Here is a 72,089-nt window from a genome sequence, read left to right as displayed (position 1 = left end):
GCTTCTCTATATTCAACAAAAGAGCTATTAAGCTCTTCTTCCAACTGTGTATCTTCAGCACACTCTTGAAGTGAAGCAACATTATAAACAACGTTGTTAATTGTTTCAACTTCTGCCATATTTCTTTCCCGGACTGATTATTTTCCTTTGCTGTAATATCTTGAGTTTTGCAAGCAATACGTGAATCATCAGCACCAATTTCAGCATTATTATCATTCCCCTTTGACGCCCCAATTGCCACAATAGTTTTCTTTTGTTGCCAAACTTTATTTGGAGCCTTAGGTTTGTCAGAGTTTTTCCGTTGCTCAACAGTAGCCATAGTTCCCCCAAAAACCTTACGAGCTGCATTACAATTCTCATACTTGTGACCCATAAATTTGCAGTGAGTGCAATACTTTATGTTTTCTAAATCCTGTATTATAACATATTGCCAAAAATCCTTCCCATTTGCCTTAATGCGAATCCTTTTTGGGATGAACTTAGCAAAATGAATGTCAATAAGAACAACAGCATAATTACCAAAATCATGATCCAAAGTTTTCTGATTAATAACAATTGGTTTACCCAGAATTTTTGCAATAGATAACAGAATTTTTTTGGTCCATAATTCAATAAATAACCAGAAAAACTCACCCAAACCATAGCGTGAGAAGTACTTTGTTTCTCCGGATCAAAGTTAGGATAATAATTCAGAACCATGAGGGTTTGTTTCTCTACCACCCAAGAATTACCATGCAAGACACGTTTTTTTATCTTCATATGATGTTAGCTTAATAAAAAAAACCATTTGTCATTGGAACAAGCTTGCACTTTCCTTCACCAAGTTTCCATTGATCTTCCAAAAATTTCTTCACTCTATGAAGATTTAATCCCTTAAAGTTTAATTTCCCAATAAGACTGAAATGAAACATATCACGTCCCTCTTTGGTAAGCTCAATAGGTAACTCAAGCGATGGTTCATTCTCAAACACGGTAAAAGATCCAAATCAGATAACATATAGGATTTTTTTCCCTTAACCAAATCAACAAAAGAAGTAGATTCAATCACATGAATATTAGCATTTGAATCAGAAGTTTCCCCCATCTTGAATCACCTAAAAGATGATCCAAGATGAAGGAAAGACGTGAGAAAATTGAAAACCCTAAAAGAAAAAAATCGCCCGTTTTTTTGGAGAGAGAAAAAAACTCACCCAATTGGTCTCAGTGAGAAGGTTAATCACTAGGAACAATCTTATTGGTATAAGAAAGTGTATATACCAATCTTACAAACCAGGAAAACTGTTATAAGTCTGAAGCTGTAATGCATGTATTCATTACACGAAACGGAGTAGCTATATGTCGACAAACATATTTTTGGTACGCATATTCGTATACACACCTTTAAAAGTCTGGGAATCGTGAATCCGAATTGGTACGCAAACCAGTACGTGTACTAGAAAAGTGAAAAGACGAGGGTGCCTAAATACACCACAATCTTTAATTTATCCACCTATAAGTCCTCTTACCGAAAGTGATTGTCTATGGACAAAGTCGAGACAATACTACAAATCGGTATTCACACTTTGTGTGATGTCTATAGATACAAGATCGAGACAATACGATAACCAAAGTGTGATTACTTGATAATAGGTTCGGACTAACCAAACTCTATAAGATCACTATCAAGTAAAGCGGAGTTAACGTTTATGTAATTTACTTTAAATTATAATAACGACAATTATAATTGCGGAAAGGAAAAGTAAATGATACAACAAGATTTTTTTATCGAGGAAACCAAAAATGCAGAAAAACCCCGGGACCTAGTTCAGAATTGAATACTCTCAGAATTAAGCCACTATACAAAATATAAACCAACTTCGTATAGTTGAGACCAAGCAACTAACCCTAATTCACTTAGTTTCCTCAGTATCCCTGCGCTTCCGACTTCGATGAGTGCACACACTGGAACAATTCCTTTGGATCGTATTCCAAACAGTAAAGGAACAACAAATTTGTTTGGTAACAACTCTATTGATTCTTTAAGATAATATATCTCAAGTCATATGCAAAGCCTCTTCCGTTTAATCTAATAAACTGCTTTGCCTGGTTAGATCAATCCAATCTATATTACCTAAGTAATAAGATTCGGATTTGTAACAATCAAAATAGATCTCGAGAGAACTATTAGGTGCTACCGATCTCACGCAACTAATCAATCGAATAAATCTGATTCTAGTTGGATCCCAGCCGATGAAGGTTTGTGCAACACAAAGATATGAGAAACTAATAAGAAATCTTATTCGTCTTCAAATCTTCTTTAATCCTCGATTAAACCTGCACAACACCACTTGAATCTCTTGTGATCAATCACACACAGAACGGAGTCTGCTAACAATGGATTATCACAAGATGTATTTAGATATACATACAGTTCTAAAGATCTCGTCGATATTTCAATCTAGTTTGAGCGAATCTTATATCAAAAGAGAAGATTCTCAAGAATAAACAAACTATGTGCAATCAAAGTTTCAACAACCGTTAGTCAACCAAATCAATCAAAAACTAATAGCACTGCAATTATATAGTTTCCCACCAACGATACTCGTAGAGCTTCTTGATCCCACAGAAATATTTAAACGAGCGGTCGTAAGAGATTTCGCCTAATTAGGGTACTTTTATCTCCGATTAGACGGCTCCACCAGAAACAAAAAAAAGAAGAAGATGAAGTTTGCCCGGCTCTTAGGATAGTTTGCTAGAAATGCAAACTTAGGTATTTATAGACCAAGGATGTTTGGACACCAAGGAATTTCCAAAACCAAAAGTATTCTCAAGATATACAATAAATGCCCATTCGGTTTTCATAATCCCAGTAAATGCTTTGTCCAATATTTCCCGAAATCTCTCAACAGAAAATCTCCAATTAGTAAATGCACATTACTAATTTTTATTCTTTAGAGATATGCATTTAATTGCTGGTAAATAAAGCATATAAAACTAATAACCTTAATTAAAAGATTCTTAATTTATTTCAGAACAGTATCTACTTGACTACTAAGGAATATATTTGAACAATAAAAGTTAAGAGTTATTGTACGTGTTCAAAGGATGTTGACATCTCTTCTTTGTAAATCCTCTTTCATATTTACAATCTTGGAATCGATTATACCACACTTCCAAACAAGTTTAGAATTGGTTCATCTGTATTCCAAGACAACTATATGATTGATCAAATATCAAATCACATCTATGGGTTCAATCGGTTTTACCAATCACCGGGATCGATTATACTCTAATATAGAACACTTGTGATCGGTCACACAAGTTACCAGGACCAGTTACATCAGTTACCAGGATCGATTACATCAATTACCAGGACCGGATACCATATACACATGGTATTGCTTGTGATCGGTCACACCAGTTACTAGGATCGGATACACCAATTACCAGGATCGGTTACACCAATTACTAGGACTAATTACACCAATTACAAGGATCGATTACACAACTTCTCTGTGATCGGTCACACCAATTACTAGGATCGGTCACACCAATTACAAATATCGATCATACCATCTCAGGTGATTACTTAGGATCGGTTACACTAATTAATCAAAAGTAGTCATACAAAATCATAAGTCAGGCATTGTGATTAGATGTACCAAGATACATAACAAAGTTACGATCGGTTCTACCATCTCATACATATTGGTAATCCAAATATTTGTAATGAATAGCTGTACGAATAAGCCTGGCGGTTTCCCTTTCGATTCATAAAGCAAGTTCATGAATGTACTTCCTTTAAACAAATGTAAAACATTGTTTCCTATGATAAAATCTTCACCTTTACCCATGCACATAATTATAACATCATTCATAAGATTATGTTGATGTCATATCTACGAAGTTCAAAAGATAGGCGTTATACTTCGTAGTCTAATTCCTTAATACTATGATCATATGATCATGTCTCACAACTAGAGTAATAATATATTCATACACAGGTTCGCAGTTATGTTTTTAATATAGCACGACTTGAAAGATACGTTAGGAATGAAACAGTTCAAGTCAATATTACTAACCTCAAGAGGAAGGATGATGTCAACGTTGTACTTCGCTACTTCTTCACGTTCTTCAGGTCTTTGAGTAATACTTGTATGTCTCAACATTCCTTGACTTTCTAGTCTAACATAAACGAAGTTGTCTCTAGTACATAATCAAGCGACTCTTAGATGAGTTTTGACTCACTAAAATATGACAACCAAACTTGACATACCAACGCTTGGTAGGTTCAACGGAGCTATGCTCTAACAATCTCCCCCTTTGTCAATTTTAGTGAAAAACTCTTAATACATATGGATAAAAAAATTACAAGAATTCATTATACATACGTTTGATTCTATGTTTCAACAGCACAATATCCTAAATATATTCAATCAATAAATGTCGTTGTTGACATCTGAATAACAAAGCTCATACTCCCCCTAAAGGTAAGATAGGTAGATATTCAATCCGAACATCTTTGTTATTCCACTTTTGTAGTAAAGAATGACTACACAACAATATGATATGTTTCCCCCCCTTAGTCAATGTCTTACTCTTTCGTTAGATATAACGTTTAAGCATAATTCCTTTCCTTAGTGATTGCAAATCACTTGTTTACTCCATATATTTCTCCCCCTTTTTGTCACAAAATGACAAAGGTTCGAGCAAATACAGGTGAAAATGCGGGGGGTCTAACAACCACACCCAACAATTCGTTTGGCAATCTGAGAGGAGTTACTCCAATATACTTTCTAGAGAATCAACTAGACAGTCAGACTCAATCTAGATAAAAGTATATCAAAGAGTTTAATATCTCTAACTCTTAATTCAATCTGCAATCAACAAATAGAAATCTGCGAGCCTGATTGAATATAAGAGGAGCAACTTGAACGGTACCAAAGACCAATGTTCAAGTGTCAATCAATTTAAATCAACAACCCAAGGTCGGATATTCTAATTGATCGAACTTAACGCACAACCTGTGATATTTCAATTATATTACAAAATATAATGTGGAAAGAAAATAACACAGACACCAGAATTTTGTTAACGAGGAAAACCGCAAATGCAGAAAAACCCCGGGACCTAATCCAGTTTGAACATCACACTGTATTAAGCCGCTACAGACTCTAGCCTACTACCAATTAACTTCGGACTGGACTGTAGTTGAACCCTAATCAATATCACGCTGATTCAAGGTACAGTTGCGTTCCTTACGTCTCTGATCCCAGCAGGATACTACGCACTTGATTCCCTTAGTTGATCTCACTCACAACCAAGAGTTGCTACGACCCAAAGTCGAAGACTTGATAAACAAATCTGTCTCACACAGAAAAGTCTATAGATTGAATAAATCTGTCTCGAACAGAAATACCCTAGAGTTTTTGTTCCGTCTTTTGATAAATCAAGGTGAACAGGAACCAATTGATAAACCGAACTTATATCCCCGAAGAACAGCCTAGTATTATCAATCACCTTACAATAATCTTAATCGACTAGTTGTAGATGGGGAAAAACGATTTGCTGCTTTCTTTGGAAAGCGAGGAGACGATGGTTCAGGCGAGATTCCTCAACCGAGCAAACTGCTCAACCTCACACAGATGCACTGCACGGGAGTGCTTTGAGTTCGAGAGATCAATCTGTAGGACTCCTTCCTAAACCAAGTCAATGGTTGTTCCAGAGTCAATTCGATCACAAAGAGGGAGATGGGTTGATCTGTAGGAGGGAAGCTGAGAATTGTCGGATCAATGGTGATCAAGGATTGTGGATGTGTTGAAGGTTTCTGCAAATATGTGTAAATAAGTTTGATCGACAGGACTAGTGTGTAGATGATTTTTGTCCTCAGTCATCGATTCAGAACTTATTTATATTATCAGAATAGTAAACACCTTGATCCCAGTAAGTTTGACGGTTTCTTGAGTGAAAGAGTGGGAGATCATGGTAAAATCAGTTCCATGTCGTGTGGAGACTTGGTCGATCGTCCACTCACTACTTTTCTAACTCGCTCAACCGTTTGCACGACTTACTCATATTTCTCATCGTGGATGTGTAGGCCGCCAGACCAAAACCCTAATTGTTATCCCCCATGTGACGTGATTGATGTCTCAGGAATGTGGAGTCTGCAAAGCAGACGTGTATTTGATTAGTCAGTCGTTGACTTGGTTAGACAATAAGTCTAAATTTTGTTGAATTGAGCATGATTGACGAATGCTTAGTGATTCATGGATTGAACATGTTATAGTTCTTGAATGATGTTAATATTGCTCGTCTGAGCAAATATTGTAAATACGACGAATCGTTGAATATTGAGTAATTTTCGGCGGAATATTGATAGTTAGATCAATATTCGAGCAACTGAACGAGTATTGCTCAATTCGATAAATTACTGAATATTGATAGTTGGATCAATATTCGAACAACTGAGCAAGTATTGCTCAATTCGACAAATTACTGAATATTGACAGTAGGATCAATATTCGAGCAACTGAGCAAGTATTGCTCAATTCAACAAATTACTGAATATTGACAGTAGGATGAATATTCGAACAACTGAGCAAGTATTGCTCAATTCGACAAATTACTGAATATTGACAGTAGGATCAATATTCGAGCAACTGAGCAAGTATTGCTCAATTCGACAAATTATTGAATATTGACAGTAGGATTAATATTCGAGCACAAGTATTGCTCAATTCAAAAAATTATTGAATATTGACAGTAGGATCAATGTTCGAGCAACTAAGCAAGTATTGCTCAATTCGACGAATTATTTATTGGTAACGTGACCCAATAAAATATTAATTAAAATATTGGTAGACTACCAAATATTATATGATTAACCCAGATGTTGATTGCTGGATCAACATAAATTTATTAGTGTTTGAACTTGCTCAGAATGATGATTTGTGGAGCGTTTGTTCGAAACCCTATTTTTTTTATCAATTATTCGTGAATTGATGAATTGTTGAAAATAGGTCATGAGTGAGGGAGGGACCGACCACATGGGATGATGGACATCCATGTGGTTCCCAAGTGCTCGAGTGAGCATGCACCAGAGTCCTTAGTTGACCGGTTGGTGAAGGGATGATTAAATGCTAGTTTAATCATTTATTAGAATAGTGCTCGTATGGGCATTAGGTGATAAAACCTAATTATGGAGAAGTGAGGGACCGGCCAAGGGAGCATAGAACCGGCCCTTGGTGGTGTGGGACCAGCTGATGGTCGATTGAGCAAATTCCAAGTTGGTTGGAAATAGTTTGGACCCAATATGAGCAATTGAGCAAATTAGGTCAAAATTATAAGAATGTGTTGCACCGGCTCCTTGCAAGCCTTAGGGCCGGCCTTGGTCGGTCAAGGAAGCATGCCCGTGTCACCGTGATGTCCGTGTCTCAGTCCTGAGAGTTTCAATATTTTCTGATGTGCGTTCGAGCAATATCTTGGATTTTCAGAAGAGTTTGATCTTTGACTGAAATTCTTGATTTTGCTCGAATGAGCAAGTAGAACTTTGCTCGTTTGATCAATATTTTGAGAATATAAAAATAATAATATTTTAATATATTTTCGTGAATAGCCTAGTCGGTCGTGCGACCATTTGACTTTTTGGCGTTTTCATGGTTTGAGTAATATTTGAGAAAATATGAAGAAACCATGATTTTTTGCACAAACGAAGGAGTTTCATGATATGAGCGAAATAATAATTATGAAAACAAGGATTGCAAGGTGTGGGACCGGCCACGGCTAGGGCATGGCCGGCCGGCTAGTAGTCCGGTCCCGCGACACCTTTCCTTATTTTATTATTTTTCATGAAACCGTGAAAATATGGAGAAACTGTGAGTTTTGCTCAAACAAGGAAAGTTGCTCGAATAAAGGAGTTTTCATGAGTTCATGAAAATAATAAAATAAGAAAAATAAAGGGAAGAGGCGTAGGGGACCGGCCGGCCAGTGGGCCCGGTCCCTAGACGCCTCTTTTATTATTATTTTATTATTGTTTTCTCTCTCCTGTTTTGTGTAGGATTCCTCGTTTGTCCATATTTTCGAATGCTCATTCGTGCATTTGGGTGCTCGGTCGTGCATCATTGTTGAGTACACTTGCACCATTTTATTGGGGCTTACTCGGTGATAGTCCAGACGCCCGATTGTTGAGTAATTATTACTAATTCATTAAATCCAGCGGAGAATGATTCATGAAACAAAGTAATAATTATGAATTGTGCATCTATTACTAATCCATGAATCGGAATTTAGGGAATGGAGTAATGAGATAAGATGGTTATCTATTACTAATCCATGGAATCAGCCGGGGATAGCCATGGAACAGGGTAATGAGATAAAATAAATTATTTTCCAGGAATTCAATCGGTGAATTTCACGGTAGAATTAATCTATTGTAGAATCGAGATATGAGATAGTTGAAGCATCATACTCGTTCTGAAAGGTGCATAGTCAGGGAACAACGTGGAGCGTTGTTGACGTCCTGAAGGCGTTTAGCCCCTCAACAAACAATTATGTAGGAGAGCCTCCTGAATATATACACAGTCTCTCTACATAATCAAGGATCAACGAGTGTCGCCGACGTCCTGAAGGCATTAAGCCCTCTCAACAAACAATTATGTAGGAGGACCGCCCAATCGTTCTTTTATGTAGAGGGGAGTCTCTCTATGTAGTCAGGGAACAACGAGTATCGCCGACGTCCTGAAGGCGTTAAGCCCTCTCAACAAACAACTATGTAGGAGGACCGCCCAATCGTTATTCTACATAGAGGGCACGATGAAATGTGCAGCATCAAATTCTCAGCAAGTGGGAGGCCTTTCGAGAAACATATTCATCATGGCTCTGAGAGGTACTCAATCAGAGATCGTGAAACGGTTCATGGATCGCAAAACACGAATCGTCACATGCGTTCCTAAAGCCAGGTCAGAAACATGCAGTATCATGATTTTACGATTTTAGCCCTTGCCAAAAATCCACCATCAGCATTAAGTCCCCTGCTTAGTGAGGGACAATCATGTTCCGCAGTAAGCATTTACATGTTGATTTTCCAGTTAAACGAGATAAGCAGTCGGACTTAGTCGTACACGCATTTTCAGAATCCCCAATTTGCTCCAATGATATCATGTACGAGCAAACCATAGGTAAGGACCTTGACGTGTGATAGAGCACCGTCCCGTGGTTACGGAGAAACGATGCACTGCTGATTTGGACGGTCAGACGTTCAGTTTTGGTCGGTTTAGCGTTTGCGGGCCCAGGACCAAAAGAAGAAATCTTTGTTTTAGGAATAGGCGTTCGTTCGTTAGTTTAAGAAACAAACAACGATCCCTAACATAAGAGAGATTTTTTTTATTTGTTTTTAAAAAACAATCTGTGAGATTCACAAAATGGAATAAACTCTCGTTTCAAAGGTCGATGCTCGTACGAGAGAGAAAAGGTTTTTTTTTTAATAGACGTGCGTCTGTTAGTAGTCCATGAACTTTCATGGAAAATTTTAATTTTGATATGTGAGCCTTCATAAATTTTTGAAAATATACTCACTTCAAAGACGGATGCTCACGCAAGGGAGCCAAATATATATATATGTTTTTCTACGTGAGTTTCACGTTAAAATATATTTTTATCAATCTTTTGATTTTGAACAATTGTTGAAAGTAGACAATTATACATGGTGAAATAATGTCTGCATGTGGGTTTTCACAATTATAGAATGGACATCTATCCAATTTTTGGAAAACCAGTGAATGTTCCCACAGTAAAAGTTACATGGGTTGTTCGCGGTTTTATGAAAATCAAGTCATGATTTTGAATAATGAATTTTGCTCGTCTTTGCAGGTTTGAAGGAACGAGCAAGTTTTTCGAAATTCTGACATTATAATCACTACAGCTAGTGAAATTGTAAATAGGTAAGAGTTTGATTGTTACCATTTTTGTGGATGCTGCTATGAACATCTTTATTCCATGATTCATTGTTTTGTTGAATCCTGCGCTTTGTATGAATGATGTGCTGAAGTAGAAATGTTATGCATCTGTCACGGCTACTTTGTAAGAATGACTGACTCCCATGATGACAGTTCCAAAGATGATGTTTCCAGAGATGACATCTCTATGGATGCAACTTCAAGAAATGGTACTTCTGGGACCTCTAAGTGATGGTGAGACTTCATACTGAGTTGTACTCCTGGTTATTTCATTAACTTTATCACAGGATGATCGTCTAGTGAGATCCCGGATCAATGTAGACTTCACGGAAATGGAAGAAAGTCTTCGGGGCAAAGAACTCAGAAGTAAGGACTACAGGATGTTAGCAAATGACGTGCAGTCCCCAGCTGTTTCTTTGGTGAGTTGTTAGAGCTCCTTGTGTCATGACTTTTCCCTTCCCGTGCAATTAGGATCACAAGACCAAGGTTTGTTATTTCTTTTTATAATTTTGCTCCATCAAGCCTTGACGGTCTTCAATTCTCTGCTGGTGAACAAACGGTTTCTGAATCGAGCATCGAAGAAGAAGTTGATGTAAGTACCTCTTCGTATAATCGTTCATATAACTCCTTGAATGAAATATCATTAATTGTTGTTGATGTATCCAGAAAGAGATTTCCATGGAACGAGGGGGTACTGATGATGCCCATTCATCTTCGGAGGATGGTGAAGAAGAAAACCCTGGATTTCGAAACTGGATGAAAGCAATGATGTTTCCAACGGTAATGTTGGCAATTCCGGTCTTTTGAGCATTTTAGGGACCACTCCAGTAAGTACCCATCGTATATTTTCTTCGTAGAAGTATGAAATTGCTGATTTTTGAATGAATGAACGAGGATCCATATGAATGAATGAAATTTTTGCCGAAATACGTCACCAGAAAATTCAGAACTCGCCCTTTTAATGAAAACGTTGTAGAATCTTCGTCCGATGTTGGATCTTCGCGATCTACCTATGTTTTTTCATGTCCAGGAAAATTCCAAGCTTTAACAAAGAATATTTTTAAGTTTTGAGCATGTTTAGGGCCCGAAATAGGCGAAACAGTAAACTTCCAGGAGACTTCCAGAAAATTTTCAGCTGGCATGTAGTCCAATGTTTTGGCCACATCTCTTAGACGTTTATCAAATTGTTATGAAATTTTGATATGCTGCAGAGAACATCCATACAAAGAGAATGGTATATGACTCAACCTTAGATTCCTCACCAATTGCTCCCAGCTTGTCGCTTCGTACTGGGCAGTGTAAAATCACTTCAGACAGACTTGCTATAAAACGCTTTTTTTGTGACTTTTACTATTTGCTTGCGTCTTGGATGCATAATGAAGTATTTTGATGAAGAAGGATTAGCATAGGTGAGCTCGATGCAAGTCACGAGTCTTGGACTGTGAAACTGATCGTCATGATCAGTGGATCGTCAATCCCCAGTATTTTGTTAAATCTCTCCTTTCGTTTTCCCTTCTTCTGGCAAGACCTACATAGAGGACCCAGGTAAAAAAACTTGACGTAAATACATAGGTGGTCGAAGTTGGAGGTACCTGGATAAAGGACTTAGTGGGAGGTCCTGGTGGCCATCGATCGACCGTGGATGTTATGAACCCCGTCTAAGAATTGTTGCTCGCATGTTGTGTGCTCTGGAAGCTGTAGGAACCTCATACGACGTCGGAATTTGATGATTAACCCCAATTTTCGAAACTAAGACACTGGGGAATCATATGCAGAAATGACCTTCCAGTTTGGAGATGTGTAGGGCAACCAATGACGCGTGCGCATTCATAACTTGTAATCCCGTGCAAAATTTCAGATCCCGTAAACATGAGTGTGGAGGCCATATCTTTCTGCCTGCATGTATGATTGATGTGCCCTTTTGGTATGTTGTAGAAGAGATATAGACGAATATCTTTAGTTGAGGAAGCATTGTCCCATTCCTCACCCATTGGTACGTTTTTATAAACCCATGGACTGAAGTGTGTTGTATCTCATTTGTAGAAGTGAAGAGATCATCTTGTAAAAGACTTTGGCTTGTGCCCACCAGTCGTGCAAGCTTTGGGAAGACTTTTATGTGAACATTTTATCATGTCTACACATCTTGATATGAATCATTAGGGATTGAAGAAGTACGATCCATCGAGCAATACTTCAGAGAATGGTTAGTTGATGAAGCCCTGTTATGAGGATATTGCTCCTGAGACTATTGTTGATGTTGAGATCACGATTGAATTTTCCCCAGAAGTATGCTAAACAGCGAGACTGATAATCAGAATGACCAGCTCAACAGCTGGTCATGTTATACAAAAGAAATTTTTTTAAGACCCGCTCAACAGCTGGTCTTGTCTTCACAAAATTGATCCCTTTTTTCTTTATAAATATACTTTTTTTTTGAAGAAAATTCATAACGAAATTAAATGCCTACCAAAAATCTATATATACTTAAGCACTCCCCCATACTTGAACTTTACATTGTCCTCAATGTAATTGAGTCATCCAACGTAGAGTTAAGGTGGGAAATTCAAAGGAAAATGAAAATAGAAGATAGAGTGAAGGGAACAAAACTGATGGGTTGACTCCCACAAATCGAACGATATTTGTTCACTGCTTGCGCGCAGCAAGTAGTCTCAAACAAAGTGAAGATTGATGCATAACAGCAACCTTCCAGCATATCTGTAAAGCCTGAAAAGTTGGGGATCAACCCAACACATGAAGTCCACTAAAAATAAGATCATACAACAATAAGGATTAAAGCCCACATTAATAAACAAATTGATATCAACCCTGCAATTAAAAGGACTATAATTCCAACCTGCCCATCTGGTCATGTGAAACAACTCAGATATAAGCATAACATGCAAATGATGTTTAGACATGTCAATACTTGTCTTATACCCTAAATTTTCCCCCAGGAATGTTGAAATAACTCAGCTTGACACATTACTTTCACTATAGATCAGTAGCGGCAATGTACTAAAATTTTCAGCAAGCATGAGATAATCGGAGTTGGCATCAAGATCTAGACAAATAAACTTATGTTCCATTTTGTCATTGTGAATTACCTGACCAGTATCCATATACTCAATCCTCATACAAGCATTCTGAGAACTACTAGATGGATCAATGAAGGAATGATTCAATGAGGCAGTTTCGTATAAGACACGATCGTCAGAATCGGCAAAATAAGATAAGCAATTATCCGCTAATTCAGTTTCAATAAACTCCAAACGATCTGCAAAGTTTTCATAAATGTTTTTGAGATTCTCATTGTAACAGCAAGTATAATCATTCACACTATCAATCATGCATACATGTTCACAGGTTTCAAAAATCGAAGATGAACTTGAAAGGTGAAACACGTTTATCTCCATTTTCATATTCCGAAAGTAAGTTCCATGATCCCATTCCGACAATTGATAACTGCATTTGAGGTAGCCAAGAAAGGTCTACCTAAGATGACAGGAATGTGCCCACTAGGATTAGAAACAGCTTGAGTATCCAAAACAATAAAATCAATGGGATAAATAAAACCTTCAACCTGTATAAGAACATCCTCTACCACTCCCCTAGGAATTTTAGTGGACCTATCAGCCAATTGGAGGGTAACATTAGTGGGTTTCAAATTACCAAGTTCTAACTGCACATACACAGAATATGGCAAGAGATTCACACTGGCCCCTAAATCTAACAATGCATGTTCAATTCTATGTTCTCCTATAGTGCAAGCAATCGTAGGACAACCTGGATCTTTAAATTTGGGAGGAGTTTTCTGTATAATAATCGAGCTTACCTGTTCAGTAAGGAAAGCTTTCTTATCTACATTCAATTTTCGCTTCACAGTGCACATATCTCTTAGAAACTTGGAATAATAAGGAATTTGTTTAATGGCATCTAAGAAAGGAATGTTAACTTTAACCTGTTTAAACACTTCTAAGATGTCACTGGAGCTAACTCCTTTCTTACGGGGTAGTAATGCTTGAGGAAAAGGAGCGCGAGGAACATAAGAAATTTCAGATTTACCTTTCTCGGTTTCATTCGTTTCCTTTGGTGTTGAAGGAGTTACCTGTTTAATGGCAGGCGGGTTCCTAACTTGCTCGTTCTCCTCAGGATCACTAACATGGTTATCAACGATCCGTCCACTTCTTAGAGTAGAGTAGGCCTGTACATGATGAGTCGGCTTAGCACCAGATGTGCTTACCTCAAAAGGACCCTTGGAGTTGGGCTGGATTTGACGCGAGATCTGATCCTTCTCCCGCTCATTTAGTTGGCTAGCAAGCTGGTCTAGTTGATGCTCTAAGTTCTCCATAGATCTTTGAGTAGCCTGCACAAACAAGCTCATGGTTTCTTCCAAACTAGGAATACTTTGGTTAGAAAAATCGCTAGGAATAGAAGATGGATGTGTAATAAAATCAACAGGCTTAATTTTAGCCTTTGTTTCTAATGACTCAAGTCTTCGTGTCAAACCAGCGAACTTGGCCTCGAAGTCATTGTCAACTCTGTGAACCCCATTGCTACTAGTTACTGATCTTATGGTTTATGTAGCCTCCCACTCTTGGTTTTTTTCAGCTACTTCATGCAAAAATTTATAACCTTCTTCAGCACTTTTATCGGGAAAATTACCACCACAAAGTGATTCTACCATAGTCAATGTTTTGTAATATAATCCCTCATAAAGGATCAACGTGAGCCTAGGAGTGTCAAACCCATGGTGTGGACATTGTAACAAGAGATCATGGAACCTCTCTAAATAATCATAAAGAGATTCTCCTTCTTATTGCGAAAAACTATATAGTTTTTGACGAATGGCAGTAGTTTTATGTCTAGGAAAGAATTTATGCAAGAATATACTAGTCATGTCATTCCAGGTACTAATTGATGAAGGAGCTAACGCATTTAGCCAAGATTTAGACTTATCTTTTAAGGAAAAAGGGAAAAACCTAAGTTTAAGATACTCATCATCTAAGTCCTTGAATTTCACTGTTCCACAGAATTCTTCAAAATCTCTAATGTGGTAGTAAGGATTTTCATTCTCCTCTCCATAAAATTTAGGAAGTGCTAGAATGGTGCTTGCTCTAATCTCATAGGTTGTTGTGGTGGTAGGCAAAACAATACAAGAAAGTTGAGAGACTCTAGTTGGATACATAAAGTCTCTCAAACTTTTAATTGGAGGGTTCTTACCCTCACCATTCGTTCCTGTCATGTATAAAGAGTTAACTCTAACAAGACGATTTAAACAATTCTCTACCCAGCCACTAGGTAGCTCTTGCGAAAGCTAACAAAATGCAGAATTCAGTTCAAACTTACCTTGCAAAAGCTCAGCGAAATACTTACTTTTCTGCCTATTTTCGAGAGATTCCAGTTGTGCTCTTCAAGCTACGGTACCTAAAGATAATCAAACAAGCTACGTAAAAAAAAAAAAAAAAAAAAAACTAAATGAAAAATAAAAACAAATTATGTACAAAAATAATATAAAAATAAGTTATATAGAAAAAGATATCAATTAGAGAGTATTATGCAACCACTCCTCGGCACCGGCGCCAAAAACTTGATGGATCGGTAGACCGACTTTGTTTTACCGCAAGTGCACGGTGTCAAAAATAGTACACAATAGCAAGCACGGTTCGTTCCCTCAAGGAGTGCGAAAACTAATACTAATTAATATCAAGACCGAACTAACCAAAATCCAATATTTCAGAGATGTTGTATTAAGAAAATAAGATATCAAGTAAAATAAAGAAAATTTATACTGATATGTAATCAAGGATGTAGAAATATTAGGGTTACGCAATCCGTTGTAGGATAAAGTTTCACTTATGTCTCTCACAAAGGTCTCATTTAACTCATGAACAATAGCAAACCTAGCTATCGAAACACGGAAGATATTTCAATTAAGAAAAGTAGATAAGGATTATCAAGAGGATACGTTTGTTCTCAACCTAGAAGGTAGAAATCCTGAGCACTAATCATACAAGGCATAAGTAGTCATAGGATTATCATAAATCATTTATCACCAAGGTTCTATATGGATGTCGTTCAAGAATTCAACTATGAAATATACATGACATAAAACATGAAAAACTCATTAAACAAACAACTCAATCTTGAGAAACACAAACATTACGTTAAGCTTTTATTTTTAAAACCATTGTTTGAGAACACAAGTAAATTCAACCTACAAGTTCATCTTTCACCCTAATGAGGAGTTTATCTAGACATGGTTTTCTTAAAAGCCATCAAAAATAATATAGATAATAACAAGTAAAGCATATGAATTGCAGAAAGCAAAATAGCAAAACCTAGTTTCTTCCCTGATCACGGCGTCCCTTTTCTTCTCCTCATTCATGCCTTAAATAGCACTCTAGTTCTTCTCTTGTATTGGTGACAGCGACCACCAAAGCCCAGTCCAATCACAGCCTCCACTTTCTTAATTCAGGCCCTTTCAAAGTCAGGCCATAGCATCCAACTCCGGCCACAGTCTTCACCTCCTTGTTCACAGCCATGACCATGGCAGCAGCACTTTCCTTTCTTGTTCACCGCCAAGACCTATACCACCAACAACCAGCTCAGTCCATGCCCATGTCAACAGTTCCGTCAATCAATCCTATATCTGGTACTAACCCATCACTTCCACCACTGAATGCACATCTCAACATAAATGTCATCCATACACAACACCTTAATCTTGCCTTCTCAATCAAACTCCAACCACACAAACTGAACCCCATCTGTAATAGTTGTACCAGTGCAAATATTAGTAGCACCATCTCAGCAACCACCCCATTGACGCTGCATTTATTCAGACCGAGAACACTCGATTAACTCCAACTTGAGACTGCATACAGACCCTCAAATTCGTTGATGTTGTTGACCCCTTTCTGCAGTGAATTTTAGTCTTGAAACTTCATCTTCATTTACATTTCAGAATACCCAAAAAATCACCATTAGCCAATACCAAATTATGTCAAAATCCATCTTCATTCTTTGATTGAAGCTTACACGTTTACGTCCTTGTACGAATTGAAACAAAACTGCAAGTAATCAACCACCGAGAAACCCCCAGCTTCCATTCCATTAACATCAAACCTATTCAGCCAACTTCATCGCCTGCTGGAACGTTGCTGCTGTTAATCTCTTCTTGTTCGGACCAAAATTCACAGTAAGGACCCTTCAATACTTTAAACCACAAATCCACTAAACAAGTACTCATCATCATTTAACTTCGAACCCCCAAAACTCAGACCTAATTCGCTATCAAGACCACTAGCAAATCGAGAACCCCATACATCAACAGCAAATTGATTGAGAAGAGATGCCTTGAGCATCACCAGTTCACAATCGAACTCATTCTGCAGGCGCTAAGTCAAGTCAATTGAATCACCGCTCATGCCTTTGCACTCCGAAAATCCCCAAATTTCTGTAGCTACAATTCATGTATTCTTGCCTCGAATCCCCTTCTTTGAAATTGATTAGCTCCACCAAAATTAGGTCAACAACCCATTTCCATTTCCATTTCAGAACCTCACAGATCTGTCTTGCTGCTGCTTTGCTTCTCGGGTGAGAAATGAATGTTTCATTTTTTGACAAAGACGAGAAGATGATGATAAGAAAATGTGGTGCATAAGCAGCCACGCCTTCTATTCTTCTTAGACCCACTCGTGCGGCTCACATGCCTGGTATAGTGACATTTCTCCCTTCCACTGAAGTGGGAATTGACTTAGTCCCAAATGTGTTGGGCTTTGGACGCTCTAGTCCCACCCTCTGAGGCCTAGTATTGGCTAGTCCCTTTCTTGACGATTCAGTCCAAATCGAACTTTTTTGATGAAAAATATAACCCTTGTATAGAACCTAGAGTACTAATTTGTTGGTAGTTAATTTCTTCACTCTTCTATCGCAATGAAACCTACCACGAAGAGCCAGAAATCTTCCATGTCTCTTTTATCTGGAATGGAAGCTAAGAGAAATCTTCTATATCTTCATATATTCATCGATTTTTTTTATCTTAAATCGTTATTCTCATTCAGTTTACATAAATCTAGATTCTCGGTGTTAATGAAGTTCGCTGAAATGAAAATCCCAGGAGCAAGTTTAGTTGTCACTAACTGATGGAGATAAACGAAGAAGATATGATTGAATCTCTTAATAACGTAAGTTCCACATGCGATTTCAATTCCTCCACGTTCTGATCTACTTTTTCTATGTTCAGGAACTGTTTTTATTGAATTTGTTAGCATTTTGTTAATTTCAATTGTTAATATATATGAATTTAACCTCATCTCTCCATTTAGATTTATAAATTTTCTATTCGAATCAGCTAAGTCTCATTTTTCGTAATTGACATCGATATTATTTCAAATCCCTAATTTAGGACCCTCATGTTTCACTTGTCTGTAAGCTATTATGTTGTCGCCAATGGTATCAGCTAATAATATCGACACATTGAAAGAATTCTGGCTTATTGCACCAAAAGGTTCCAAGCTCATAATTCCTGTTGTTGAGCCCACAAAATTTATTTATTTTTCTACAAGACCTGTCAATGAACATTATGTTTCGGCATCTGCAGTAAGGCTTCAGAAAGTTTATAAGTGTTACCGGACATGGAGAAATCGTGCAGATTGTGCAGTTGTAGTGCAGGAGCTTTGGTAAGCATCACTATTTCCTAATCTATTTTTTTCAAATGCGCGTTATGGATTTTTTATGCTGACTAAATTTGGTTTTCGTTTCCTCTAAAATGTTATAGGTGGGATATTGGACTTTTCCAAGTGGTATCATTTTTCAACATTGAGAAACCAGAAATAATTGTTTCATGATGGAAACGGGTATGGACAAAGGTGCTCCTCACTCGACTAAACATACGTAGTTGTAAGGAGTTTTGTTTGTTGTTGCTTAGTTTGCGTACTGATATGTTGTGACGGGATCTGTTGTTCAAAAAATTAGTGTACTCTTGTTATACAGGTCATATTTCACCATTGTAGTTTTGGAAATTCGACGCTGAGTGATTTTTTTTTCCTAGTTCCTACTTTGTCTTCCTCATAAAGTCCACGATGTTATGGGAATACTCCAGAAGTTTTCTTCATTTCTAAAATTGTTGTGGCTTGTCGATTTGTCTAATATGCATAGAAGTCCTAATTAGTGCGTGCTAAAGCCAACTTCTGGCTGCTATGCTTAGTAGTAAAAATCATTATAGATAAATATGACTAGATATGCCATGTTTAGCCACATTAAAGTTATCCATCGTCTCGAACAAGTCTTCGTTTTATGTTGTGCTTATTTTGGGAGCTCAAGATTAGCTACTATAAAAGAAGGATATGTTATATTAGTTAGATATCATGATTCACCATTTGTCTCTGAAATCCTGTGCTCAATAACTATATTTGTGAATCAAATGAAATTAAGTAGTTCCCATGCATGTTATATTATGTAAGCTTTCCTAAAATTATAAGTTTGTAGCTTACAGTTTTTTTTTTAATTTAGATGTACCACTGTGCACATACGGTTGCTTCAATAATGATACTAAGGAAAGTGACACGAAGTTTACATATTCACACAATATCTTGGATTAGAGTTTATTGAGATTAGTTAAACTTTTAGTTTATTTGTAAAAGATGGATGCTCATGTTTGATAATATGAGGAACTGTTTCATTTTAGTGATAAAATACTGTAATTTATTTTTCCATGTAAGAATCTAGGTTAATTGAGTGTCATGATGTGTTTTTTTTCATGTTGAAATTGTTTAAAGGGTACTGCAGGTCGACGAAGTAGCTTGTTGGTTGATTAAGAAGGTACTCATTTTTGTTAAGGTCATAGGATGATGCGGTTGATCTTGTTGTACGATGGACGTGGATTGTAGCGCAAGATCTGCTTGCTAGCATCTCTCCTACAACACCACTCCTTGAAGCTTCTACTAGTCAAAATAACGTTGCATTGGAGTGTGGGATTCTCAATTGATAAGAAAGTTTGTTAATGGCATAGATGGAGACAGTGGCTTCACCGCTGGTATTAAAATCTCTCACTATATTGTGTCTTCCTTACGTACTTTCTATATATGGATATGAAGTGGACAAAAGAGGAGCTGTTTTTCCTTATGGCTATAATTCTTTTGTTTGGAATTGCGCCTAAGTACGAAAGAAGATAGGCAAACTTCATTTGTTTCAGATCATTTTTACCTTTATGTATACAACAATTCAAAGATCTGATTTTTGTTTTGCATGATTGCAAAAGTTGATTTTGATTCTGATTGGCTTGATTTTTGTTAATTATGAGGTTTGTTTTGACGGTTTTCGCAGTTTGTGGAGGATAACATGTCCCAGTATGACGATATGGACTACATGGGGGGTGATTATGAAATGGATGATGTAGAAGATGACATGGATGAAGAATTCCATGGTAGAGGTTTGGGTGATTCCGAGTCTAATGAGGATGATGGTGACCAATTGGTTTGTCTTTTGAACTCACTCTCTAGTTTTGTTGAATTTACCGCATTGGGTTTAATTACTTGATATATGATTTTGCTACGGGTTGATAAAGATTTTATTTGGATTCTATGCGGACTAATAAAATAACAGATACGAGATGATACGAGATGATTTTATTTGGATTCTCCGGTAATTCTTAATGTGTACATAATTGTACACATGTTGATTTAGAAAAATTTTGAAATTAGATAACACTTCTTATGACCAAGTCCCCATGTTGATCTTAATGTTATATCAAAATTTTTAGTCTAGAATTATGAATTAGAAAATGTAGTGTTGTTATTAAGCTCAACTGCTAGTGAAGAGTCACTTCCTGTTGGTTCTGACAGAAACTAGATGTGTACATATTTGTACACCTAAGATATAAGTGTAAATTGTACACGTGTGGCAGAAATTGCATGTGCATAATAGTCCACTCAAGGACTCTTAATCAAATTTTAGTGAACAATCTTTTTTCATTTCTTAGATGTCGAATCATTGATGCTATGAGTCACTGATTGTTATGACAGAAACTACATTTGTACATATTAGTACACTTACAATATAAGTGTACATTGTTGTACACATGTGATAGAAATTACATGTTTACATAATAGCGCACATGTAATACAAGTGTACATTGTTGTGCACTTTTTAATACAGGTGTACATTGTTGTGCACATGTGACAAAAATCACAAGATGGTGGACATATATCGCATAAGCTTATGCATGCGTTAGTTTCTAGTTAGTTTTAGGGTTTTATGGAGGTAAATATATGTGTGTACTTTAGATGTTTGTTAAACGTGAAATATTTTGAACAAGATAGATTCATTTGTGAGGTGTTTCGGACAAGACTAGTTATTGAAGTTTTGTTGTTCTCTTCTATTTGTTACAGGAAATTGATGCTATTGATGATGCGGATATTTCTCCAAGATATGTGAATAACACAGGTCTTTCTGCAAGAGTTGGAAGGCTTAGTTTGGACTGGGTCGATCCTGATCAATCATCTGAATGAGGCTTTCATCATGCAATGACTCTTGCTGGTGGTGAATTTTTAGAGGTTAGATTTTTCTTTGTTAGCTCTATATATGAATATTTCTGACTTTAGTTTCCACTTCTGCTGAAAATATGCTGTCAGCAAGCAAGCAAAGGGTTGTGAGGCAGAGAAGGAGAGTTTTACTTGATAAACTTACCTGAAATACAAGTGTACAATTGGTGTACCTATAATACAAGTGTACATATTGGTGCACCTGTAATAAGATGAATGCAGGTGGATTTCACTGACATTTCATCTTAGAAACAAGCCTTTTGTAGGAACTGAGATGGTGGATTTCACTGCCATTTTCATCCTAGAAACAAGCTTATTTTATGTTTCATTGACCAAACCCAAAATAAACATACCTATCATTTTTGGAAACTCTAAATAGCAAATATGCATATCTTTGTGAAACAGATGAGTGGATAGTTCTATAAGAGCCCGCAACTAGTATTATGAAGGTGCCTTTGTATTGTGAAATTGTTAAAATAAGTTTGGGTTTCTTTGAATTTGTTTGTTTTAGGGACTAGTTGATTACTTTATTTGTTCTGAAGAGGGAAGAAATGTTATAACTGGTTCAGTGGGCTAAGATGTAAGAACTCATTTGGAACAAATGCAAATGCACAGACTTTTCCCATGATTAGACCGAGTAACTCATGTGAAGATGGCAGGAGAGTTAGAGTTGCAGTTGTTTCTTGGGATGAGCATGCTAAATTATCAGGTGCATTTGAGACACTGGCAGCAGATATGCTTCCTACAACTGATGATTTCTATATGCACAAGGATGAGCCTGATTGGGATACACCAACGGGTGAAGTTGCTTTCTTAGGTGATGCAATTAAAGATATTCGTCAAGGAAAGGTTTGTTCTTTCTTAGCTCTGATCACTTACTCTTCTTACCCAAAAGTACTAGTGAAACCGTGAAAGTGATGATACCCACAACTTTTTTTCTTTTCTTTTTTGAGCAGAAAGTTGCACCCATAACTCGGAACTGGATGGTCATTGTTGTTGATGACGACGATAGAGAAAATGAAGGGGATCTAATAATGGCAGAAAAGTTGGCAAACTAGTCATTGTTGTGGTTGATTCCAGTTGTATGTGGTGTACAAACTGGTGCGCCTTGTCTTGTCTCTAGATTTCTGTGAATGTGTACTTTATACAACAGTGTAAACTTAGATTTTTTTTTTAAATGAGAATTACATAGTCATATGGGTATTTTTTTTGTAGTTCTCGGGAAGAGCTTTCGGAATATATAAAGTTTGCGAATTATGGACAAACAGTTCAAAAGATAAATTGTTTTTAATTATATTTATATTATTTAAAATTGTTGACATCATCATGAGTCACTTTGTACTAAACTATAAATATTTGGACTAAATTTTAAACTTAGAGGGTTATAAATGTATTTACAATATTTTAAATAACTTTTGGACTAAATTGTATCTAGTTAACTCATGATGGAATAATTCATACTTTTTGATGCGGTTTTGGACTAAACCGTTTTTTCCCTCCACTGAACTACAGCCGTGGCAGTCAAATGATGCAGCTAAGCAAGTGGTTCAAGCCATGAGCAGCATGGGCATACAAGGAAGATCACCATAGGCCTTCTCTCTTTTGGTGCCCTGGGCTTTGTTTTCGGAAACGTCATTCAGATCCTTGTTTAGCCAATTATTCTCCGGGTGAACAGATTTCAAGTGTAATTCCTGTAATTGACTTAAAACAATATTATTAGATAAATATCGAGACCTAGCTAGTATAAATGTGGGTATAAAAGTGTCTCACTTGCGTGCTTATCAGTCGTTAACCTGGTTTAGAAGAAGAAACCAAAGGTTAAAGGAGAAAATCGACTCTAACTTAGCACAACTAGTATCACACAGAAGGTGTGGGGATTAGGTTTCCCAGTTGCTAGAGTTCTCCCTTATATAGTCTTCCAAATCAGGGTTTGCAATCAATGTTAGCTTGGTAACAAAGCATTCAATATTCACCGTTAGATGAAAACCTGATTAGATTCAAGCTAATATCTTTCAACCGTTAGATCGAAAACTAGCTTGTTACACACAAATTAAATGCACGTTTCTAGGTTTGTGTAACCGTACCCAAACTTGTACATTTGTTTGTTCAACAATAGTCAACCAAATGGTTAGCCATATGATCACTTTCATATCAACCATATTCTTCTTCACCATAACTAGTTCAAGTGAATCAAATGAACTAGTTAGAGAGTTGTTCAATTGCAAGGAAATCTTATGTAACTACACAAAACACAATTGAAGCAAAAACGATTTGATTCACTCGAAATCGGTTCATGAACTATGTAGCCACGGTTTGCATTTTGCATTCCTTAGTTTATATAAGAATAAGTTCAGAAACATCGTTTTTAGATATAACCTACTCAAGTTCGCGGACTGGGTTCGCGGACTTAGGTTCCCGGACGGAGTTCACAAACTCCAGCAGAATTTCTCGGGCCGAGAACTTTTGCCAATTCGCGGACTGAGTTCGCGGACTTGGCTCACGCCACTATTCCGGTTCTCGTAATCAACAAAGTTCACAAACTTCGGTTCAAGGAATAAGGACTTATACATATATGTGTTTCCACGACAATGCTTATATCCTCCAATGGTTATATTATCTAAACTCTCATTTTAATCATTGAAACATTCTTAGAGGACGTTGATGTTTTATAGTTGTTATTCACAAACTATTGTTCGTCAAAGTAAGCAATCTTCAAAGTGATTGAAACTTGTCATGACTTTCATCACTAGGTAAAGATGAACTTGGTCTTCACATGTAGTACTTCACATGTTGTCTCTTACTTTACATGTAGTTCATCACGTGCAATAAGATCTTCACAGATCGATGAGTCTAAGTTAATTTCCTCGTTAAAACTTCGCCAGGGAAACCCAGGGGGAAAAACCCGAACTAAATGAAAAGAGTGTAATATTAATCAAACTTATAACATAGTTGGGCTCGAATATGTTTCCTCATCGAAACCTTGACAAGGAAAACCCAGTGGATAAAACCTTGGCGAAGGAAAAAGAGTACAACGTGACAGATGCAAGTAAAGGTGATCTGTTGCAGATGATCACTTTGTTCCGTTGAAGTTGACTAGTTGTTTCACAACTCCTAAGGGAGAAAATCCTTGTGGGAAAGACAATAGCCTTAGTTGGGAAATTACTTCCGGGTGTTTGTTGTTGTCTCATTAAAACCTTTCCGAGCAACAAAACCCTGTGGGAAAAAGTAACCTCGGTGAAAGAAAAGAGTTCGACACACCATTAGATGCTCCCCCTGATGTCAGACAATTTTTATTAGTCTAATGCAGTCAAAAGGAGTTCAAAACACTTTACTTTGGTGACTTGGATGTTTATAGAACCATGTTGTTGATTCTGAAAGTTATGTTGCTTAACGGACTATCGTGTTTCATTTCTTTGATTCAGATATTTTCAATAAATATTTATGTCTTCAACGTTCAATATACTTGATTCTTTTAGTATTGTCTCGCTAAAAACCTTGTCGAGTAATAAAACCCTTTGGGAAAAACTATTCTCGATCGAAGGGAAAAAGAGTACAACACAACTTCAATTTGGAAGTAAATTATGTCGACATCATATCCTTGGATCCTCCCCCTGATGTCGGCATCTCTCCCTGATTACTTTTAGAGTTGTTCCAAACTGTTCCTTTAGTCATGTACTTTTCGAAACTGAATATCAGTAATGACCTAGAAAATAGTCTACTGTATCTCCCCCTGATTACTTTCGTTGGAGAAGATATTATTGTTCCTTTATAATAAAAAACCTTTGGATTACACTTCAGTTAGCATTCCTTTTTATGTCTTTGCATGGATAAAACAAATTTATGCCAATGGTTACTTTTAAGCACATGATTGCATTCACTATACCATTCCAATGACGTTGCGTTGGCGCTGAGCTATATCTAGCTAACAAGTTCATTGAGGATGTAACATTTGGTCGAGTACATTATGCTAAGTACAATAATGCATCTACTATACTTAGATAAGGAAAGTTCATCTCCTGACCCAACTTCGTCATCTTCCTTTAGACGAATTGTTCATTTATGTACATTTGAAACTCGACTAATCATGGGAGTGCTAGCAGCATGCACGTCCTTGTTAAATTGCCTGACAATGGACATATACAAACTGGTGGAATAATATACCACAAGCTCGGTCTTCTAGTTTAGAACATAGATAAGATCGAGATTTCCCAGGATTTTCATCTCAAATTCAGATTTTAAATAGCTTGTAAGATCTATTATTCCATTAAGAGTACTTATCATGTCCATACCGTCGACATAGATAGCTATAATTATGAATCAGGAACTTATTTAATACGCATGGCACGAAACCTTACTTGTTTATCCCTTCCCAATCAAATAGTCACTTAGACGGGTATACCACATCCGCCTGATTGTTTAAATCAATAAGTGAGTGTTCCAGTGTAACTTCAAACACACTCGGTGGTTTAGAGTCATTCGACTTGGGAAGCAAAAGGCCATCATGCACTTTTGCAAATATCTTTGAATCTAAATCTCCAGAGATATAACCACATCTACTATGTTTCAAGTTCTTTTGAAACTACCAAGCAAACTAATTAACCGAACATTATGATGTTCAAAAGAGTTAGCGATCCAGGGGTTTGTGAGAAACCTCGCGCCACAAGGTGATTCTTTATACTTTAAGACCTCATTCTTCTCACTACACTTTATGACAAATAATAACCACATATGTCCCACAGGCTTTACACTAGGTTGGTTAGTACTATCACACCAAATACCCGCATATTTGTCAAAGAACTAAGTTCTGCCTGGATTGCGTAGGCCAAATATGTTATTTATTTGAAATTAATCAAAATAAAGCATGGTTCGATCTCATTGTGCTTTACTTCTTGAGCAACTATTTATGGATTATATCATCATTATGCATGCATGATCCTTCCATTGACTCATATGCATTCTCATAATCCGTCAAGATTTCATTATTCTCTAGAATCATTTAAAACTTCGGAGCGTTCTCCAGTTTGATTCATGGACATATTCAGAAAAAATCTTATGAGATGATTTCTGATGATATAAATAAGTTGTGCCTTACTCACTTACTTCCTTTCTAGGTGAGGATTGATTGAACCAAGTGGTCTCTCCAGCTTCCTTTATGGAGCCACGGCCTCAACCACACTTCCACTGAGTGTAGTTGCAACACCTTTATTAGAGCACTGCTCGGTCGAACTCGCAAGCGTTGCTATCTCAAGCTTGTTTGTCAAATTTAGTTGTCAAAACTATATGTCTTGATTTCTAGTCTACTTATAGCTAAATCCGGACTAGGATAGTTAAGTGTAGTTGAGCTCCAGACTCCACGGCGATCATCTTACGAAGACGAAGAACTACTCAAGGAACCAGTGGAACTTCATCCGACTAAAAGGTATGTGGATACTTGAACTTATCTATCACTCAAAAGTCTATCTACTATATCTCCTACTCTTGAGACAAAAGTCGTATAAGTATGATAGTTTTCATACATACACATTTGCTATTTCGAGCCGAGTTTATCTCGCATATCTATTTCTCGAAATATGTGTTGGTAAGCTTTCGCTTTAATTAACCATTTTTATCTTCACCCGTGACGAAAGTCATGATGACGTTTCAATCTCTTGAAAATTGCTTTGATGACGATAGTTGTGAATAATGACTATTATAACATTATAGAAGAATGTTTCAATGATTGGAATGTAAAGTTGAGATTATGTAACCATCTATGGATATAAGCATATATAATGTGTTCGCACATTGGTGTATAAATCCATATACCGGAAACCAAGTGTGTGCATATGTGTGCATACGAAATTGGTAAAGGAGACAGGTTGGGTACGCGTACCCGTACCCGTATGCGTATTGGCGGAACTTTTCCTCCCAGAAAATTATGCTAAGTTTGTAGTTTACAAACTAGTAAACCAGTCACCTTAGGTCCGCGTACCCGTACACATACTGGTGGAACTTTTCTATCCGAAAAATTATGCTGATTTTGGAAACCAAAACCAACTCAATCTGATTGTTAAGGTACTTATACCCGTACGCGTATCCAAACTGGTTATTTTCTCAAATCGGTAGCTCATGAACTTAAAAAATAAATTATAATGAATGCAATCTTTGCAAACCGTGGCTATATTGTTCATGAATTGATTCAAATGAATCAAACCGGTTTTGTTTCAATTGTGTCTATGATTAAAGACCTAAGCAAGTGAACAACTCTTCAACTAGTTCTTTTGAAGTCATTTGAACTAGTTATGAAGAAGATGAATACGGTTAATATGGAAGTGCTCATATGGCTAACCATTGGTTAACTATTTGTGAACCGACTAAGTGTACACGTTTAGGTACGGTTACTCAAACCTAAATGAAATACATTTCATTTGTGTATGACAAGCTAAGTTTCGATCTAACGGTTAAAAGATATTAGCATGTATCTAATCAGGTTTTCATCTAACGGTGAATATCGAATGCTTTGTTACTAAGCTAACAATGATTGCAAACCCTGATTTAAAAACTATATAAAGGAGAACTCTAGCAACTGGAAAAACTAATCCCCACACCTCCTGTGTGATACTAGTTGGTTTAGCTAGAGTCGATTATCCTTTGACCTTAGGTTTCTTCTCGAGACCCTGTAGATTAACGACTTAAAGACTTCATTGGGATTGTGAAGCCAGACGAAACTGCTTCTCTTGTAGTTGAGTGATCTGATCTTGGCATTTTCTGTCGTACGAGTTCAATTGAAAGATTGACCTGAGATTATATCTCTGATAGCGCAAGATAAAAAGAAATCACAAACATCTTCATCGCATCGTTTGTGATTCCACAATATCTTGTTTCGCTACCATACGATTAAGATTATTGTGAGGTGATTGATAATTCTAGGTTGTTCTTCGGGAATATAAGTCCGGGTTATCGATTAGTTCCTGTTCAGCTTGATTTTATCAAAAGACGGAACAAAACTCGTAGGTTTATCTGTGGGAGATAGATTTATCTATAACCGTAGACTTTTCTGTTTGATACAGATTTGTTTATTCAAGTCATCGACTTTGGGTCGTAGAAACTCTTAGTTGTGGGTGAGATCAGCTAAGGGAATCAAGTGCGTAGCATCCTGCTGGGATCAGAGACGCAAGGAGCGCAACTGTACCTTGAATCAGTGTGAGATTCATTGGGGTTCAACTACAGTTCAGACCGAAGTTAGTTTGTAGTAGGCTAGTGTCAATAGCGGCTTAATACAGTGTGGTGTTTAATCTGGACTAGGTCCTGGGGTTTTTATGCATTTGCAGTTTCCTCGTTAACAAAACTTCTGGTGTCTGTGTTATTTCTATTCCGCATTACATTTTGTTATATAATTGAAATATCACAGGTTGTGCGTTGTATAGATCGATTGTGAAATCCAACCTTTGGTTGTTGATTGGAAATTGATTGATCCTTGGATATTGGTCTTTGATACCATCCAAGTTTATATCTCTTGTATTTAATAAAGACTCGCAGATTTCTATTTGCTTGAGTATAGATTAAATCAAGAGATTGAGATATTAACTCCTTGATATACTTTTTATTAAGATTGAGTCTGACTGTCTAGTTGATTCTCTTAAAAGTATATTAGAGTTAGTCCATACAGATTGCTAATCGAAATATTGGGTGAGGTTGTTAGACCCCCGCATTTTCAATTGGTATCAGAGCAGGCAAACACGTTCAAGACCTCAAAAGTCTGTGTTTGTAGCGATCTGACTCTATGGACAGAAGTGATATCTCAATTAACGTACCACCAGTCTTCGATGGCTCAAATTACTTATGGTGGAAAATTACTATGTGAGCTTTTCTTCAATCGTGTGATTTTCAATCATGGGTATATGTAGTTAATGGCTATGATGCTCCCGTTGTGGCAATAGGTAACGCTACTGTTTCAAAGAATATTGGCGAATACGATGCTGCAGATATACTTGTTGCAAAGCAAAACTCTGACGGTTTGAATGCCATCATACATGCCATTACCCCTAATCTTCAGCACCTTGTGTCTAATTGCACTCGGTCTAAAGATGCTTGGGATATCTTAGAAACCGTATTTGAAGGGAATACCAGTGAAAAGGAAGCCAGGCTTCAAAACCTAAATTCCGATTAGGAAAACCTTCATATGGCAGATGAAGATTCATTTGATGAGTTTAATCACAAAGTGTTTGAAATTGTTAATGCATCTTTTGCATTGGGTAAGACTATTCCTGAAAAGGACATTGTGATGAAAATTCTCAGATTGTTAGCATCTAGGTATGATTCTAAGAAGCATGCCATCGCTGAGGGAAATAACTTTGATACCCTCTCCAGAAATACTCTGGTTGGAAAGTTAAAGATTTTCGATCTTGAGCTACAACAGCGAGAGAAATATCATTTGGTAGTAAACTATGTTACCACAACTGATAAAAAAATCTCGTCGCCCAAAGTTGTTTGATAAAAATGAGAATAGATTTAATTCATCTCTTTCATTGTTCATACAACAGTTGAAAAAGACACTCAGACAGAGTAAAAGAAAATCTCAAAAGAAAGATCTCTCAATCAAAAAGGGAATAGTAAAGATAAAAAGGGCTATGACAATAAGTCTTGTTTAAAGTGCTACAAAAGTTTTCATACTACTTCTGAAAACTCTAATGAGAAGTTCAATGAGTTAACTAAATCTTGGATGGGCACTCTTGACTACTGTCCAGAGGAAGACGTCTGTGAAAGCTCTATTAACTTATTTGCTGATAATCATACTTGTCCTCCAAACAGCCCGGTCCGTTCCGAAATACTCAATCCTATCTTTTTCAGAAGAAGAAAGTATAATGAAAAGGATTGAATATTTGGAAGACCAACTGGTTGATCTAAGACAAGAAATTGCAAACATTCTCAATCGTGATTCCTATAAGAAATATCATACCTCGATTATTTCTTCTCAGCAAACTACGCCTGACTCTATATCTAACAAAAGAATTGGTATAGAAGACTACAAGATTGCTTCAAAAAATTTGGACATCTTGTGTGAAAGTCAGGATCATCTAGATAGTATAAGCACAAAAAATCAAGAAGTGGTCTCCTTTGACAAAACATGCTTGCCAAAGAGGAAAAAGAAATCTTCCATATATACTGTTAAAAGTTCAGAAGAGATTTTTAAGGTCATTCATACCCTACGAAAAACAACAAACAGAGTACTCAAAACTATTCTGAAACGGAAGAATAAAGCTCTTGACTCCATTCGCATGAAGACAGAATAGAACCAAGAAATAATTACACCCTCAAAATGGAAATATCCCAGTCCTACTCTGGATTGGAAGAAGTATAGTCTGTAGTAAGAGTAAAAGATGGTTCTTGTACTTCTCATCCTTTGACAAGAACCATATTCTACAGAGAGGGTTGTAAATATGTAATTCTCTGTGTCTATATAGTTTGGTTCTCATTCCAGGTTGGTTTGATTGAGCCTTAATCCGTTTACGTTCATGAACGGTTTCTCCTATAAAACTGTTCTCTTGTACCTACCCTTAGTTAGGGTTTTGGTTAAAGAACTTCTTGGAATATCTTCCTCTTTTTAAGAAGAAGGTTCTTTCCGTGAAGCTGAACATTTCATTTCTCTCTTCTATCATGTTTTCATCTAGTCTTTCAAGCAAAGAAAGTGATGTGTGGACTGTCCTTTTTCCATCTAAGAAGATTCGTTTCGACTCCTCTGATAATGAGATGTGCTCTGACAAACGTGATGTATCCTTTGATGGAAATCCGTATGTATCCCAGTTTGAGAAGTTCTCATTGACCATGAATCTCGTTCTGGAACAAGTAAGTGCTCTAAAGAGCGAACTAGTTTTATCTTCCAAAAGACTGGAAGAAAAGATTGAAAACCTTGAATCCAGGATTGATCTAATTGAAGATGAGCTTGGTCAATATAGGGAATACGAGAAGATTTCTGAAAGTAAGTGAAATGTTATCAAGTTATTGTCTAGGAAACTTCTTAAGAGAATTTTTGTTCTTATTTTTGTTTAAGAAGGATAACTAGGGTTTAGAATAGCCATTGTTGTGAGTACACATAGCTATGTCCAACGTTTTCATCTTGCAATGTTTTTAGATTTATTTATTTATTTAAATTCTAAAGTTGATTTGGAAGATGATTTTTGCAGTATTAATCTTTATGATTTCATATATTGCAATATGTTATGGGATATGTGTGTTTGCGTCCGTAAACTATGATTGTCCCATACAATGTTAAAAGTTATCTCCTTCATATGTCAATATGCATGTATTGATAAAAGATCGATGAACTTTTGAAAAAACAAAAATTGAACCTATTATGTCGTTATGCAAATAATTGATAGAAGATAGGATGAATTTTTGTCTACAAAGATTATGTCTATTATATGTTGTTATGCAAATAGTGATGAAAATAAAATGAATCTTTGTCCATTCCACAGTATTGTTCTTCCCTGATCCATATTTTATGTATATACTGTGCGGCTCCATAAGTCTTCTTATGTGAGCATTTCCAACTAAACTAATCATGAATTCGTTTGTGGTTAACTTGGTTGAGTATTCCGATTAAATTAATCATGGGTTCTCTTGTGATTAATTTAATTGAGAATTTTGGATACAAAATCATTTCCTTTGTGATTTCTGATGTCCAAATAAATCCTTCTTTTCTTGTGAAAGTAAGGTCGCTCTTGTTGTTCTTTCGGGAATGACATCAAATGGGGGCGAGTTCTTTTGAACTTGCGCTTAATTTCCATATCTTTGTGGAGAGTGTGGTTGTGGAATATTTTAGGAGTTATCTTATATCTTTATAAACTCCTTGATGAATGCATTTATGTTCGGCTATATGATTGCATCTAAACAAAGTTGATATGTGCTTTTCTTTGGTCTTGAAGCGTCTCCGTGGAAATTTCATTAGGATCCCGTTTTCGTACCTTTGCCAATTTTATTGATAAAAAGGGGGAGAATTAATGTGTAGTTCACATTACAAATACATATGGTTTTCGGATCATTATGTAAGGGGGGGTGGTTTTCATTTTGAGATGAAAGTATTGACTAAGGGGGAGTGGTACATATCACCATAGTATTGTTGTCAAAGTTGTGATACAATTGAACTTTGATATTATGTAATAATACTATGACATTGTATAACAATGATCGAGCGCTTTTGTTTTCTCATTGTTATAGCTACGGATCTTCAACAACTATGATGTTGAACTAAACATCTATGGAATCATGGGAGTACTTGGAAAAGACGAAGTTTTCAAGTAATGTTGAAGCACCAAGGAGATCAAGCATGTGGAAGAGAAGCTACAAAGTTTTATTTATTTTGTAATCCATATGTACTGATAGTTTTGTCACTAAAATTGACAAAGGGGGAGATTTTTAGAGCACTGCTCGGTCGAACTCGCAAGCGTTGCTATCTCAAGCTTGTTTGTCAAATTTAGTTGTCAAAACTATATGTCTTGATTTCTAGTCTACTTATAGCTAAGTCTCAGACTAGGATAGTTAAGTGTAGTTGAGCTCCAGACTCCTAGGCGATCATCTTACGAAGACGGAGTCAGTGGAACTTCATCCGACTAAAAGGTATGTGGAGACTTGAAATTATCTATCACTCAAAAGTCTATCTACTCTATCTCTTACTCTTGAGACAAAAGTCGTATAAGTATGATAATTTTCATATATACACATTTGCTATTTCGAGCCGAGTTTATCTCGCCTATCTATTTCTCGAAATATGTGTTGGTAAGCTTTCGTTTTAATTAACCATTTTCATCTTCACCCGTGACGAAAGTCATGATGACGTTTCAATCTCTTGAAAATTGCTTTGATGACGATAGTTGTGAATAACGATTATTATAACATTATAGACGAATGTTTCAATGATTGGAATGTAGAGTTGAGATTATGTAACCATCTGTGGATATAAGCATATATAGTGTGTTCGCACATTAGTGTATAAATCCATGTACCGGAAACCAAGTGTGTGCATACGGAATTGGTAAAGAAGACAGGTTGGGTACGCGTACTGGCGGAACTTTTCCTCCTAGAAAATTCTGCTGAGTTTGTAGTTTACAAACTAGTAAACCAGTCACCTTCGGGTACGCGTACTGGCAGAACTTTTATATCCGAAAAAGTCCACTGAATTTGGAAACCAAAACCAACTAAATCCGGTTGCTAAGGTACGAATACCCGTACGCGTACCCAAGCTGGTTATTTTCTCAAATCGGTAGCTCATGAACTTATAATAAATTATAAGGAGTGCAATCTTTGCAAACCGTGGCTATATTGTTCATGAGTTGATTCAAATGAATCAAACCGATTTTGTTTCAATTGTGTCTATGTATAAAGACCTAAGCAATTGAACAACTCTTCAACTAGTTCTTTTGAAGTCATTTGAACTAGTTATGAAGAAGATGAATACGGTTAATATGGAAGCGCTCATATGGCTAACCATTGGTTAACTATTTGTGAAACGACTAAGTGTACACGTTTAGGTACGGTTACTCAAACCTAAATGAAATATATTCCATTTGTGTATGACAAGCTAAGTTTCAATCTAACGGTTGAAAGATATTAGCTTGTATCTAATCAGGTTTTCATCTAACGGTGAATATATTGAATGCTTTGTTACTAAGCTAACATTGATTTCATACCCTGATTTGAAAACTATATAAGGGGAACTCTAGCAACTGGAAAAACTCATCCTCACACCTCCTGTGTGATACTAGTTGGTTTATCTAGAGTCGATTCTCCTTTAACCTTAGGTTTCTTCTCGAGACCCTGTAGGTTAACGACTTAAAGACTTCATTGGGATTGTGAAGCCACACGAAACTACTTCTCTTGTAGTTGAGCGGTCTGATCTTGCCATTTTCTATCGTACAAGTTAAATTGAAAGATTGACTTGAGATTATATCTCAGATAGGGCAAGATAAAAACAAATCACAAAAATCTTCATCTCATCGTTTGTGATTCCACAATATCTTGTTTTGCTACCATACGATTAAGATTATTGTGAGGTGATTGATAATTATAGGTTGTTCTTCGGGAATATAAGTCGGGGTTATCGATTAGTTCCTGTTCACCTTGATTTTATCAAAAGACGGAACAAAACTCGTAGGTTTATCTATTACCGTAGACTTTTCTGCGTGATACATATTTTTTTATTCAAGTCTTCGACTTTGGGTCGTAGCAACTCTTGGTTGTGGGTGAGATCAGCTAAGGGAATCTAGTACGTAGCATCCTGCTGGGATCAGAGACGTAAGGAGTGCAATTGTACCTTGAATCAGTGTGAGATTCATTGGGGTTCAACTACAGTTCAGACCGAAGTTAGTTTGTAGTAGGCTAGTGTCAATAGCGGCTTAATACAGTGTGGTGTTTAATCTGGACTAGGTCCTGGGGTTTTTATGCATTTGCGGTTTCCTCGTTAACAAAACTTCTGGTGTCTGTGTTATTTCTATTCCGCATTACATTTTGTTATATAATTGAAATATCACAGGTTGTGCGTTGTATAGATCGATTGTGAAATCCAACCTTTGGTTGTTGATTGGAAATTGATTGATCCTTGGATATTGGTCTTTGATACCATCCAAGTTTATATCTCTTGTATTTAATAAAGACTCGCAGATTTCTATTTGCTTGAGTATAGATTAAATCAAGAGATTGAGATATTAACTCCTTGATATACTTTTTATTAAGATTGAGTCTGACTGTCTAGTTGATTCTCTTAAAAGTATATTAGAGTTAGTTCATACAGATTGCTAACCGAAATATTGGGTGAGGTTGTTAGACCCCCGCATTTTCAACCTTAGTCTATGGTGTATATCCCGTATTTAGGATTTGTAACTTTGAAGGTAGGTTTGCAGCTGGTATGTGTGATCTCATCATTTTAGCAACATCAGTGTACATTCTAAAAATCGAATATTCTTTATCACTTCACGTTTACATCTGTGGAGTACAAGAATCAATATGAGACACAGTGGGAACACACCATGACAATTCATGTCGTTCCCTTAGAAAATACTTTTTCTTATCTCCCCCTAACGCGGGAAGACTGTCTCATTAAAGTGATAACCCGCAAATCTAGCGGTAAGAGATCTCCTGCCAAAAGTTTTAAAATGCGGATAATTGTTGGGAACTCATTTCCAACATAACTACTTAACAGTTTTGAAGACCCATCACAGTACGATGTGGAGTCGTAATGGCACATATATAGTGCAACCAAAAATGCGTAAGAACACGAATGTTAGGATTAAATCTAGTTACCAACTGGTACGCAAAAAAGGTTGAATAATATTGGGTTTTAAAAACGAATTAAGTAAGATGTGTGTAATATTGCATATCCCCAAAGCAATAAAGGATAGGTTGGTACGCATAACCTATTCCTTAGGCACCATCTGTAACCTTTGATGATAGCCTCTGCGAAATCATTGGGTATAAAATGCTCTATATTGATTATATTAAACATGCAATATTCATCAAGTCCTTTTGATGTAAATTCTCTAGCATTAATAAGGTGGTGAGCCTTTGCACTTTGTATTGTGTAATATGTGCTAGGAGTTTTTAAACGCAAATTTCTTGGGAACTATAACTAGTCCAAAATGTCAAAACATTCACCAGAGCTATAAGTCACTTTAATGGTCCGCATTCTGCATGAATATTTTTCTAAATTTCACCTTGTTATTTTTGTAATATGGATTGTTTACCATTTGCATCTTAGGATGGTACCGATCCTGTTTTACTAAAGACTTTGTAAACTAAGTGATATGCTCTCTTACTTAAAAGCATAATGGGAGGGAGGAGGGGGTTGTGTATCTGGTACTTTAGAAAACACTTATTGAGAGATATGTCGTTACTTCGCATTCTGTCAATCTTTTTCCCGTTGTCTCGTCCACTCAAACACATCGATGTACGTATAAGTCCTTTTAAAATGAAACATCATGTCACAACCAAAGAGCCTTTATGGTTATGTCAAAGTCTGTATGAGTCAATTTCCAACATTTCATCGTCGGAGTCAATATGGATTCAATAATCCAAATTAATAATATAGTGATTTACATTTCACTAAATTGACTCATTAGTCTCTCTAAAGTATGTTCCTTCCAAATACATTAGTGACTATAAAATATGCAATCAATTACATTATCATCACAATCAGGTTTCACATGATATCCATTTGCATGGGTTTCTTTGGAATTTAACAAGGTGTGATTATCTCTCGGTACATATAGAGTTTTTATGACGTCTTTGTTCTATCTTGAAAACATTTTTTTTTGAGTAGTGTACATTATAAGGAAATAGTTCAACAACTAGTTTAAATTCCTTAAGATAGTGGAAGAAAAATAATGATTTAGACATTTGGGTCTTGAGAGTTTTAATAAGTGGTGTGGCCTTGTTACGATTCAACTCAAGTACTTTAGACTTAATATATATTACGTTTCACCCAATATATCTCCAGTGCTTTAGAGAATTTATGTCTCGTGTTTTCATTCCATAGGTGTAGATATTGGATCTAGTTCATCTGAATAAGATAGTCAATTAGCCCGGAAAAGTTCTTGTTGTCATTAAAGTTGATGTGAAATTTGGTTGCTACTACGATACACACATTACATTGTATATATCAACACCTATGACCAGGTGCATTTCCAACTCTTTCATTTATGATGGGAGCTAGAATTACATCTTAGCTTCATCCCATATTCAGCTGATACCTGTACTTTGGTACATCTTTGTCTCGTGATATATATGTCCCTTTTCACATGCTTTATATGAGTCATTACGTCTAACCCTTATTACTTCGGGGTTCTTTCCATTTTCAATTTTGCTACATTTAGCTTAATTTGAAAATTTTCTTTGTCTCAATAGGCCAAGAGAATCTCAATACACATGTCAACCAATTACTTTAGGTTGAATAGATTACTAAAGATAGTTCTCTTGTTGTCATATTTCAACATATATTGGTTCGTTAGTATCGTGGATGAAGTAGAGAAATGGAAATTTTCTGACTCATATCATCTTTTGTGAGTTCTTCCACAAAATTTGGAATACATGTGATTTTATTTGCAACGTATCTTTTGAAAATACCGACTCTTAATATTCGAGCCGGTGGATTGCATCCAACGGAACATTTCAAATTTGGGAAGAAATTATCAAGTACACAATAATGGTGCTCAAGTACTTCTAAACCCCAAATAAATACATTGGAATTGAGTTGGTACAACCAATTAAACAAAAGACATCATTCAACTATAACCAATTTCATATTCAAGAGAATAAAATAACACTAAAACCAAAACTCTTAATGGTCGAGATAAACAATCATAATTTAAATTGACCGTTTATATAATGTGGACTTATCTTAAGGCAAGAATAAACAAAACTAGGCATACTCTGAAAACAAATAAATAAGCCTAGTAAGTACTCAGTGTAAAAACCCACATTATAGTTACATACCTCCTATTTTGGTTCCCGCAGTATACAGGCAGAACCATAACAGTACTGGTCGCGCACAGCCCAAAACCGGAACAGGACACCAGAGACGGGACTGGAACAGGAAAGACCGGGTTGGACCAGGATGGATCGGCCCGAGTTGGACCGGGGTGCATCGCACCGAGTTGGAACTGAGTGGATCGGCCCTTTTCGACAGATTCACTTCTACTTTTTCCTTCGCACAAAACTGTGGTTCCCCACCGACGAGACTGAATCATAGCACAAACATAGCGAGTACATATTAGGATTATAAAATGTATTCACCAGTCAAATCATTCACCAATCAAGTTTCATCTATACACAGACAATTATAAAATGTATTTCCCAATCAAATCACATGTCCGGATTTAATCTATACATAGTCACCAAATATATTGGACGCCAAAATCAAGATATAATCTGTACATAATCACAAATATATTGGACGACAAAATAAAAATGATAGGAAAAAAGAAAATAGATCCAATTTAGCTGATTCGATTCTAGCGATTTCAACATTAGCTTGGCGAATAATTGCATAATTGCGTTGATAAAAATCATCCATGTAGAAAAATAAAAAAAATGAACCAACCGATCCAATCTAGCTCTGTGGTATAGCTTCGTGCATGATAACATTTTGCAGTAGAATATAATAGGGAAAGAGAAACGGGTAGAGAAAGAGAGGGATTCCGTTGATAAGAGTTATGTGGTTACATGGATATCGTATTTTTGTATACATGGAGAAGAGAAAACCAAAGGACTCCTGTTTTGGACCACACATCCATGGGCATGGGCCCTTTGACAGTAATGAATTTTTTTAGACACAAAAATGGAAAGAAGTATTGTATACCCACATTTCCGCTAACGGTGTTACTAACTGCCAGTTAAATATAGGGTGTAAACAGGGTGTAATCCAGTTTTTAATGTCTCAACCAATAGAGTTCCGCCACTTGTCCTCTTCAGAATTGCTCTATGTGAAAGATTTTATCTAATTTAATTTGAGAGGGTGTCACACTCACCGTGCGACGTGGGAGCTCATATGACTTAGTGTTTTAAAGGAGGGGAGATCATAAAACAAGATTATGCTGACGCCACATCTACGAAGTTCAAAACGTAAGTGTTATACTTTGTAATCTAATTCCTTAATATTATGATCATGTCTCATCACTAGAGTATTATATACAATATATACAGTATATAAAGCTTTGCAAGTTATGTTTTCAATATAGCACGACTTGAAAGATATGTTAGGAATTGAAACAATTTCAAGTCAATATTACTAACCTCAAGTGGAAGGATGATGGCGTCGTTGTAGTCGTTACTTCTTCTCATTCTTCAGGTCTTCGGAGTAATACTTGTATGTCTCAACATTCCTAGATTTTCTAGTCTAACCTAAACGAAGTTGACTCTAGTATTTAATCAAGCGAATCTAGATGAGTTTTGATACTAAAATATGACAACCAAACTTGACATACCAACGCTTGGTGAGTTCAACTAATCTATGCTCTAATACCCTGGATCACAATACTTGAAAAGGTGTAGTATTTGGCTTCAAAAACATATGTTGGGAGGCCCTTGATACATGAAAACGTGTAGAATTTGGCTTCAAAAACATGTTTGGTATGAGTTTTAGAAACAGTTTTCCATTTTTAAAAACTGAAAAAATAAAGAAAATGGGAAAATACATGTTCGGTAGTGGTAATTTCATAGAACATTTTTCATCTGTTTTCTATTTTTAGAAACGAAAAAATCGAAAATCGTAAAGAGAATAGGTTGCTGAAATGTGTAGAAATTGATGGTGTGAAGTTTGTGTGAGAAATCAAGATGGATGAGTTTAGTTAGATATGGGATTTCAACGTGGGATGGTATTGAATTTTTTTAAACAAATGGATTTTTTTGGATTTATCTTCTAAAATCATGAGATGATGTTTAGGTTATTTGATTTGGCTTGTTTCAGATTGGTGGAAATAAAGGGTTGAGTCATGCTGTGACGAGGTTACCCTCGTGACATCTATTATAAGGGCTCACCTTGTAGCCCTTGGATATGGCATCTTAGATAGACACAAGTCCCGAGATAAAAATTAGATATTTTTAAAAATATAAATTATTTTCTCTTATTTATTTAGATTTTATTTGCTTACATTTCGTTTTAATTGCTAATTAGTCACTCTAAGCAACTAAGTTAATTTTCTTGAAACCGTAAGAACAAAAGAAATGCATGTAAACTGATCGAAAGTCTCCACTAATTAAGCAGATAAAACAAAGAAGCGCCAATTAAAATTGAACCTGAATCAAAACGATTGATTACAAGTAAAATCAGCAAAGTTCCGTTAGTCTCCAGATTGATTAAGTTGATGGAGAAAACAGAAAATGGAGATTGGTGTTACAAGAGTATATTAAGTAACAAAAAATGAAGATTACTGCGTTAAGACGATTGAATTGTTTTTAGCTATCCGGCATTGAAAACATTCTAACCAAACACGACCGGTGTACTTATTTCAATCCTGATTTAATTAGACTACTATACATTGAGAGAAAAATCCAACTAAAAATTGGTAATCTCCATCTATATGATTTAAGATAAAAAAATTATAAAATTAATGAAAAGTCCAAATCCAATGTCTAATTCTATATTCGTTTCATCTTACTAATACTAATATAAAGAAAAGAGGTATTTTGGTTGGTCACAAAAAGACAAAATAGCTTGGTGTAACATTGATATTATTAATATGGCCTTAAATTTCAACCACTACTATACATATGTATTGAAGGATGAAAAAGTACTTCATATCAATATTTATTTATTCACAGGAATGCCATTGTTTAAAAATAGATCAAAAAATTTAAAACTTAGATATTTTTCAAAATACATATCAAAATTTGGCAAAATTAATATATTTGGTCAAAGCTGAATTCTATATGCGGTCTTACTATTTTTTTTGGCAAAATTCTATATGCGGTCTTATTATTTTTTTATTTTTTTTTTGCTAGGTCAAAGCTGCCTTAACCAATTGCTCAACACCTCTATGCCATGCGGTCTTACTAGTTATAATTAATTGATGGTGTCAATTTTACTAATCTGTTAGTATACAGAAAAAAGGACATGGCCGGATCTTCCTCGCTTTTTTTGATCGGTAACAATGATGGATATCTTTAATATCTAAAGATTAAACAAACATAATGCACTTTTTCATATGATTAATCACCGCAAAGCCATCACGATCAAGTTGATCAAACATTCTTCCATATTTGAAAACTAAAAAAGCCACGGCTGGTTCTTGGTTTTTCGGAAGCAAGAAAAGGTGAAATAAAAAAATTTCAGTTCAAATAAGAAATCACCGATAGGTTGTAAGGACTAAGGACATAAAAACATGAGAAAAAATAAATATATCTTCATTATTTAATTTATGCCTCGAGATTTGTACATGTTTAAAATATCATATCCAAGGGCTATAGAGCCCTTATTGTAGCTGTCACAGCAGGACTCGAAGATAAAAGAGATGTAGATTTCTTCTTTTGATTTCCCGTGTCTTCTATTTATAGAAGCATTACATAGGGTAGTTTTAGAGTAGTTTTTAATCCTGACATTTTTAGGGGCGACTCAAAAGGATTTAGGGGCGACTAATAAGACAAAAACTGGTAACCCAAACTCAAAAGCAGTCATCCCTTATATTTCAATTTTCGTAACGGCTAATTTGCCCTTCACAATCGGTAGTTAATACTACAATCGGTACCTTAGTTATAATCGGGAGAAATAGAATTTATGTTTAGTGTTAGGTTCATTTTTTTGAGTTTTTGAGTTTTAGAGTTGGAGAAGAAGAAGAAAAAATGGGAGAAAACATTTATTTTCTTAAAATCAATAACAAATATGGATGGGTATGAAGAAGAAGGTGAGAAACATCGTGCAGAATATCATGTTGAAGGTTCAATAACGATTAGAGAGACGACTAAATGCATTCAACGCCATTAACGCCCCAGAATCAATAGATAATAAAATACTTTATCTACCGATTATATTCTTCTGTTCTAATAGAGAAGCATCTTCATTCTCCACCGATTGTGATAGTAGCCCCAAATCTAGTTTTCTCAAAACTAATGGAATTTTGAATTTCTCTATTTTCATAATTGGTAGATAAGTGATGTTCATTATCTACCGATTGTGATAGTCACCCCAAATGTAATTTTTCCAAAGCTAATAAAATTTTGAATCTTTTTATTTTAATAATCAGTAGATAAGTTATGTTCATCATCTACCGATTGTGATAGTCGATCCAAATGTAAAAAGAATCAAGTCTAGTAAAATTTTGAATTTTTGTATTTTCATTATCGGTAGATAAGTGATGCTCATTATCTACTGATTATGATAGTCGTCCCAAATCTAGTTTTCTCAAAACTAATGAAATTTTGAATTTCTCTATTTTCATAATCGGTAGATAGCAATCTATTTTACCAACCGATGGGAATAAAAAAATCACGCCTAATTCTTTTTGGATCGCCCCTGAAAATGCCATGTTTTTAATTTTCCTACCGAACACTTCTTTTAAATTTAAAACGGGAAACGGGATATGTTTTAAAAAAAACAGCGGAAAATCATACCAAACAGGCCGTAAGGTTATCCCTAGGCTGGCATGCTAAGGTTATTTCCCAAATAGATGTCCAAATTCAATTAAGCCTATTCACTATTCAGCTTCTGATTAGTATAACAGTAGAAAAACTACACATCTCTCTGAAACCTGAACAAAATATGAGCAACAGCAATTAAGTAAACAGAATTTCTTTTCTACTCAAAGAAAACAGTATAGAGGAATTCTTTTTCTTGATATTTTTTTTTCGTAAGCCAAGATTTTTTTTGTCTACAAAAAACGGAGGGGACAAACAAAAAGAAAATATAAAAAACTAAAGTTGAATTATCCTTTGGCCATCAAGTGGGCAGATCTTTCTTTTTTCTACCCACAGGGACATGGTGTTAGAAAGGTAGGGATGATCTTTTTTCTACTATACTTTCTCTGAGCTCTCGCCAAAACTGCTGGGGAGGAGCCTCTCCATTGGCGCCCACCAAAACCGTTCTTCAGAGCCAACTGAACAAACTCTGAGTGCTTAGAGTCCGAAGAACCCAAGTTCACTGGCTCTCTCTTTTTCAAAGGTTTCAAAATATTGGTAAATAATTGTGACTGCAAGAAGAATTCCAGTTCCAGAACCAATTGCACCCATGAAATCAGCCAACACTGTCAATGCTCCAATGCACATACCACCAAAAGCTGCTGCTGTTGGGATGTATCGGTTCAATTCCTTCTGTAAATTGGACTCCCTATGTCCAGGCATCACCATTTGTTGCTCCTGCAAAAAAAATAAAAAAACAATTGGGATGATAAAAACGTGAAAAAAGAGTTGCACGGGCAGCACTTTCTAAGCCATCCAATTATTACCATTATTAACTAGACAACATATATATGCAGATGAATCGAAATTGAAATGTCAATGCATGGAAGGAAAGCAACAGCTAAAGACATTAAGCTAAAGATAAGGTCACTCATACACTTGCACCCACAGAACAACCTACATTCTAGAAATCTCTCCATTGACTGTTTTACTAAGTAAGAGAAGTCTTCAGTGCAAACCTTTATCAATAAATTACATACATCTTACACAACATATATAGTGATGTGCAGAGTCTTCACTATTCAGTGCAAATCAAAAGACGAAATCAAGTATTACATTACGAAGAAAGAACGCAATATTTAAGAATACCTTAAGCTGTTTAGCCACGTCTCTGGCAGAGGATCCAGAAACTTCAATCCAAGTCTTGGAGAACAGAGCACAAGCTGACAGCATAAATACAAGATAAAACAGCGCATGGAAAGGGTTGGCAGCCATATCTGCCAAACTGCAAATTATAAATGATATCCATAGAGATTAGTTATAAATAGCTGCAACTATGTGATGTGTCAAATGAAAAAAAGAAAAGTAAGAACGCAATTTCTACCTTGATGGGGCAGTAATGTAGTAAGCGATTCCACCAACAGGAATGAACTGACCACCTGAATATTCAGATTCCTTCCACTTTCCGAGCAAATTCACAAGGAAGTTTGTGCTGTACCGTCTGTATAGCAACTGTATAGAAAACAGTACAGGATTAGCGAAAGAGTTAGGCATCAAGTGGTATGCTAATTTTTAAATAGTAAGAATTAAGTATCTAAATCAAACTTCGCTGTAGTGTTCTATCTAACCTGGGAGATGAAGTAAAGGTTGGATACAAGAGCAGACTGCAGAATGATGGGCATGTTAGAGGTGTAGAACAGCTTAATAGGATATGAACCCTGTTGTCCACGAGCATTCTTTGACCTAACTGGAAGGACAACGCGAAACCCTTGGAAGTAGATAACAATGAGAAAGATCAAGACCGTTGCCAACAAATTTGTGACGTTTGGAAGGTTCTGCCGGTAGAATGCTTCACGCAGAGCACGAATCTTGTCTGTCCGAGTTATCAGCAGATGGAACAAAGCGATGACAGCACCTTCAAACTCGGCTCCGCGTCCACTGTTAATAGTAGTGGGGCTAAATGCCTTCCAGATGATATTTTCACTACAATAACAACAAAAAATCTCAGCGTCCTTGATCAAATAAAAGTATAAGCAGAAACACCAGAGCAAACACGGTCAGCAAGTTACCAGATATTAGTTGCAATGAACAGGGAAATTCCAGATCCAAGACCATATCCTTTCTGTAGAAGTTCATCTAAGCAGATGATAATAATACCAGCAAAACATAGTTGAATAATGATAAGAATTGCATTTCCAACCCCAAGCTGGCCAACACTACCATACATTCCAGAAAGAACATATGCAACAGCTTCACCAACAGCTATAAGAATACCAAGCAACTTCTGTGCACCATTTCTGGGAGATGAAAGCATAGAATAGAAAACGTTATAACACAGCAAACTAAAATGAGATAAAGAGCAAGCAATGCGTATAAAGAACTGCTGCTTTGCTATTTAATCAGGAATCTAAACACAACTAGAATAGGCATATATATTCCATTAAACATGTGAAATGGCATAGCTTAGAAAACTTACAATAGAGCACGATCCTCGCGGACGCTGTTGTCAACTTCGATGATCTTTGACCCAGCTAGAAGCTGCATCACTAGACCAGATGTCACAATAGGAGTAATTCCGAGCTCCATAACAGTACCACGGTTTGAGGCAAGGATGACACGCATCCAATATAACGGATCCGCACCTGTCGTTGAGTGTATGCCATAAAGAGGGAGCTGACTGCAGACCAGGAAAATGAAAAGAGAGATCACTGTGTATATGACCTTCTCTCTGAAGGGAACTCGCCGGTCAGCACTCTGAACTTCTGGCAGAAACGACAAGAATGGCCGAACTAGATGCAAAACTCGAAACCCCCCACCCATTTTATGTTAGACCAACGTCAATCAACCTGTTGACATCAAGTTTCAAAGAATATTCAATACAACATTCACTAAGTATATTCAAAATCATCTGAATTTAAACAATTTAAAGTTGATTTGACTTTTCCACGCCGTAATTTGAAGAACGATGCCCAGTAAGACATGCAATTAATACAATATTATGTAGTCAAACCAGACAACGAGATGGTGATTCAGATATTTAACCCTAACCAGACATCAATTCAGCTAATACAGAAATTTACAAAGAAACTTTTCATTTCAGTAGACACGTTTATAAAAATAAATAGATAGATAAAGGATATCAAAAAAAAAAAACTTCAATAATTGACACGACATTTCGGTTAAATCAAGAACAAACAAATTCGTAAAAGTAACACACGCCAAAAGATCTGTTAAGCTGTTGTAACAACCTCCCAACATATCCAATGTTCACTCAATTAAAAAACACAAAAAAGAGGTGGATACATTTTATAGGTCTACACACCAGATCTATAATTCACATTATTCATACAAAAATTCCATAAAAATATTCAATTAAAAAAACCAAATCTATTGATAATCCACACAAATTGAAACCAATTTACCAAACAGATCTGTTAACCAAATCAAAATACATATATACAATAGATCTACTATGCATCAGATCCATTAATTCATCAATCAATTTGGAATGAATACGTGCAATAAAAGCTCAACCTTGTATCTCAGAAAAAGAAAGCAGGATTTCCCTTTACTCGACGAATGAAAAGATGATGAATGAATAAGCTAAACGAAAGAAATACATAGGGTTTTATTACGAACCGATATAATGTGAAGACAATCCGAAGACGTTGAATAAAGGAAGAAAGAAAGAAAGGTCGTAGTTTCTACGATCACGTTTCTTTTCCTCTGTGTGTGTGTGTGTGGTACGTTTAAGAGAGAGAGGGAGGGTAGGGAGAATGAGAAAGAGTTGGTACAAGTAGTTGAAGAGGGGTGATTTGGAAATATTAATATTTTATTTTCACGTCCTTGCATTATTTAGAAACATACTGACCACTACCACCACGTTTACATATATACTATCTGACTTTCTAACATTAGATAAGATCAGTGCTATTGACAGCTATGATTTTTCCATGACTCACTCCGACCACTTATAACACGCCACGTCGGACTAATTTGGTCACCTTGTCACCGTGTTTCTCTATCATAATGGAATTTTGGGGGGCTGAAATTGTTTGACCGAGTATGTTGGGCTTGGTTATTAAACCCCTTAAGACCCATCATATCGCTCTAGCGGATTTCAAAACTCTGACGTTCCTACCAGGGAGAATAGGAACACTACTTCTTAATTACAGTCTGTTTATTTCATGATTGCTAAATGGGATACCTGGTTGTTGGATATTTTCAACGAACCCTTAATTTGTAGGCGCTACAGCAGAGTTCGTAGAAATTTTTTGTTTTAGGGTTTCTATGACAGTTAGAAAACCGAACAGAAAATTTCGTTTTCCCAACAGACACCATTGTTGGAAGAGATGTCTATTCTTTCTGAAAAGATGCATGTTGGAGATGAAGAGTCACCTTCAACAGATGTTAAACTCTCTACAAATAGCGTCCTTGTTTTCCATTCAAAACACATCAAAAACTCTCTATGTTTTCTCTCTAACAAGCATCATCATAATCAAAACCTGTGTGTTCTTGGTTGGGTCAAGGTTGTACAAGCTTTGAATCCAACATTGTTGTAGGGATTCAAGTATCCTGACGGCAATATTCATTGACCTATTTGTACTCGTCAATCTAATTTGGAAGGGTCGAATAATTGTCGAAAAGAATCTATTATTAGAGCCTTGAACCCAGAGACAACATTATTTTCTTCACCTTGTTTTAGTGTCAATTTTCCAACACAGGTTTAGCAGGGGTGCCATTTGAGTGATCCGACGGTCGGGATTGCATATAACTCTTTGTCTCATATGAAACAGTACCCCTGTTAATTCCGGTCACCCCCTTTAGTAATCATGGTTTATATCGGTCAGAATTCGCTCTCAAGTTGCTTTTGTTATTTTTGATTGTATTTTTGGGATAATCAGGCTCGAAACCGTTTATAGATTGTCCACATTCGATTAATATAGTCCCATAATAACCGATTGTAAGTGACTAAATTCAAGAATTTTTCTGTGAATTTTTTTCTTCCAGAAACGGTTTACATAAATGCCCTTATCAACCGATTGTAAATCTGGGCATTTCTTCGACTGTTTTGCTCATAATTTCTTCGTCTGATGTTGAAATGACCATATTCTTTTCGTGTTCAACTCGTATTTTTATGCTCTATAATATAAGTATAAAAATTTCTAGGTTTGTGTAAAAATTCAAACATGGTTAATGAACAGGTTGATATATGCATTAATGTATACCGATTGTGGTTAATGTTCATCACATCAACCCATAATCAGTTTATGTATGTGTACCATATCTACCGATTCTGGAGAACATCAACAACAATCGATATATGTTAATGCTTATATCGATCGATTCTGGTTGAGTTTTTGTTTATGGGTGAAAACTATTCCTGCCGAGTTTGGTAATTTGGGGTGTGTGGATGAGGAATGAATCTAAACCCTAAACAAATGCACTGCACGGGAGTGCTTGTGATTCGAGAAATCAATCTGTACAATTATGGCCTAAACCAAGAAATGGTCGTTCCAGACTTGCTTCGGTCACAAAGTGAAGGAGATGGGGTTGATCTTAGGGAGGGAAGCGAAGAAGGTGTTGAGATTGTGAAGGTGTTGCTATGTATGACTTGTATCAGAAATCTGAACTGGCTTGCAGAATGTAAGCTATCAGTTCCGGTGTTAAGATATGGTTGTATCAACACCTGCTTCTGTTGTCTTGTCTTTTCTGAAAATAGGGAGGAGAACCTATTTACACAAGTCATTGAGCCTAACCCACGTCTCTCATGGGAAGTGGAGAAAGTGGAGCGATGAAGTAGTGGAGTTGAGTGTGTTAGTGTTACACGATCAGTCTTTCCCACTTCTCCCATCATCACTAACCGTCCATGACATCCTGACACGTTCTTGTGATGGCGCGTTGTGCGCTGCACGCTGTAAACCGCCAGACCAATACCCCAGTATGTATCCCCCAGCTTGTGACATGATTGATGTCTCGAGTATGTGGATCGTGGGACCCACAGGAAGTAGCATGTAATGCTAGATTAAATAACTATGTTATTTAGGAAGTCGATATTTATGAAATATCGTGTGAATCCTATGCATGTAATGCATCGAATGTATTTAGCATGAGTGAAGCATCGTTGTTTTAAGGCTTAATGGAGTAATCACGATTAAGCGTCTTAAAATAGAGGCATGTCTAGCCATCTTCAAGTGATCGTTTGGGGCTGTACAGGTAAGTCCTGACGTGGCCGATCACTTGGTGTGGTAGAGTGACGGATGGTAATCACCACGACACCTCATTGACCAGTTAACTCCTGACCAGGGTTGTATAACCAAGCAGGTGAAGTTGAACGGACGAGATGATCTTTGAGACACTCATCTGCGACCGTTAGTGGAATTAGGGTTTATGAAGAGGTGCGAAAGCATCACCCTCCAGCTTGGTCGAATCCAAGCTTGGGACACGATTTTGGCAAGGACGATTTGGCATGCGTGTAGACGACATGCCGGTGTACATGTCCATACCTCATTGTCTCGTGAAAGTTTATTCTAGATCGCTCAATTTGTCCGGTAAAGAGGAGCGTCTAGGATTGATTTGTGACAGAGATTTTGTGCCGCAAAAGCCGCGCGTCATGCCAACTTTGGGTGCGCGTTTCGAGGCGACCAAGCCTGGTCGGTCTTGGCCGATTAGTCTGGTGTGTAGACGACGGGCTGGTGTACACGCCTGTATTTCATTGTCCTATAGAAACGTGATCTAAGCCACTCAATTTGTCCGGAAAAGTTGAGTGGTCGAGATTAGTTTATAATTGAGAGGTGTGATCACGCCTAGTTTGCGCGTGCGAATCGAAGCAACCAGGCATGATATGCCTTGGCCGATCGAGTGTAGAGATAGATGGGCCCACGGTGATCATGTTGATGTGCACCAGACCTGCCTAGTCTATTCTTGGACTCTTTCGTTCGTACATGAGAAAATGGACGCTCGTGATGTTCAAACCCCTAATTAGGGTTTCACCGGTCGTGCGTCATGCCTTGTTTGTGCGCACGAACTGGAACGATCAACTATAGTTAGTCCTGACCGATCAGTCATGTGTGTAGGCGGGCCTACAGTGATTGTGTTGACATGCTCTGGGCGCTTTGAATCTACATCTACACCCTCCATTTATGCCTGCGAAGATGGATGGTTGAGACTACTTTGCGATACATGTAATGTGTTGCAAACCCTAATTTAGAGTTTCTCGTCCACGCTGTTTTGGCTGGACGTATTGGCAAGCCATGCTACCCTTTTGGGGAGGCCGACCATGCGGGTCCGCATTGGACCGGTGGTGAATACTTCAATACCTGCTTGAGGGTTATGGATTCGATCTGAGCCATCCAATCATGCTGGTGAAGTTGGATGGTCGTGATCGTTTCTGAGACTGATGTGGACAGTCCAGATGCTCAATCGGGCTAGTATAACACTCCGAGAGTTATAGCCTGTACGGATATTTCGTACATGCTTCATTATTAATGCTTGGAGATTCGTGTTGCTCTGCTGAGAGCAACACTCAGTCGTCATGCCGCACCAATGATAAGAGTGGAGCAGTACAGGAAATACAAGGCTGGTCATACATTAATAATGTTATAAATTCACAAGGTATATGGGATTGTTGCTACATGCTCCATTTTAGGTGAATTAGTAAAGTGGAGAAGTATTCATCACTTATCAGTGGCTTTATCCTTTGCAGGATGTCAGCGCATAAATTTGGTTTTACAATTTTAGCCCTGAACTAAAATCCACCATCAACAGTTTCAGAAAAATTTGTTGAGAAATTTCAGAGTTTCATAGTTGAATCATTGATGAATCCCTCTTAAAAGGAACGGATTTAACTCAGTCACTTGAATTGTTTGTCGCTTAAATATTGTTTGAAACCCCAAAAAATAGAGAATTGAATTGTTGTTTGTGATTAGATTTTAGTTTTTGACTAGTTTGAAACCCGTGCTATGCACAGGAACTGGTGGAATTTCTTACACCGTTGGATCATGTCCACCGAGGCGGGGCTTCTCCCCGCACCCGTCCTAATAAAATTTCTAATAAGCTATTATAGAATTACTATCCAACAAATTGACAATAAACATTTAAAACTTTCAAATAATCAAATGTATGATACTATTATAATTAAAATATCTCACATGGTTTTGAGAACCAATTTCTAGTAAAACAATAATCAATTCTACAAATAAACAAAAATAAATAGATCTAAGTAATCTCAAAAATAAAACAGTTTAAACTCTAAATACTAAATCACCAAAGCTCATTCAAAATATTACATACTAAAAACATATATCTTCGTTTATCAGTAATTCTTATTTATAAGTAAATACTTCAATGCCATCTCCATCTATTTCGACCAACGGTGGCATCTTGGATCCCTTTCGCCCAATTTACCATTATGATTATCGTTGCTCTCAATAATGTTGTGTTTTCACCCAATCTAATATTTAATTTGTGCTATGCACCGAGCGCGATGATATTTGATCCCATTTGGTGGGGCGGGGTTTTGTCCCACAACCGTCCCAGAAATGATGCCAATTAACAATTGCATTGTATAATGAAAACACCGATTATCATTTGGTAGATTAAAAGTTGAAATCAAATTCACCAACTACGTATTGTTTAAAGTATTGGAGATAAATAAAATACTTGTGAAAAATTATACCAACATTTGAAATTAGTAAGTAGTTCATGACATTGCCAACATCAGTACAATTGGTAGTTTTTTTTTTAGAGCATTCGTCTTTTCAAAAATAAAAACGTTATTAATATAAAATAGATTGCAAACTCTAAATAGTGCAAAGCATATGAAGTGCTTCCCGTCAAAGAGTACGTAATCAAGAAAATGTACTGATATATCGTTTGATATATCAGTAAAATGGATTGTAAACTCTAAATAGTGCAAAACAAATGAGGTGTTTCCCGTCAAAAAGGACATAATCAAGGATATTTACTGATATGTACTAAAAATCATACTCACTATATAGTTGTATCGATATCTCATATTAAATACACTAAAAAAAAACGCGGTATTAATATAAAATAGATAACAAACTCTAAATAGTGCAAAACATATAAAATGCTTCTCGTCAAAGAAGATGTAATCAAGGAAACACACTGATGTATCTTTCTTCATAAATCATATACTTGCGTTAAGAATTAAGTGACAAACTCAATTGCTCTTCCAAACTCCAACTTCTTGTAGTTTTTTGCTAAGTCCATGATCTAACTTTTTATAGTTAAAAGAAAAATCACTCTCTGTGTATAGTTGTATACCTGACATTAAAGGCAACAAAAAGACATAATATTAATATATAATTAGATTGGTAACTCTAAATAGTGCAAAGCATATGAACTGCTTCCCGTCAAAAATTGTCATCAAGGAAATACACTGATATATCTTTATTATGAAATCATATACTTTCGCTAAGGCAAATTCAAATGGTCTCCCAGGCTCCAACTCCATGCAGTTATATGATAATCACACTAACAATATAGTTGTATTGATATATGATATTAGAGACGCAAAAAATACACACACTATATTGATATGAAATAGATTGCTAACTCAAATTAATGCAAAGCATATGAAGTGCTTCCCGTCAAAGAATAGGTAATCAAGAATATGTACTAATATATCTTGCCTAAATTATACTCCCTCCGTCCCACTATTAAGTGACCTATTTACTTTTAGATTTTATACCACTATTAAGTGACCTATACACTAAACAAGGAGATATTTTTAAAATTATCCTTTTAATATATTTTTTGTTTTGCATATGTTTGCGAACAACAGTTTATGGTCAACAACTGCGATAGTCAGATTTCGCGGATATTGGTCTCCGTTATTTTGAAGATTTGATTTTGTGACGAATAGTTGCGGCATCCAGATTTCATGTGATATCTTTCATTTGAAAGCTTCGTGTCTATAATAATAAACTCATGCAAGGTATAAAATCCTAAAACCTGTTTTTTTGTTTGATGATTTTCTGTTAATGATTTTTCTTAGACATAAAAAAGATACCAATTTTTTTTTTCCTTAGACATAAAAGATGCTGAATATGTTGACAATCTCAAATCGCAAAAATTACATTAATTCTAAGATATTAAACGATATTATTCCCAGAAAAAAAAAAGGATTCTTAGAGTTGGTCTTTCATTGTAAAGCATCCAATAAAAGTGCGAATATTTTTTTCTTCATAATATTGTTTATTCTGTGAAAAAATAAAATAAGTGTACTCTCTAACTATAAATGAGTTTTAATATTTTTTGCTTAATATTATTTATCCCATACAAAAATAAAATAAGAATAAATTCTATCTTTATTCCTACACTGCGAGTTATGCTCGATATTTTTGGACAAAAATATTGCAAGAAAATATATGTGGAAATTTAATTCTATTGCAAAGCAATGTAAAAAGATATTTAATATTTTTTCTTGGACATTCCTTCTTCTTAATTTGTTCTTCTTTCGTTTGTATTTTATTTTGTAGTTGCTGCCTTCCTGGTGACAGGAGCGCAATACTAATATAACGTAAGAATAAAAATCATCTTTTATTTTCTTCTAGGGTTTTTGTTTAACTTAAATCACTTTTCGGGCATTCCTAAGATTCTTCATTGTTCTTCTTTGATTTGTATTTTATTTTGCAGTTGCTGCCTTGCTGATGATATGAACGCCAATACTAAAATGTAATGTAACAATAAAAATCATCTTTATTGTTTTTTTCTTTTTTTTTTCTAGGGTTTATGCTTGGCTTCTAGGGTTTGTGTTCGTCTTAAATTGTCTCATATACTATAAATGTCTAAATAGTGTTTGCGTTTTTGTTTTCAAGGTCTCAGGATGTTTTCCTTTGATTTAGTCGAACAATGAACACGAGTTCAAATTACTTCTAACATCAGCGCAATCTTTTGGTTGCTCAATTCGTTATTTTCCAGCATTTGGTGATGGTTTGTTTATGCCTGGAGCATTTGGTTCTCCCGCTGCCAGGTGGGTGCACTTCTCTTTCCTTCAAGGCTTCAACCCGTGAGTGGAAAAATCTTTATATGTAAGACCTTAACATCTCCAACACCATTAATTGGAGTTTATGATCTGAGATCATATCTTGAGATCTTACTCTTTTTAACATTGATGTGCGATTCAATTTTGGTATGACACCTCTATTTATTTTCTCCATTTTGTGATCCCCATTAAATGTGTAGATTTCAGAAAATTTTACTGCAAATATTGTCGGTTATATTTTTTGACATTTGTTTAGTAAATTTCATCAAAAATATATATAATGGAATGTATCAGTTGTGGAAGTCCAGGCGTAAGAGAGTACATATGTGCTCACTTTTTGCATATGTGCATAGGTGCTAGGGTATTGGGCGCTTAAGGGAGGTACTAAAATTGAGCGAGCGATTTTAACTGTTTTTGTCCATTAATATTTTTCTTGATCATCTCCCTTAATGTATTAGTTTTTGAAAGTAAAAACACATCCTTGACACAATGTTGTAGCTTTGAGTCTTTTATGGCCTATAATTTTTCTTTCATGGCTGCTCTGTTTTTGTCATGTTCTAGATCAATGCAAATGGCATGACCTACAAGCAAATGACTTTATAGGTGGGTATCCAAAGCCGATGAAAGACTTTGGTTGAAGGATTTTAGTCAGAGTACGATATATTCTCTTATAGCAACATTGCATTCTGCACTTTTCAGATATATCCACAGGAGAGTTCACGGAATTTATGTTCCGCTGGATAAAATTAATGAGTACGTGGTAATAAACTTTCAACGGTACCTTGGACAAGTAGGAAAAAAGCATACAATCAAATGGGTTTTTGTAGCTGGCGATGCAAAAAGTAGGTTTACGACCTCTTCTACATTTTTTTTTCTTAAAAGATAATTTAAACCAAGAAAGTGTTGTCATGCGCTGATAGTTATGATGCTAAAAAATGTTGTAAATTCGATGCTAGCAAATATAGTCTATGGAGTTCCAAGGGTTGTGTTCCATATTTTTTCTATTTCTTACTGTGTTTATTTGTCTTCTTTAAGAATGTGATCTTTTCTCTTTTAAATTTTCGTCTTGACACAAATTAACTACTGCCATCCCTGATTGAGGATAGCCGGCAGGTGCAGATAGAACTTCTCATGAAAAAAATATGGGCATACAACCTAAAGAACAAATGAAAGGTGCAAAGTCAACTTTCGCCGTACCTCCGGTAAGCCAATATCTAACCAGTATGATTTGCTTATTTAAATATCATTAGCTCAGTGTAGCCTTGGAAAAAAATTATTGCGGCCAGTTCAAGTCTCAAGAATAATTCTATAAGTATACAAATCCAAATCAAGCAATGTCCAACCAACATTGGCATTTTTGAATAGATAAATCCAACCCATCCTAGAAGAGGAATCCTGAAAAGGATGTTAGCTCTTTTCGCGTTTCTCCTTAATCCGGTATATGTATATGGCTTGATATACTTGAAAAAGATGATCGAGAATGGTTCCCTTGAAGAAAATCATCTCCCTTTGGTGTTGGTGGTTGCGCTTGAGCTCAAGGAGTTGCTATAGCTGGAGTCGTTCAAGTCTCATTTCCATCCAAGAACATAAATAGCTTGAATAGAGAAAAATTCTCAATTAATCAACCCACTAAACATCAACAAGAGAAACAAAGAGCATCAGTCCGAGAGGCGAGAAAGAGAATTACCTAGATTTGGCAAATATCTAGCAAGCCTTTCAGTAATAATCTTGGTGATAATTTTAAAGCAAAAATTACTAAGACCAATTGGTCTAAAGCTTTTAGCAGTTTTAGCCCCTTTAACTTTAGGAATCAAGACAAGAAAGTTTGAATTCATACCACTTGGTATTATGTTGTTCCTCCAGCAGAATTGAATAACATCCAATAAGTTTTCTTTAATGATATCCCAAGTTTCTCTATAAAAAACTCCAGTAAAACCATCAGGCCTGGTGCACTATCAGCATTCAAATTAAAAACAGCCTTTTGTATTTCCTCTTCATTTGGACATTCTTCCAAAAAAGTATTGTCAGCTTCAGAAATGAGATGAGGTACAACATCAAATATTGATTCATTAATCTGAACTGATTGGTATTCAAATTTCTTCTTGAAATAATCAATTAAAATCTCTGAAATACCATGTTGAGTTGTTATAATATCACCTGAATCATTCTCCAATTCAGAAATAGTATTCTGAGCTTGTCTCATCTTTATAGTAGTATGAAATTTTTTGAAATTCACATCACCATCTTTAATCCAATTCAATCTTGCTTTATCTCTCAAAAAAGTATTATAGTTATTTGCAGCCTCTTCATATTTACCTCTAGCAGTAACCAAATTATTCAATAAAGAAATGTTGGCAGGATCAACATCTGATTTAATTGTTTCTTCCATAACCTTATCTTCAGCTTTTTTAAGATTTTCCTGAACATTTCCAAAAACTTCCCAATTCCAAGCCTTGAGAACTTTTTTCAGCCTTTTTAATTTGTTCATAAAAATAAAGATAGGATTACCAGTTAGGTCTTCATTCCAAGAATCCATAACCACTTGTAAGAAGGTAGAATGAGTAAGCCACATTTGTTGAAACCTGAAAGGAGTAGAGCTCTTCCAATAATAGTGTCAGAACCAATAAGAGGACCATGATCAGAAATACCTCTTGCAGCTACATGATAATGCCAACCACTAAAAGTATCAAGCCATTTCAAGTTAAAAAGTGCTCTATCCAAATTACATAGAATTCTTTTATTCCCAACTCTGCTATTACACCAAGAGAATTCTAGACCACTTTTAGGAGCCTGAATTAAACCACAAAAATCAACACAATCTTTAAAATCACTCATTGCAGAACTAAGAGGACATCTACCACCTTTTTTCTCATCAGCATTTAACACAATGTTAAAATCACCTATTAGAAGCCAACGTTTATCAAGCAAACTTATTTCATATAAATCCTCCCACAATTCACTTCTATTCACTGTATAAAAATTTGCATGAATACCAGTCACCAAAACACCACCAACCTCCGCAGTAATACATTGACTAGAAGATTTAATCACTTTGGGAGCTTGAATAAAACAATTCCAAAAACCAAATGTTTCCTTTATTATTGTCTTTAGAGTTATGTATAATTTTATGATGCATACCAGACAACGTTATTCCAGATTTGTGAGCTTTAATTTTTGGTTCCACAACCCAAACCAGAGTTGGATTATTTGTTTTGACTAAAGAATATAATTTATCCTTGTCCTTTTGGATTATTTCGAGATTTTCATAAATAGTAGATTTACTTACCTCAATGTTTTTTAGGTTCTCTAGCTCTGTATGTAGTTTTGCTTCTCGATCATGACCTTCTTCAATTTGTTTTTTGTAACTTTCCAAGACTTCGAGATAAGTTTGACCATCGCTTATACGTTCTATATCCTTATATAGGATATCAAGTTCCTTTTTCAGATATTCATTCTCTTTACAAAGTATATCACATTCAAGTGCCTTTGACTTTGGAGTTACTTCAGTATCCTCTTCAGGTGTGCATTCTGTTACAACATTGCTCGGTCGAACTTGCATGCGTTGCTATCTTAAGCATGTTTGTCAATGTCAGTGATCAAAACTATGAGTCTTGATTTCTAACCTATTTAGATGTCTCGGAACTAGGACATAGATTGTGTAGTTGAGATTTAGGATTCACGGCGTTCATCTCTTGAAGATGAAGAACTACTTAGGGGAGCTTGTGGAACTTCATCGACAAAAGGTATGTGGAGACTGCAACTTATCTATCACTTGGAAAGTCTATTTCTACTATATCTCCTATATTGAGACATAGTCGTGTTACCATATAGTTTTCTATTATACACATTTGAGATTTCAAGATGAGTTTATCTCGCTTATATATTTCTCGGAATATGTATTGGAAAGCTTTCGCTTCGGCCGAATTCATCTTACATTCGTGACGAAAGTACGAATAAGATCATATGAAAATTGTTGAGTCAATCTCACATGGTTTGTGTGATACAATCATTTGGTGTTGTCTTGGAATGTTTCATTATGATAATTTCAATAACTTAAAAATCGCTTTGACGAAAAATAGTTTGTGAACACCAACTATATAACGTCCTCTAAGAAAGTTTCAATGATTGAAATAAAGAGTTATGAATCATGTAGCCATGTTTGGATATAAACATATTGTGTTAATCACATTAATGTACAAGTCCAAAACCGGGAACCTGAAATATGCGTACCCGTACGCATACTGGTGGTTACGGATTCTGGGAAAGTATGCGTACCCGTACGCATACCGGCGGAAACTTCACGTCCGTGAAAATCTGCTGGAGTTTGGAATGTGTTGAAGTATGCGTACCCGTACGCATACTAGCGTAACCAAACTCAAGTCCGGCTACTCAAGTATGCGTACCCGTTTGCGTACTTAAGTGGGTTACTTTCTAAAATCGGTTGGGTACATGAACTTAAACATTTATATAATAAGGAATGCAATCTGCAAACCGCGGCTATAATGTTCATGAATTGATTCGAGTGAATCAAACATATTCTGTTTCGATTGTGTTCTTGTATACTTATATGAGAATATAGCAATTGAAGACTCTTTAACTAGTTTCATTTGAGTCATTTGAACTAGTTATGGATAAGATGAATATGGTTGGTATGAGAGTTATAATATGGCTAACTTCAGTTGACCGTTGTTGAGCCAACATGGGTGTACACGTTTGGGTACGATTCATAAACCTAAGTGAGGGTACATTTCATTTGTGTGTAACAAGCTAAGTTCGATCTAACGGTTGAAAGATATTAGCTTGGTTGAATCAGGTTTTTCATATAACGGTGAATATTGAATGCTTTGTTACCAAGGTAACTTGGATTGCAAACCCTGATTTGAAAACTATATAAAGGAGAACTCTAGCAACTGGGAAACCTAATCCCCACACCTCCTGTGTGTTAGTAGTTGCATAAGCTAGAGTCGATTCTCCTTTAACCTTAGGTTTTCCTACACCTTGTAGGTTAACGACTTGAAAGACTTCATTGGGATTGTGAAGCCAGACCCAACTATTTCTCTTGTAGTTGCGTGTTCTGATCTTGCCCGATTCTATCGTTTGAGTACTATCTTCTCTAAGATTTTCTCGAGATTAATTTCTCCGATAGGCAAGATAAAACGTGATCACAAACATCTTCGTCTCATCGTTTGTGATTCCACAATATCTAGTTTCACCATCATACAATTTAGATTATTGTGAGCTGATTGATAATACTAAGCTGTTCTTCGGGAATATAAGTCTGGTTTATCAATTGGTTCCTGTTCACCTTGATTTATCAAAAGACGGAACAAAAACTCTTGGGTATTTCTGTGGGAGACAGATTTATTCAATCTTATAGACTTTTCTGTGTGAGACAAATTTGTTTATCAAGTCTTCGACTTTGGGTCGTAGAAACTCTTTGATGTGGGTGTGATCAACTAAGGGAATCAAGTGCGTAGTATCCTGCTGGGATTAGATACGTAAGGAGCACAACCGTACCTTGAATCAGTATGAGATTGATTAGGGTTCAACTACAGTCCAGTCCAAAGTTCATTCGTAGTAGGCTAGTGTCTATAGCGGCTTAATACAGTGTGGTGTTCAATCTGGACTAGGTCCCGGGGTTTTTCTGCATTTGCAGTTTCCTCGTTAACAAATTCTGGTGTCTGTGTTTGTAGATGGGGAAAAAAGATTTGCTGGTTTTAAAGAATTGAGGAGACGACCGTACGGAGGAGACTCCTCGAACCGAGCGAAATGTTAAACCTCACACAGATGCACCGTTGCAGAGGGGGTGCTTTAGATTCGAGAGATCAATCTGTAGTACTCCGGCCTAAATCAAGACAATGACCGTTCCAGAGTAAATTCGGTCACAAGAGAGGATGGGTTGATCTGTAGGAGGGAAGCTGGGAAATGTGTGGAATCAATGGTAATCAAAGATTGTGGGTATGTGAATTCCGAATACGATAAGATCTGAATGATTGAAATTTCTCAATTGAGAGTAGTTGCTCAATTGATGAGTTGATGATCTCGTGTTGTCGATGAGACGTGAGATTGATGATACTGTTGATGCTGATTCAATCATGATTCAGAGACTTATTTATATTGCTGGAATTTTAGACACCATGATCCCATGAAGTGTGACAGGTGACGGAATCAAGGAGTGGGGAAGTGGAGATCGTGTTTGAAACCAGTTGCTCATCGTGTGGAGACTTGGTCGATTTTCCACCCACTACCTCGTGAATTCCTTCAACTGATTGCACGACTTGCTCATATTCTATCGTGCGTTTGAACACACGTGTCGTAGACCGCCAGACCAAAACCCTAAGTGATATCCCCCCAAGTGACACGATTGACGTCTCGTGGTATGTTAGTCAATTGATGACTTCGTGGTTTGATGGGACGATGAGTCCATGTAGTTGCTGAGTTGAACATGATGTTATGAAACTCATGAGTTGAACATGTCATGAGACAGAGGTATAGTTCTTACGATGAAGTGAGCAAGTATTGCTCATTCGATGGATCGTTGAATATTGATTGTTGAACCAATATTCCTTGGTTTGAGAAAATATTTATCATCTGAGCAAGTGTTGCTCATGTGATGAATTGTTGAATATTTGACCGTCTGAGCATGTGCTGCTCATCTGATGGCTTATTGACAACGTACCAAATGTAGAACCGAGCATAATTAATAAAATTAATGACCATGAGGTCGTCGTAAAATTATTTAGGTTGGAATCTGGAATGATAATCCTTGGATTCAGAAACCCTAATTTGATCAATTAATGATGAATTCATGGTTCGTCAGAAGTTTAACCATGGGACAAAGGAGGGAGCGACTACATGGGACCGTGGATCAACCATGTAGTATCCATATGCTCACGTGAGCAAATACGAAGAACTCCTGAAGAGTTGACGATTTTTTGGTGGAAGAATGATTAGATGCTGGCTTAATCATTTATTCAAAAAACACGTCTGAGCCTTAGGTGAGAAAACCTAATTAATTACGACGAGGCAAGGGACCGACCATGGGGTCATGAAATCGGCCCTGGGTTGTCACGTGACCGCCTGACGATCGCTTCATGAAAATCCAAAGTGTTTGGAAGAGGTTTGGACCTAATACGAGCAATTGTGCAAATTTAGGTCAAAACTGTGAAAATTGATGGGACCGGCTTCCGTGAGCCAAAGAGCCAATCTTGGCCGGTCAAGATAGCGTGCTCGTGTCCCCAAGGCGTCCGCGTCTCAGTCCTGAGAATTTTGATATTTTCTGGCGTGCAATTGAACATCCATTCGAGAACATATGCCAAAATTAGGATTTTGACGAAACTGAGGAAAACACCATGAGATGATGAAAAATAATTATAAAATAAGGAATGAGGAGGCGTGGGACCACCGTGGTCAAGGCATGGTCGTCCGGTCGTGACCACGGTCCCGTGGTGCCTTTTCCTTAATTTTATAATATTTTGATGATTTTATGAAAAATTCATGAATTTTGAGAAATTTGATGAATTTAGGGAGTTTCCATGAATTGAAGGAGTTTTCATGAGTTTATAGAAGCAAAATATTAAAATAATAAAAAAAAACGGCGTGTGGGACCATGGAGGCATGGCCGGCCGGCCGGCTATGGACCGGTCCCACGAGTTTTTCATAATTTTTTAATATTTTTAGGTATTTTTGATGATTTGAGGGAATTTTTCCTAATTTGAGAGAAATACCATAAAATCAAGGAATTTGATGAATTCAAGGAAAAATAGGATAATAATAAAATAATAAAGCAAAGGGCGTGTGGGACCGGCTAGGGCATGGCCGGCCGGCTAGTGGCCTGGTCTCACAAGTTTTCATAATTTTATTTTATTTATTATTATATGATGATTTGTGCAAAAATACCATGAAATCAAGGAGTTTTTTCATGAAATTAGAGAAATAATAATAATAATAATAATAATAATAATAATAACGGGCCCTAACTCAGCTGGTCAACCCCGTTCTCCAAAGGTGATGCGTTCCAGGAGGTCCCAGGTTCGAGTCTTCGATGGCGTAACATTGCAGGAATTAACATGGAAGGTGTTGTTAGCTTGCCCCCCTTGTGCCACAATCTCGCCCCCAGTCCGCCGTTTCGGCTCCCCTTGGCAAGGTTACCCATGAGGCCCGCTGGTAGGCTAGTACAGCAACCTGTTCAATTAATGTAGTAGTATGTCGTTGGAGCCTAGCTTGTTAGGCTTCCAAACTAGTTTCATGTAATCATCGTTCTCCCATTAATGGAAAAAATTTATAATAATAATAATAATAAAATAATAAGAAACCGTGGGGTGTGAGGCCGGTTGGGACCAAGGCATGGCCGGTTGGCCAATGGTCATGCCCCACACTCCTTTCCTTAATTTTATATTATATTTTATGGATTTATGGAAGTACCATGAAACCGAGGAGTTTCCTCGAGACGAAGGAGATTTAATAAAATGAGAGAATTTTCATCAAATCGTGGAAAATAATAAACTGCATTAAAAATATAAAACTGGCGTGGGATTGACCACGACACGGTCGGTCGGTCGTGTGTCCGTGCTCCCAGCACCCTGGTCAATATTTTTAATTATTTATTATTTTCTTCTCTATTTTGCATAGGTTCATCGTTTCGTTGTAGTTTTGAAATACTCGTTCGTGCGGTGACTGTTAGTGTATCGTCGTTGAATACACCTTCACCATTTGGATCGGGGCTTACTTAGAGGTAGCTCAGACGCCCGGTTGTTATTACTAATTGTGGAATTCGGTGGAGAATAATTCACAAAACTGAGAAATAAGATAAGATCAGCTGAGGATTCGACTACGAATTCAGAATAATAAAGTGAGCATTACCATTCCATGGGATCGTAGATTCGACCATAGAATCATAGTAATTAAGATTTATCTATTACCATTTATGAGACCAGTTGTGGATTCGATCACGAAATCGGAGTAATGAGATAATATAGTTATTGTTATTCTATGAGATCAAGTTGTGGATTCGATCATAGAATCAGAACAATTGTTTATTGTCATTCCGGGGGACCAGTCGCAGATTCGACCATGGAATAGGAGCAATTGTTATTGCCATTCCATGGGACCAATCGTGGATTCGACCATGGAATAGGAGCAATTGTTATTGCCATTCCATGGGACCAGTCGTGGATTCGATCATGGAATAGGAGCAATTGTAATTAGGAATAATTAACTTTGTGGCTCTATACTAGTAGAACAAGCTGTCTAGGAGCATTAATTATCCCGATATGAGCTTGTCGGTAAGTCATATCCTTTATATAGTCAGGGTAAACTCGTTGTTTGTTCCTGAAGACGTTATCGCTCTATACTAGCAGAGCAAGCTGTTTAGGAGCCGTCCATCTCGTGATACTATATAGAAATAATCACTGAAAGTATTAAGTATTCATGAGATATGTCGTTGTCCAGTCGTGAGACTACATATCTACATGTACTCTGAGAGAAAGTACTCTCCGTTGAGAATTCGATGAGAGACCCGTGTCTCAATACCCACGTCTGATTGCTGTATCAGAGCTTCGTATAATTATGTGTTTACGATTTTAGCCCTTGTCGAAAATCCACCATCTACATTAAGTCCCATGTTTACTGAGGAAAGCTGTGTTCCTCAATCAGCATTAACTGGTGATTTTTCGGCCATAAATAATAATACCAGTAATTGAACTTAGTCGTAAGTTGAGACATTACCGGATTTAGAGAGCATGAGCAAACCACGACTTGATGAAGTCTTCAATGTCATGATTGGAGCATCGTTTGATGAGCATAAAGTGGTAGCACCGCTGATTTGGTGATGGAACCTTGGTCGTTTAGGATTCGTGGGCCAGGCCCAAGAAAGGAATCCGTTTTAGCACGGATGCTCGTTCGTTCGTTAGTTTAAGAAACAACAAAATAGACCTGAGTCTAACGATAAAATTTTTGTCTATGAGCTTTCACGAAAAACAAAATTTTATTTTTAAAATATGTGAGATCTCACAAAGTGGAATAAACTCTCGTTTTAAAGGTGGATGCTCGCGTGAATGAGCAAAATATATATATTTTTCAAATTCACGTGAGTTTCACGTTAAAATATATTTTGTAAAATCAATGTTTTGATTTTGAACAATTGTTGAAAGTAGACAACCATACATGGTGAAAGAATGTATATATGTGAGTTTTCACAATCGTAGAATGGATGTCTGTCCAGATTTTGAGAAACCAGTGAATGTTCACATTGTAAAATTTACGTGGGTTGTTCACGGTTTTGTGAAAATCATGTCAGAATTTTGCTCGTCTTAGCAGGTTTGAAGGAACGAGCAAGATTTGAAGTATTAACTCATGTATTGTTAGTGGAATCGTAAACATGTAAGAGTTGAAAGTTACCATTTTTGCAGACGCTGATGTGAGCATCTTTATTCCATGATTCGTTGTTTTGCTGAATCCTGCGCTTTGTATAAATTATGGGCTGAATGTTATGCATCTGTCACAGCCACTTTGCAAGAATGACTGACTCCCATGATGACACTTTCAAAGACGATGTTTCCAGGGATGAAATCTCCGCGGGTGTAACTTCAAGAAATGGTACTTCTGGGACCTCTGAGTGATGGTGAGAGATCCTTCATACTGAGTTGTACTCCTGGTTATTTCATCAACTATACCACAGGATGATCATGTAGTGAGGTTTCAGATCAATGTAGACTCCTCGGAAATGGAAGAAAGTCTTCGGGGCGGAGCACCCAGAAGTAAGGACTACAGGATGTTAGCAAATGACGTGCAGTCCCCAGCCGTTTCTTTGGTGAGTTGTTAGCGCTCCTTGTGTCATGACTTTTTCCTGCCCGTGCAATTAGGATCACGAGACCAAGGTTTTGTTATTTATTTTCAGACCTTTTCTCCATCGATTGACGGTCTTCAACTTGTTCCCAGGCGAACAATTCAGGAATCCAGTACTGATGAAGAGGTCGATGTAAATATCTCTTTCGTGCAGGTGATCGCGGCATCTCCTTGAATGAAATAATAATAATTTTTGTTGATGAATCCAGGAAGAAATCATTGTAGATAAGAATCATGTTGATGAAGCGCACTCTTCTTTGGGAGATGGGAATATGGAGAATTCCCGAAATCCCGAACCGAATGGAGATAACGGTGTTGTCAACGGAGATTCTGGCATCGTCGAGCCTTCAAATGATTTAGAGACTCCCTTAGTAAGTATATCTCCTGTAATTTCTTCAAAGAAGTATGATATCGCTGATTCGTGAATGAATGAATGAATATACATGTGAATTTATGGATAACTTTGCCGAAATACGTCACCGGAAAATTTCAGACTTCAGATTTTACTAGAAACGATGTAGAATCTTCGTCCGAAGTCGGATTTTCGTGGTTTGCATATGTATCTTCAAGCCCAGGAAATTTACAATATTTATTGAAGAAGCTCGTTGAAGTTTGAGCATGTTTAGGGCCTGAAAAAGGCGAAATAGTGAACTTCCAGGAGACCTTCAGAACTTTTTTAGATGGCATGTTGCTCCATGTTTTAGCCACATCTATTTGATCGTTCATCGGATTGTCATGAAATTTTGAGACGTTGTAGAGGATATACATACGAAGAGAATGGTATATAACCCATCTTCAGATTCCTCGTATATTGCCCCCACTTCGTCTTTTAGTACAGAGCAGAGTACAGTTTCTTCAGACGAGGTTACCGTAAAACGTATTTTCATGACTTTCATGCTATTTGCTCGTGCCTTGAGTGTATAATGGTTAATATTGATAATGTTGGATTTCTTGTATGATGTATTTTATGATCTCATTTGGTTTCAAGCTTAAATGACTCTAACCTCATGTAATCTTCGTATTAGGTGCCAAATACCGAAGTTGAGGATATTGAAACCAATGAGGATAACTCAAACTGCCCTGGAGTTATTGATGAAGAGATAACCATCTATGCACTTCAAGGCCATGAGAAGTTTGTCATTGAAGTCTTGGAAACTCAGATTGTTGCTGCTTCAGTGATAGAAGAAACCGAAACACCAGTAGAGAATACTGAAGAAACTGTTGCCCTGGAGGCTGCTCCAGTAATTGAGAACCATATAGTGGTGCGTGAATATCCAAGTGCAGGAGTTTCTTTTGATCCTCTGTTCGATGCTTCACTCCCGTATCATGAACTAGTTGGTGGATTCAGCGTTCCCATTGGATATGCAGGCTTGTACGAGAAACCGTGGAAGATGTATGGGCACATCATCGTTACCAAGGATCCGGAGCATAGTTATTTCTTGATGAGGCAAGTAGAAGCCATATTGCATGTTATAAATGATATCCGCATCACAACTGGAAATACTGTCACCCGGGATGTACTCTTTGATTGGGAGTACAGCTTGAAGAAAGATGAAGAACTTGGCTTCAATTTGAAGTGGCTTCGTCAAAAGATTGATGTTATAAGGAAAGCGGTGGAAGGTGACACTTCTTTCACCACCAGTGATGCCGTGTTGAAGAAGATGGATGAAGAAAAGCAGAAATCTTATTTTGCTGACTTTCTTTAGTTTTTTTTCCATGATATCTTGAACCTTGGACTTCTGAGAGATGTGAGGTTTTATTCTGGTCTTGATTTCTTGATCGGTTTTGGTTTGTTAAATCGATCGTCTTGACAAGTGGACCGTCAGTCCCCAATATTTTGTTAAGTCTTTCCCTTTCGTTTTGCCTTCTTCTGGTGAGACCTAGATAGAGGACCCAGGTAGAAAAATTGATGTAAAGAACTAGGTAGTCAAAGTTGGAGGTACCTTGATGAAGGACTTAGCGAAGAGACCTGGTGGACACCGATCGACTGTGGAAGTCATGAATCCCGTCTAAGAATTGTTGCTTGCATGTTGTACGCTCTAGAAGTTGTAGGGACCTCATACAAGGTCGGAATTCGATGCTTGACCCCAACTTTCGAAACTAAGAGGCTGAGTTATCACATGAGAAAAGAATCACTCAATTTGGAGTTGTAGAGGTCATCCAACGAAGCGTGCGCATTTGCAATTTGTAATCCCGTACAAATTTTTCAGATTCCGTAGACCTGACGGTAAAGGCCATATCTTTCAGCTCGTATGTCCGATTGATGCCCTTTTGGTATGTTGTAGAAGAAACATAGACGAACATCTTTCGTTGAGGAAGTATTGTCCCATTCCTCACCCATTGGTACGTTTCTGTAAACCCATGGCCCGGAGCATGTCGTATCTCATTTGTAGAGGCGATGAGAACATCTTGGAGGAGACTTTGGATTATGCCCACCAATCGTGCCAGCTTTGGGAAGACTTTCATGTGAGCATGTTATCAGGTCTACACATCTTGATATGAATCATTAGTTCTTGGAGAAGTCTGCTTCATGTGTAACACTTAAGAGAATGATTAGTTGATGAAGCCCTGAGGATGTTGCTCCTGAGACCGTTGTTGGTGCTGAGACCATGAATGATTACGCTCCAGAGATCCTTGTCGATGCTGAGATCATGGATGGTTCCTTTAGAGATTATTTGATGCTGATGCCATGGTTGGAATTGCTCCAAAGACCGAAAAAGGCTAGAACCATGATTATAGATATAATCTTTGCTCCTCCATCCAGTGAGCCTTTTACATTCACGAACTAGTTGATGAGTTGAGCGTCCGTAAGATGAAGGTGTACTGAGAGTTCAACCTGAATGCTCTTGAAAGCATAACTTTACCACGAACTGGCTTTGTCAGTGAGTCGACATTGTTGCGGTAGATGGCATCAAGAGTTTTCATACTGGATGTGATTGGTGAAGAGAGAAAGTTCCTCAATCATGCAGGGGCTTGTGATGTAGCGAAAACCCGTTGATGAAGTTTCACGAAATCACCTCAGGTTCCCAGTGTATATTGAAGGAGTTAGTGTCATCCATGTATGAATGATTGCATATGCTTCAGAAGTCTTATCATGGGATAATGAAGACTTATCGTTTAGTTACACTTTGATGTGCTGGTGTTGAATCAATGTGTCATCGTCGAGATATTTGTGCTGAATGTACTCTTTGATTGGGAGTACAATTTGATGGCTTCTTAGATGCTTGAGCGTTGAAGCGTATATTCCTTAAGCATCGAATGTTTGATCATCTCGGCCCTGGAGTATCTTCCATTGATTCATCATCCCTTTCGTTGCGGTAGTGGGATTCGACACTTGTGCAGACATCAGAGCTTTCTGATTTTGTGGAACACATGGACTTGCAGGAGAAACACCCAAAGTGTTTGCCATGTTTGGACATCATCTCGGTAATGAATGTTTCAGTGCTTGATTCGGAGGAGCGTCAGATTCAACCACTTGGTAAAATACTAATGTGGTGAAGCTACCATTCATAACGTCTTGCAGAGTTGCTAGCAGAATTGAGTCCCCATGCTAGGATAGCATGTGAGGAAATAAATGACATAGACGTGGGATGAGACTTGCCTGAGTGCGGAACCTCTTGATGGATGTATATGCATCTTTTGCAGGTTCTTTCTTCAACCTCGTCAAAGTTTGAAATTCCTCCAAGTACTCTGATGATGGAATGTCCGTCAAATCTTCTGGATCAGAACTTTCTTCGTTGGAGAGACGTGTAACCAAAGGCGCTTTGTAAGTACCCATCTTTTCAGCGTGGATCCACGCTCGTCTGAAGGACATGTCATATCCTGGATCTTCCTGATTATGTGAAACTTGGTTTCTGTCCAGTGTTGAACTTATGTTCACTTTGAGAGTGATGTAGCCATAAGTATTCCAAGCGCTCCTTCAAGGTCTCTGATTGAGATGGGAGCATGAGTAGCTTCTTGTCGACTGATGCCTGCGGCTCTGAGGTTTTCAGTGGAATGATGTTGATGGCGGTGCCGGCATCGATCAACGTTCTTCCAAATTTGTTTCTTCGACTGTGGAAAGCAGTCCCCAGTCGTACATCTCTTGGTTTGTGGCTGGAGGCTCAAGAAGTATTTCCGGAATGGACTTCTTGACACGATGTGGTTCAGTGCTGTGAACATGTCTCTCTTTTGTGCCTTCGACAGATAGAGCAATTCACGTTCGACCAAGGATTGAACTGCCTCTTTGATAGGTTGTTCAGAGAGTGTAAAGGTTATGATTGGGAGAGGATTCTTGTGTACTCCTCCAGTGCCCAGTTGAAGCTATTGTGGATCAACCTTCTCTTTGGTGACGTGCTTCAAAATATTGCAGTTACTTGTCGACTGATTGATAAATCTATGAAGGTGACAGTACCTTGGATTCTTCATGTTGGCTCTCTATGATGAGCAACAGTTTGATTGCACCGTCTTGAACCCAGACTTCCAGTAACTCGATCACTCCTTCATGAGAAGTTTGAGTCTGTCCGATCATTTTCCCGTTCGTTGATGCCAGGTCGAGGTTTGTGCAAGATTGGTTATCCTTCCGTGATGCTTTTGTAGGAAGAGGTGTTGGATGTCGCATGTTTGAGCAGAAGCTTTCCTTTTTCTTCCTTGAGCAACAACGTTCATGGAAGGTTGGACATCGTATTTTTGTTGATCAGGCGTCGGCTGCTCCGAGGTTCCTCGACCTTGTAGACTTTGCTCAGTAAAGCAGGTGTAGTAGTCTCTGATCGTTTTGGCTGCTTCATGAAGTTCTGAGAAAGTGTGGAACCGGAGGTTTTCCAGCAAGGCTCTGTAGACCGGGATCATTTTGTTGACACAAGTCTACAAGTTTTTTATGTGACGTTTGGGTCGTGGCAGTCCAAGGCTTGAATTCTGAACCTTTTCACATAATCATCAGGATGTTCGCTGCTCCTTCGAAACATCCTTCCTAGATCAGAGAGAGTGACTTGCTCTGACACGAAGAAGTATTTTCTGTAGAAAGCATTAATCATCTCTCCCAATCGGTGATACTTCCCGGTGCGATGTTTTGTACCAGGTGTATGCTCTGCCTGTCAGAAACTTTGAAAATTCCTTCAGACGGACGACATGGTTGTGCTCGTGTTCGCCCAATAGAAATATGTTCCCGAGCATTGCCTGTTCCGTCATACAAAGTGAAGGTTGGAGAGGTATAACCTTTTGGAAGAGGAATCTTTGCGTAGCAGCAGGGTACGGAGGATGGTGACGATGGACATGTGGGGTTTTGTTTTCCACGGTTCTCCAGAAGGCGTTCCAAATCCTCCCGAGTGATGAAGTTTGATGACTCCTTCGCCGATGGATCGTCTGCAGCTTTGCGGACTTCATCATCATCTACTGTATGAATCGGAATTACCTCAGGATCAGCGTCTGAGGATTTTTCCTTCTCTTTTCCTTTTCCTTGGGTCTTCCTTGTATCAGTGAGAGCTTTCTGTTGATTAAATAGCTCCTTCTGTGTGTAGCCATATCGGTTTGATTCTTTGCAAGAGTCTTTGCATTTTGATGAGATCACAATGGTAGGTGGTGGATTTCCTCTGACTTCCTCAGGGTGTCGGCCGAACAAAGGATGACCCTCCGCGTTGACGTGAGGAGAGTAACGTCACCACCGTCAGTGTTAGAGGCAGGAATCGTTTCCGGGATATCCTCGTTGTCGTGTTGTTGTTGTTGTTGCTAGTGCTAGCACCATTTGTATTAGAACCTGTAACTAATCCGGACCTAAGACCAGCCATCTTGTGAAATCGCGAGATTGCAACCGAGAGAATGATCTCCCACTGTGGTCGCCAATCTGTAGATGGGGAAAAACGATTTGCTGGTTTTTAAGGAATTGAGGAGACGACCGTACGGAGGAGACTCCTCGAACCGAGCGAAATGTTAAACCTCACACAGATGCACCGCTGCAAAGGGGGTGCTTTAGATTCGAGAGATCAATCTGTAGTACTCCGGCCTAAATCAAGACAATGACCGTTCCAGAGTAAATTCGGTCACAAGAGAGGATGGGTTGATCTGTAGGAGGGAAGCTGGGAAATGTGTGGAATCAATGGTAATCAAAGATTGTGGGTGTGTGAATTCTGAATATGATAAGCTCTGAATGATTGAAATTGCTCAATTGAGAGTAGTTGCTCAATTGATGAGTTGATGATCTCGTGTTGTCGATGAGACGTGAGATTGATGATACTGTTGATGCTGATTCAATCATGATTCAGAGACTTATTTATATTGCTGGAATTTTAGACACCATGATCCCATGAAGTGTGACAGTTGATGGAATCAAGGAGTGGGGAAGTGGAGATCGTGTTTGAAACCAGTTGCTCAACGTGTGGAGACTTGGTCGATTTTCCACCCACTACCTCGTGAATTCCTTCAACTGATTGCACGACTTGCTCACATTCCATCGTGTGTTTGAACACACGTGCCGTAGACCGCCAGACCAAAACCCTAAGTGATATCCCCCCAAGTGACACGATTGACGTCTCGTGGTTTGTTAGTCAATTGATGACTTCGTGGTTTGATGGGACGATGAGTCCATGTAGTTGCTGAGTTGAACATGATGTTCTGAAACTCATGAATTGAACATGTCATGAGACAGAGGTATAGTTACGATGAAGTGAGCAAGTATTGCTCATTCGATGGATCGTTGAATATTGATTGTTGAACCAATATTCCTTGGTTTGAGCAAATATTTATCATCTGAGCAAGTGTTGCTCATGTGATGAATTGTTGAATATTTGATCGTCTGAGAATGTGTTGCTCATCTGATGGCTTATTGGCAGCGTACCAAATGTAAAACGGAGCATAATTAATAAAATTAATGACCATGAGGCCGTCGTAAAATTATTAAGGTTGGAATCTGGAATGATAATCCTTGGATTCAGAAACCCTAATTTGATCAATTCATGGTTTGTCAGAAGTTTAACCATGGGACGAAGGAGGGAGCGACTACACGGGATCGTGGATCAACCATGTAGTATCCATATGCTCACGTGAGCAAATACGAAGAACTCCTGAAGAGTTGACGATTTTTTGGTGGAAGAATGATTTGATGCTGGGTTAATCATTTATGCAAAAATGCTCGTCTGAGCCTTAGGTGAGAAAACCTAATTAATTACGACGAGGCGAGGGACTGACCACGTGACCGCCTGACGATCGCTTCATGAAAATCCAAAATGTTTGGAAGAGCTTTGGACCTAATACGAGCAATTGTGCAAATTAGGCCAAAACTGTGAAAATTGATGGGACCGGCTTCCGTGAGACAAAGAGCCAATCTTGGCCAGTCAAGATAGCGTGCTCGTGTCCCCAAGGCGTCCGCCTCTCAGTCCTGAGAATTTTGATATTTTCTGGCGTGCAATTGAGCATCCATTCGAGAAAATATGCCAAAATTAGGGTTTTGACGAAACTGAGGAAAACACCATCAGATGATGAAAAATAATTATAAAATAAGGAATGAGGAGGCGTGGGACCGCCGTGGTCAAGGCATGGTCGGCCGGTCGTGACCACGGTCCCGTGGTGCCTTTTCCTTAATTTTATAATATTTTGATGATTTTATGAAAAATTCATGAATTTTGAGAAATTTGATGAATTTAGGGAGTTTCCATGAATTGAAGGAGTTTTCATGAGTTCATGGAAGCAAAATATTAAAATAATAAAAAACAT

At 37.1% G+C, this 72,089-nt stretch overlaps 2 protein-coding genes, 1 long non-coding RNA gene and 1 other non-coding gene across 13 annotated transcripts; 2 read left to right on the top strand and 2 right to left on the bottom strand.

The window, feature by feature from the left end:
• Positions 1 to 10,978: 10,978 nt before the first annotated feature.
• On the bottom strand, positions 10,979 to 17,603 carry LOC113295896. 5 transcript variants are annotated; one of them, XR_003332954.1, is made up of 4 exons: positions 16,271 to 17,603; positions 14,038 to 15,356; positions 11,525 to 13,424; positions 10,979 to 11,460 (listed from the first exon to the last, which is right to left on the bottom strand). XR_003332954.1 is itself a non-coding variant. In XM_026544232.1 (2 exons), exon 2 carries the CDS (start codon positions 14,311 to 14,313, stop codon positions 13,348 to 13,350), a length of 966 nt encoding a protein of 321 aa, XP_026400017.1. In that variant the 5' UTR covers positions 14,314 to 15,356; positions 16,271 to 17,603; the 3' UTR covers positions 11,051 to 13,347. The 5 variants fall into 5 exon arrangements, 1 of the variants encoding a protein (XP_026400017.1); XR_003332952.1 differs by having other exon boundaries at positions 11,051 to 11,460; positions 11,525 to 12,656; positions 13,037 to 15,356; XR_003332951.1 differs by having other exon boundaries at positions 11,051 to 11,460; positions 11,525 to 13,206; positions 13,286 to 15,356.
• LOC113341744 lies at positions 14,675 to 14,778 on the top strand. Its single transcript, XR_003356119.1, has one exon. It is a non-coding gene; the product is annotated as a small nucleolar RNA R71 (small nucleolar RNA).
• Positions 17,604 to 17,840: 237 nt separating the features above from the next.
• LOC113295881 lies at positions 17,841 to 22,885 on the top strand. Of its 6 annotated transcripts, XR_003332946.1 has the most exons (9): positions 17,841 to 18,118; positions 18,535 to 18,613; positions 18,712 to 18,802; positions 19,712 to 19,968; positions 20,259 to 20,408; positions 21,323 to 21,487; positions 21,987 to 22,324; positions 22,432 to 22,576; positions 22,691 to 22,885. It is a non-coding gene; the product is annotated as an uncharacterized LOC113295881 (long non-coding RNA). The 6 variants fall into 6 exon arrangements; XR_003332949.1 differs by lacking the exon at positions 22,691 to 22,885 and having other exon boundaries at positions 18,712 to 18,790; positions 19,722 to 19,968; positions 22,432 to 22,678; XR_003332948.1 differs by lacking the exon at positions 22,691 to 22,885 and having other exon boundaries at positions 18,712 to 18,790; positions 22,432 to 22,678.
• A 19,824-nt stretch (positions 22,886 to 42,709) lies between these two features.
• Positions 42,710 to 46,379, bottom strand: LOC113295877 (protein transport protein Sec61 subunit alpha-like). Its single transcript, XM_026544210.1, has 7 exons — positions 46,085 to 46,379; positions 45,027 to 45,396; positions 44,620 to 44,847; positions 44,179 to 44,533; positions 43,935 to 44,062; positions 43,700 to 43,835; positions 42,710 to 43,288 (listed from the first exon to the last, which is right to left on the bottom strand). Exons 2-7 carry the CDS (start codon positions 45,368 to 45,370, stop codon positions 43,049 to 43,051), a joined length of 1,431 nt encoding a protein of 476 aa, XP_026399995.1. The 5' UTR covers positions 45,371 to 45,396; positions 46,085 to 46,379; the 3' UTR covers positions 42,710 to 43,048.
• Positions 46,380 to 72,089: the final 25,710 nt, after the last annotated feature.

Source organism: Papaver somniferum, chromosome 1 (genome assembly GCF_003573695.1).
Source record: "Papaver somniferum cultivar HN1 chromosome 1, ASM357369v1, whole genome shotgun sequence".
In the NCBI taxonomy this organism is placed as follows: domain Eukaryota; kingdom Viridiplantae; phylum Streptophyta; class Magnoliopsida; order Ranunculales; family Papaveraceae; genus Papaver; species Papaver somniferum.
The sequence above is the reverse complement of the archived record's forward strand: the minus strand, read 5'-3'. Positions and strand labels throughout refer to the sequence as shown.

Bases quoted from the DNA above. Each gene is read 5' to 3' on its own strand.
- LOC113295877 (XM_026544210.1), bottom strand. From the start codon at position 45,370: ATGGGTGGGGGGTTTCGAGTTTTGCATCTAGTTCGGCCATTCTTGTCG. The intron at 44,848-45,026 runs GTAAGTTTTCTA...TTCATCTCCCAG, and splicing joins CGCGAGGATCGTGCTCTATT to AAATGGTGCACAGAAGTTGC. The intron at 44,063-44,178 runs GTTAGATAGAAC...TTTTCTATACAG, and splicing joins ACCTTTACTTCATCTCCCAG to TTGCTATACAGACGGTACAG.
- LOC113295896 (XM_026544232.1), bottom strand. From the start codon at position 14,313: ATGAGCTTGTTTGTGCAGGCTACTCAAAGATCTATGGAGAACTTAGAG.